This window comes from Hibiscus syriacus, unplaced genomic scaffold (genome assembly GCF_006381635.1).
Source record: "Hibiscus syriacus cultivar Baekdansim isolate YM2019G1 unplaced genomic scaffold, ASM638163v2 tig00112857_pilon, whole genome shotgun sequence".
Classification (NCBI taxonomy): domain Eukaryota; kingdom Viridiplantae; phylum Streptophyta; class Magnoliopsida; order Malvales; family Malvaceae; genus Hibiscus; species Hibiscus syriacus.
Window position 1 is genome coordinate 354,420 of NW_024063412.1, and position 57,919 is coordinate 412,338.

The window sequence follows — 57,919 nt, forward strand, 5'->3', positions numbered from 1 at the left end:
CATCATCAAAGGTGAATCCCTCTCTCTCTTTCATCCTCTGACACAAAGTATAATTTAACAATTTTATAATTATCTCAACTTAAACTTTTAATATATGGCCCCACGAGTCTTTTCTTAATCCCGTCATTGAAGCCAACTCTATTTGGAACTAATTAGAAAACTAACACATAAAAACGAGGCCCCAACCTTAATTTTCAAGAATTTAGGCCTGAAATAGTCCCGGATGGTTTTTTTTTTCCAGTAGGGCAAAGTGTTTTATTAATTAACCATATAGGACATAAAAAAAGTTTATTTTGAGGTCTAAGATATTTGCTACCGTGTTTAAGAAACTCTTCAAGTCAAGGTGACGGGCTTGCTCAAATAATATTTTTTATTCAAATTCGTCGCGTCGAGGGCAAACAATTGCTGCTAGGGCAATTGAAAGCGAAGCAAATGGTGGCTTGCAAGAGCGCTTGCTTCGCTTTCAAGTCAAGGTGACGGGCTTGCAAGGGCAAATAAACTTGTATATGTTTAAATAAAAAAATATTTTTTAGAACTCATCATCTCAACGTGATGAATTCCAAATCAATGTAGCAAATGTAGTAGATCTTGAAATAAACTTGTATATGTTTTATTTAACTAATTAATTAAATTGTTTGCCCTATTGGGGGCAAAAAAAACCTCCGGGATGCCTCTTTAGCATGTGCACTTTGGGCTTGACCCAAAGTTCTCATCAGGCCGGTGATGCTAGACCAGTCCCTTCAGGTACCGAAGAACTGAAGTTTAGCTATGCATGACTAAGAAAAGTGGAAAATAGAAAGTCCTTGACTCAACTTTCAGGTAATTTAAGATTAGGTTGTATCTAACAAAGTAAAACTTTTTTTTTTAATTTGATAATAAATATAAATATTTCGGTAATTTAACCAAGAATCACTAATTGCATCGAAGTTCTCGAAATGAAGAACATCCAGCAAGCAGCAACTAATTTTTAAGTCCAAATTCCAATAAAAAGGAAACAAAGATATTTTTATTATGTGGACAGACTGACTTCTTCCAGCCCCGTTTTCCTATGCACTGTTTCTGTCCATTTGCATCAGACCTATAATGTGTTAATTAAGTGCTAACATTACTTACGTTCTAATACAACCCGAGGTCTTTGTTCTTTTCATTACAAGACAACCATTCCAGAGCAATATCTTTGTCTGATCGATGAGCAAACTCTAATATATATATATATCTTATATTTGTAAAAGTATCGAATTGAGTTTAGATTCTTAAGTTTCGGGTCGAGATCAAACTCAGATTTCTGAATTTTGGGTCGGAGCGGCTAAAAACCCGCTCGCTCTGTTACCCTAAATTATACTATATTGTATTAAATATTTTAAAAGTGCAGACATCAAATATGATATTATCCCGAAAGTTCAAATAACTACTGGTTGGCAAACCCCACTTTCGCTTAGTTTTGGCCTGAACAACCCACAGTGGTTTCTTTTTATCATTAAAAGGAACACCATAACCATAGTTAGTCCTTAATTGATGGTCGGGTTTTTTAGTTTCTTCTTTACTCAATTCAAATAACTTCCTGTCTTGTTTCTTGTCCCTTAACCCTGCTCCCTAAAGTTTCAGCCATGGCGACAATGCTGATATCTGTGTTAAATCTCACGCTTTCCGCTCTCCTCCTCTTCCACATTTCAGGTAACTAGATCACTTACATTGCTAGATTTTTCATTTGGTTTAAGCAAGCATGTCTTAGATTAAAGAGTTTCCTCTTTTGGCTGTTAACAGTTGAGGTGTCGGCGACAACATTAACACTCTACAACAAGTGTCAGCACCCAGTCTGGCCCGGGATCCAACCTAGCGCCGGAAAACCACTTCTAGCACGCGGCGGCTTCAAGCTTCCCCCGAACAAGGCCTACTCCATGAATCTACCTCCTCTCTGGTCAGGTCGCTTCTGGGGCCGCCACGGATGCTCCTTCGACGCCACCGGACGCGGGAGTTGCGCCACCGGGGACTGTGGCGGCTCATTGTACTGCAACGGCCTAGGCGGGACTCCTCCGGCAACTCTGGCCGAAATCACCCTCGGGATTGTTGGATCATAAACTTGATCCATTATGGGAGCCTAAACCCAAACCCAAACTAAATTGATGTCATTACTTACATCATTTAATTAAAGATGTCATTGCTTACATCATTTAATTAATGATGTCATTGCTTACATCAATTTAGTTAGGTGAGAGTTAGATATTTGTTGAATTTGTAATGGTTTAAATTAGTTTATTTGTGTGGTGTAGGATTGTTCTTGAGTAGTATAAATACCCCTTCCCATTTTAGTTTTAAGCATCAAGAAAAATTAAGAGCTTCTAAGTGAGTGAAGAAGCAAAGTCTTATAAGAGTGAGTTGTAGTTCTTGTTTTTGAGTGAGAGTACTCTTGTAATATTTGTTTGAGTTTCAATAAAAGTTGTTTGTGTGAGTGTTTTATTTCCAACAAAGTGGCATCAGAGAGAGTTGGAAAGATCGAAGGTCTCGACGAGAGGAATACGACGCCGCCAGAATTTTCTCAATCTGAGTTCTGACGCACCGCCACGCACCGCCGGAAGACTGCTGCCAGAAAATCGAGTTGACTCACCGAGTTGAGCCGATTCAGCCGAGTTGGAGCCCTTGACCGAGTTGTCCAAGTCCCTCCAAAGTTTTTTTTTTCATCGTTTCGGATTCATCCGTGCAATCGGATTTTACAAAATCTCATTATATTGAGAGATATGGCAAATGGTATGGCACCATTCCAAGTTCCGACACTCAACAACAACAACTACGACAATTGGAGTATCAAAATGAAGGCACTTCTTGGATCACAAGATGTGTGGGATATCATAGAGAAAGGCTATAATGAGCCTGCGGATGATGATATTTTTGCTACTCTTACACCAGATCAAAAGACAACTTTGAAGGATTCAAGAAAGAGAGACAAGAAGGCTCTCTACCTCATCTATCAAGCATTAGATGATGATGGTTTTGAAAAGATTTCAAGTGCAAGCTCTAGCAAGGAAGCGTGGGAGAAGCTGCAAACCTCTTACAAAGGATCCGAGCAAGTGAAGAAGGTTCGTCTCCAAACATTAAGAGGTGAATTCGAATCCTTAAACATGAAAGCATCTGAGTCTATTTCAGATTATTTCTCAAGAGTAGTAGCTGTTTCTAATCAATTAAAAAGAAATGGTGAAAAGTTAGACGATGTGAGGATAATAGAGAAGATACTCCGTTCGTTGGATCCCAAATTTGAGCACATCGTCGTGACGATTGAAGAAACTAAAGACTTGGAAGAAATGAAGATCGAACAGCTCCAAGGATCATTGCAAGCATACGAAGAGAAGCATAAAAAGAAGCATGAGTTTACTGAGCAACTCCTCAAGCTGCAACTCAAGGATATGCATGAGAGCCAACGCAATGATAGAAACCAACGTGGCCAAGGCAGAGGTAGAGGCCATGGACGAGGTGGAAGTCGAGGTCGTGGACGAGGCTGGAATTACAACAATAACAATTCCAACAACAACTATGAGAAAGGAGAAAGCTCAACACGAGGCCGTGGAAGAATTAATCCAAACTCAAAGTATGACAAATCTCAAATTCGATGTTATAATTGTCAAAAATTTGGGCATTATGCTTCAGAATGTAGAGCTCCCAACAACAAAATTGAGGAGAAGGCCAATTACGTGGAGGAAAAGACAGATGGCAAAGAAACTCTTCTTCTAGCACGAAAGGAAACTGATGGTGTCCAAGCAAATTCCTGGTATCTTGACAGTGGTGCAAGCAATCACATGTGTGGAAGGAAAGACATGTTTGTGGAGCTAGACGAGTCAGTAAGTGGAAATGTTTCGTTTGGAGATGATTCCACAATAGCAGTGAAAGGGAGAGGTAACATTCTTATCCGTTTGAAAGATGGGAGACATCAATTTATTTCAAATGTCTACTATGTGCCCAATATGAAAAGTAACATTTTAAGTTTAGGGCAACTGGTAGAGAAAGGTTATGATATTCATATGAATAATTATAATCTTTCTATAAAAGATGATAAGAATAACTTCATTGCTAAAGTGCCGATGTCAAAGAATAGAATGTTCTTGATCAACATACAAAATGATGTTGCAAAGTGCCTGAAAGCTTGCTACAAAGATGCATCATGGCTTTGGCATCTTCGATTTGGGCATCTCAATTTTGGAGGTCTAGAGCTATTATCTAAGAAGGAGATGGTGAAAGGACTACCTCACATCAACCATCCTGACCAACTCTGTGAAGGGTGTCTAGTCGGGAAACAATTCAGGAAAAGCTTTCCAAAGGAGTCAGAGACAAGAGCTAAGAAGCCACTTGAGCTCATCCATACCGATGTGTGTGGACCGATCAAGCCAAGCTCTCTCGGTAACAATAACTATTTTCTTCTCTTCATTGATGATTTTTCAAGAAAAACCTGGGTATATTTCTTGAAACAGAAGTCAGAAGTTTTTGAAGTCTTCAAGAAGTTCAAAGCAGCAGTGGAGAAAGAAAGCGGTAGAAATATCAAAGCCATGAGATCCGATCGAGGTGGAGAATTTACTTCCAGGGAGTTTCAAGAGTTCTGTGAAGCAAATGGAATTCGTCGACCAATGACAGTTCCTAGATCCCCCCAGCAAAATGGTGTGGCAGAAAGAAAGAATAGAACAATCCTCGACATGGCACGAAGCATGCTCAAAAGCAAGAAACTACCCAAAGAATTTTGGGCGGAAGCAGTATCGTGTGCAGTCTACTTGTCAAATCGATCTCCAACAAGAAGTGTATGGGGAAAGACACCGCAAGAGGCATGGAGTGGAAGAAAGCCTGGCATTTCCCACTTGAGAACCTTTGGAAGTATAGCCCATGTTCACGTACCAGACGAGAGAAGAACGAAGCTTGATGATAAAAGCGAGAGTTTTATCTTCATCGGCTATGATGCTAATTCGAAGGGCTACAAGTTGTACAATCCAGACAATAAGAAGTTTGTGATTAGTCGAGATGTGGTCTTCAACGAAGAAGGAGAATGGGATTTTAACTCTCATACAGATGACTTCAATTTCTTTCCTCAGTTTGAAGAAGATGAGCAGACAATGAGGGAGCAACTAGATGAATCTCAACAAGAGCTTGCAACTCCACCCACTTCACCAACATCAACCACTCAAGGAGACTCGTCACCTTCATCATCGTCAAGTGGGAGTCAAAGTGAAAGAGTTGTGCAACGCACAAGAAGCCTTAGAGATCTCTATGAGGTAACTGAACGACAAGATAATCTTACATTATTTTGTCTGTTTGCCGATTGTGAACCAGTGAGCTTTCAAGAAGCGGTACAAGAAAAGAAATGGAGAGATGCGATGGACGAAGAAATCAAGGCCATCGAGAAGAATGACACATGGGAACTTACCTCACTTCCCAAGGGACATAAGGCGATAGGTGTCAAATGGGTGTACAAAACAAAGCAAAACGCCAAAGGAGAGATTGAAAGGCACAAGGCGAGGCTAGTTGCTAAAGGCTATAGTCAAAAGGCTGGAATTGACTATGATGAGGTATTTGCTCCTGTTGCTCGATTGGAGACTATCAGACTAATCATTTCTTTGGCAGCTCAAACAAGTGGAAGATACAACAGATGGATGTAAAGTCCGCCTTCCTAAATGGAGTTCTTGAAGAGGAACTTTACATTCAGCAACCATCAGGCTATGAAGTCAAAGGGCATGAAGACAAGGTGTTGAAGTTGAAGAAGGCTCTTTACGGGCTAAAACAAGCACCAAGGGCATGGAATAGCCGAATCGACAAGTACTTCCAAGAGAATGGCTTCAACAAATGTCCCTACGAGCATGCTCTATATATCAAGATCAAAGATGAAGATATTTTGATCGTGTGCCTCTACGTGGACGATTTGATCTTCACTGGAAGCAACCCAAGCATGTTTAATGAATTCAAGGATGTGATGATGAAAGAATTCGAGATGACAGACATGGGGCTCATGGCGTACTACCTTGGCATTGAAGTTAAGCAACAAAATGATGGAATTTTCATTTCACAGGAAAGCTATGCAAAGGAGATACTGAAGAAGTTCAAGATGGAGAACTGTAAGCCAATAAGCACACCGGCAGAATACGGGATCAAGATGACCAAACATGAAGAAGGCGAAAGTGTAGATCCAACATTCTTCAAAAGTTTGGTAGGAAGTCTACGCTATCTAACTTGCACGAGACCCGATATCTTCACGCAGTTGGATTGGTTAGTCGCTACATGGAATCCCCAACAACCACCCATTTTAAAGCCGCAAAGAGAATTCTTCGCTATCTGAAAGGTACAATTGACTTTGGCTTGTTCTATTCAGTTTCTAATGATTACAAGCTTGTTGGATATAGCGACAGTGATTGGGGTGGAGACATAGATAATCGAAGGAGCACTACTGGATTCGTATTTTTCATGGGAGATATTGCATTCACATGGATGTCAAAGAAACAACCGATTGTCACATTATCCACTTGTGAAGCGGAATATGTTGCTGCTACCTCATGTGTTTGTCATGCAATTTGGCTTAGAAATCTATTGAAGGAGATTGGTTTGATACAAGAAGAGCCTACCAAGGTTTGTGTCGACAACAAGTCAGCCATTGCCTTAGCAAAGAATCCAGTATTCCATGATCGAAGCAAGCACATTGATATTCGCTACCACTATATAAGGGAGTGTGTTGCAAGAAAAGATGTGGAAGTTGAATATGTGAAGTCACAAGATCAAGTTGCTGATATTTTTACCAAGCCACTGACCAGCGAAGACTTCTTAAGATTAAGGAACCTACTAGGGGTCACGAGATCAAGTTTAAGGGAGGGTGTTGGATCATAAACTTGATCCATTATGGGAGCCTAAACCCAAACCCAAACTAAATTGATGTCATTACTTACATCATTTAATTAAAGATGTCATTGCTTACATCATTTAATTAATGATGTCATTGCTTACATCAATTTAGTTAGGTGAGAGTTAGATATTTGTTGAATTTGTAATGGTTTAAATTAGTTTATTTGTGTGGTGTAGGATTGTTCTTGAGTAGTATAAATACCCCTTCCCATTTTAGTTTTAAGCATCAAGAAAAATTAAGAGCTTCTAAGTGAGTGAAGAAGCAAAGTCTTATAAGAGTGAGTTGTAGTTCTTGTTTTTGAGTGAGAGTACTCTTGTAATATTTGTTTGAGTTTCAATAAAAGTTGTTTGTGTGAGTGTTTTATTTCCAACAGGGATGCAACAAGATTTTTACGACGTCAGCCTGGTGGACGGCTACAACATAGCCATGTCGATAACTCCTTCCAAAGGCACCGGCAAATGCAGCTACGCGGGGTGCGTCAGCGACTTGAACTTGATGTGCCCGATGGCTTTACAAGTGAGGGGGAGGGATAACAAGCGAGTGGTGGCTTGCAAGAGCGCTTGCTTCGCTTTCAATTCTCCCAGGTATTGCTGCACCGGAAGCTTTGGGAGCCCCCAGTCTTGCAAGCCGACCGTGTATTCCAGGATTTTCAAGACTGCTTGCCCCAAAGCTTATTCTTATGCTTACGATGATCCCACCAGCATTGCTACTTGCTCACGGGGCAACTATTTGGTCACTTTCTGCCCTCACCGTCGCTAGAGTTGTAGTCTAATCACCATAAAATTCGGTTGTTATTCTGCTTCGTGTATTGTTCTCTAGTGGACCTATTATCATATCGTGTGGTGAAAATCTTTTGCTTTGATCTGCATAGCTTAACTAGAGCATGAGACTTTTGAGTTGAGAATCTTGATTGTGTTTACCGTTTGGGAGTGGGGACTAGAGGACCTACTCTTTGTTTTAGATCCATGGATGGATCAAGTAAAAGTTTACATGGGTAACACTAGGCTTTAGAAACGTTTAAGAATGCTACCAATAATGAGTCTTGTCTAGGCCGATTGAGTTTTCTCATTTTGAGTTCCGGTCATTTGAGTTCTTCCTTAGACATTAAAAGATGTCAAATTATCTATTTTTTTTAAAAAAAAGAGACCTATTAATTATTTAAAGGGTAAATTATGCGTTTAGTATTTAAACTATCAGTTTTGATCTGTTTAGTACCTAAACTTTTATTTTTTTTCTTCTGAAATCATATATAAAGTTTAGTTTTTGTTTCATTTTAATATCGTTGTTAAAATTTTATCGTTAATTTTTGAAAAAAGTGAAAGTTTAGTATTAAAATAGACAAAAACTAATAATTTAAGTACTAAACGTCATAAGATTTTAACGATGGGGTATTAAAGTGAAACAAAAACTTAATGTTAGGCATAATTTCGTAAAAAAAATTGAAAATTTAGGTACTAAAACATACTAAAATTGATATTTTAGTTACTAAATGCGTAGTTTACCCATATTTAAATTTAAATTATTGGAAACTAAGATGTAATTTAACCAATATTGTTATTTTTAGGGACCTTAATTGCTATTGGACCAAAAATCTTAGGGGCCAGGACTCTAAATTCCATATAATTTTGTAACCATCTAGATAAACTTAGCTATGTGTAATCCATGTCTTCCCCAATTTTTATGCTATAATTGCTTATTAGGTCTTGAAAATTTTGAAGTTAGAGAATAAGTTCTATTTATCGTATTTTTTTGGATTCAATTGTTTTTTAACGTATTTTAAGTTTTGATACTATCTGCATAGACTTATCCATGTATAATGTAGAAAGGCCCTGCATTCCCCAATTTTTGGACCTCACCCACGACTAGGTCGACAACCACGCCTAGCACTCATCTCGGAAAACCTCGAGTTCACTACAGAAGGATAAAGCCTAGGATTAGTTTGGCACTTAGAGTCCCGCACACAATTAAACTCATAAAAACTTGGTAACATGACATTCGTAACTTATTTTGTAAAAACATTTTAAAATCGTATTTTTAGTTTGGACCCATTCATAGTTCAAGGTTTTAAAAATCAAAAGCTCTGATACCAACTAAATGTAACCCCCTAAACCTGTCCTATATATTACAACTAGATCTAGCAGAATAAAAATAAAATTTTCCAAAACATTTTTCAATAATTTAAAACCATATTACAGATAAACTTCTTTAAAAACATAGTTATTAATACTAAAGTTCAATTCCAGTAAACTAAAGTCGTAAGGACTGAGAAAAAGATAAAATATTCCAAAATCAGTAACGAAGTAAACCTAACATAAATATCAAAAGAAATATAAGTCGTAAAACAAATGCTTTCAAAATATATAGGCACATGTCACCCAACATAACGACATATCGAAAGATAAAAACATTACATCAAAATACTACTGTACGAATGTGTCGATCCTCCAAGTGTCATGTTCGGGATGCCTATGAAAAAATATATGAAAGAGAAAAGTTTGGGGAAGTGAGCTACGGAGCTCAGTGTGATCCAACAGTATAGAAATAAAACATATAGTTGAGTTTCCAAAATCATTTGAGTTCTAAGTTGTGAAAACAACAATAGTATTTTTTAGCTTAAAATACAAAATCGCCCTCCAACTGAACATCATATGCAGTTCCCCAGAACTGCATTCATAAGGACTTACCCTAGGCTCAAAGGGCGTTGGTGCCAACCTAATAGAACACATTGGGTTCATAAGGTTTTACCCTAGCCGAAGCATATGTGCCCACCTAAGGGGTGTACCCTCAAGCCCATAAGGACTTACCCAATGCACATCGTAGAGGTGTCACCCTAAGGGGGTACCTTAGGGTCCATAAGGTCTTACCATTAGGCCCATTGGGCCTAGGAGCTCACCCAAGGGTCGCCTTAGGTCTACAAGGAATTACCATCTCGATCGGTCTGAACCTATATAAGGAATTACCAGTTTGACCGAAGTTAAATCTGTAGAGATTTCATACTAGAACCCATAGTACCCCGAAGAAAAAATATTTTTCAGACAGTAACCAGTGGTAGCAGGAAATCAAAGTCCAAACATACTTATTTATCAATAAAAACAGTAACCAGAGAACATGTGTTAAACAAACATGATTTAAAATACTGTAAATCATGAATCATACTTAAATCAAATAAGTCACACGGTAGTCAAATCAGAGCAAATAATTCATTTCAAATCAGAGAAAATAATCATGTGTACGTGGTATTTCAAACAGATATTTAAAACGATTATATGGCACATAAGGAACACACCTCACAAAAAGAATTGGTCCGATAAATCTATCAAACACTAGCTTCACTACGCTCTTCTATTGTATGCGAACCTGGGTTATATCAAAATAGAGTTATAATCGGAATAATATTATAAACTAAGTATCTAACATGATTACAAAACTATACGAGTAATCACAGGTTGGTGCTGATGGACAGATCAGGATAAATCAGGTCTAGCAAGCGAACAGTCAGGAGATCCACAAGTACCTTAAATATACGACATCATCATAAATTGATCAGTTATTGACCTTGAATTAAATGAACTTAATTAAATTGCTTAAGTTACATATGCATATTTGAGTTTAATGGTCAATTTTGAGGCTTTTAGGTTTGAATTTGATAAAGCATACTTCAGATTCAGACTCAGAACGTTAAAACATAAAATATGACTTTTTGAAAAATTTGACTTTTTGGTCAAAGTCAAGGGTCAACGTTAATGTCAACAGACATGTTAACGGCATGTCAAATCCAACGGTTCAAGTCAAGGTCAACGTATCAGACCGTTTCAGGTTGACTCAGATCGATTCAAACCGGTTTGGTCCACCTATACCATTTCTAAAAGGTTTTGGGGTGAGAATGAGCCCTGCGCATATGCGGCGGTGCATGTGGCGACGACGACAAGGTCGGGGGTGGCTACCAAGCACTCCGGGAGCATCTAAACACCAACAACAACCCAAAACAACACATTTTAACCCAAACCACGAGGAAAAGTAATTGAATCAAGTGATCAGAAGCTTACCTACGGTGGTCGACCTGAACGTTGATGGTAGACGATGAACCTGGTCGGGTTTTGGGTGTACAGAGACGAGGAGTTCGACTGTGGTGGCGGTTAAACGAGCCGATGAGCGACGCGACTGGAATCAAAGAATAACATAGCGGCGACGTGAGGGTTTCGACGGACTTCGGTGAGCTCCCCACTACAAATGGCGGGAGCTAGCACCGATCATCCATAAGGGTTTTGGTTGGACGACAATGACGCTTCGAATGAGGTCGACGGCGACGAAAATCAATGATCGACGAACGAAATCAGTGGTAGGGCAAGTTGAACCGCTTCATTACTTCGTTGTGATAAACGACGATCGCTACGGGTAAATCAAGGGCCAAAATCGGGTTAGAGGATGTTACCGGTGCTGCTGGCGGTGACGGCGCACACCGACGATGACCGAAACATGGAGAATCTTCTGGGAAAACTTGAGGAACAAGGGGTTGTCTCGAGTTTCACAAATGGGGGGTTTTGATTTTGGGTTTTTGAGTTATATATCCCAAACCAAAAGTATTATAAATTATATTTATTAAATTAATTAAAAACCCAAGCCGGTTGATAGGGTGATTGCTGGCTATAACCTAGGTCATGGGTCCAAGTTTGAGGAAGTGAGTTAGGGAGCTCAATGTGATCCAACAATGCATAAATAAAACATATAGTTGAGTTTCCAAAATCAATTCAGTTCCAAGTTGTGAAAATATATGTAGCATTTTTTAGCTTAAAATACAAAATCTTCCTCCAACCGATCACCATATGCAGTTCCCTAGAACTGCATTCATAATGACTTATCCTAGGCCCAAAGGGCGTTGGTGCCAACCAATTGGGTCCATAAGGTCTTACCCTAGCCGAAGCATATGTGCCCACCTGAGGGGTGTACCCTCAAGCCCATAAGGACTTACCCAATGCACATAGCAGAGGTGCCACCCTAATTGGACACCTTAGGGTCCATAAGGTCTTACCACTAGGCCCATTGGATCTAGGAGCCCACCTAAGGGTTGCCTTAGGTCCATAAGGAATTACCAGCTCGATCGGTCTAAACCTATATAAGGAATTACCAGTTTGATCGAAGATGAACCTAATTAATTAAATTGTTTGCCTTATATTAGGCTGCCGTACAGCAAAACTACCAAGTTTTGGTGCATGGTGGTCACTATCATATTAGAAATGATTTGTATCAATCATTTTGGTTGTGAATTCATGTGAGATAATTTAACTTCTAATATTTGTTTTGTGTTGGGTTTAAATATGAGATTTAAATATTTTATAAACAATATTATTCAAATTAAAATCCTTTAGAGATAACGTATAAAGAAATTAGAACCATTCCTTGATTCAATATTTTTAACAATTCATTTAGTAAGCTGGTTTGATTCCTGACCATAAAATGGAGAAGATGTATGAGATAAGTAATGTAGAGAAGAAAGGAAAGGCAAAAGGGATGGACCTGGGGAGTGTTGGGAGGTGCAATCATACCCTTTAAAATTTTTAAATTTCCTTATATTTTAGATTTTATCTTTATACTTTCTATTTATTATCTAATTTCATACCCTTAAAATTTTATGACTTCACATCTCCATAAAAATTTCAATATAGTAACTTCTTAAATTCTCACCCTAATATAAATTTCTCTAGAAGGCACAATCTTGTTAGTGTGTGGGGGCCATAGGATAGTGTGAAGGACATTATGGAGCATGCCACCCAAATGTTTGTCCCCTCAAATCATTGGGCATTGGCGCATGCATATCAAAAGGTGAAGGTCTAGCCTCTTTATTTGTGGACAAACCAATTGGTCTGGCACTTCCTATAGACTTATAATCCATACATACACAATTTTACCATTGAATCAAAAGCCCCGTAAATGAATTAATTTATGGGAAAATTATAAATTTAGTAGTTGAACTTTACTCTCTCATATTTTGTTCATTGTGCTTTAAATCATTTCAATTTACTCACTGAACTTAATATACACAGAGATTTTTGGTCACTTGCTCGTTAAATAGTTAACAACGTTAAAATGAGCTGTTATATAAATGTAAAACAATGTTGTTTTGGTGAAATTTTTTAAATGATATCGTTTTTAACGCCCTTAAATAGTTAACGGCGGAATGATCAAAATAAGAGAGTAAAATTCAATGACAAAAAAAATCTAATGTATTATATTTAGTAAGGAAATTGAAAACTTTTAAAATTTAATGAGCAAAATAGGAGAGAAAATAAAATTCAATGATAAAATTGAAAACTCGTCATTTCTGTAAACTGACCAACCTCAGTCGAGTTGGCACTTTAATCAAAACTCAGTTGAGTCGATTACTCGACTCAAAGGCATGAAGCTAGGAGTTGATTACTCGAAGCTTACTATAGGAGTTGAATTCGCTTACCGGAATGTTAAGATGGGTGACAAAATAATCAAAGCTCAAATATGAGAGACAACCTGCCAAGAAAGGTATTGCTTTTACCTTGTTTCTCAATTTCTGCAGATGAGTTTTTCCTTCAAACCTTTTGATTCCTTGCTTAAGCTATAATTATTGTATTAAGCATGTCGATGGGCTGGTTTAGATTTGACTCGCTAGAATTCAGCCAAAGCAGGACTTGTCTGAACTCACTGACTCTGTTAACTTGTGAGTTAGCTGATTTTCATGCATCTGTATGAACTTGTGAGCTAACTGGATCAGGGAAACCATATAAACATATCTCCCCAGCTACATGATGATGTAGTTGCCTGAACAATGCTTTTTTCCCAGCAGGTTTAGAGCCATTACAAGTTCATACGACCGGGGAGCATTAGGAGCAGTGTCAGTGAATGCGATAAATTCTAGTACCATTAATAATAAACTGATAGGATGATACAGCACCGAGAGTCATCATCAAGAGGCTCCGCTCATCCATTTGCAACTTATATCAATAGTTTTCAAACCAAGAACCACTACTAGCCCACAACAACTCTTGTTGAACAATTTTTTTAAAAGAACGAAAGCGAGAGCTATATATTAATAATTTTTGAATAATTTAGAGTGATTAAACTATATCTTAAAAGACTAGATCCATTTGTCGCTCCCTAATGCTAATCACATCAATTATACAAAATGGGAAAGTGTATAGATTTCACTTTCGGCGTCATGGCGGAAACGTGCACTCAAGCCCTAACCCAATTTGCGGCTGTTTGCAACCACACAATTGCTTACACCTTCCCCAACTCGCTTTCACTTAACATTTTTACTGTTTTTTTAAACGCAGCTGTATTGTTAGAGTGATGTTCTCGCAAAGTAATTATTATTAGGGCACTACTAAATCTACCAACCTTTACTAAACATGCCAGTCAAACAATAAAAAATTATTTAAACAATAAAAGAATTGATTTTGTTGGTTTTGTGTTTGTATTGTGGGGGTGCAAGAGTGGGGTCATGTCGGCGGAAAAGGACAAGCAGATGGTGAGCATAGATTCTCCATCACCTATGATATTTAGAGTTTCACATGAAATATAATATTTAAATTTTAAAAACATAAAATAATATTTAACAGTTAATCAATCATTTTTTTAAATAGTTAACCAACTGTAAATAGGGGTCGTCAATTTATCGGTTCGGTTAATTAATTAAATCAAATTTTTAAAATTTTATTAATTGATTTTTTTGTTTTAACAGTTAATCAATCAATTTTTTTGAAAATAATTAACCAACCAATTAACTAATTTTTTTTATTCGATCAATTAACGGTTAATGATTTTTTCAAAGTTTAATTATTGGTTATTACGGTTCGAAATCATTTAATTAACCAAATTAACTGAAAAATTTAAATATTTAATATATTATTTGTAGTTTTAGGAGTATTTAAATTTCAGTTTTAACCCAATTGATCGACTAAATTAATCGATCTAATTAACCGAATTAGTAAAAAATATTAAATATTTAATATATAATATATATTATTTAAAATTTCAGTTAATTCTATTAACCGACCGATTAACTAAAATTTGTTCGATTCAATTAATTATTTTCAAAAAAATTTGATTTGATTAACTGTTAAAAAAAATCAATTAATAAAATTTTGAAAATTTTATTTAGTTAACCGATAAATTGATGACCCCTATTTACGGTATGAAAAGGGTAAAAATGGTTAACGTGGAGAAGAGGGTTAAAGAGGGTGGAGTGTCAAAGAGCTGGAGTTCACACGTGACAGTGAGCAGTGACACTAATGCTTTTCGGTGTTTCCAATAACCTCAACTGTCATTTTTTGTCTAGTTGTGTGGGTGTTTGCGTTGGAAAAAAGAAATGTGGTGGGTTCCAACATGTTCTAATTTTTTTATTATTTAACTTGGTATGTTTAGTAATATCTTTGGTATATTTAGACACACCCTTATTATTATTCTTTAAATATTTGAATTTTATTATTATAAATATTATAAGTGTGAGAGTTTAATATTAAAAGATTAATTTTTTAAAATAAATATTATATTGTAATTATCACGAATTAATAAAAAAACTGTATTGTTTTCAATTCAGTGCAAACTGGCAAGTAGCTGTAATCGTGTATGCAAACCCCAGCAAGCAACGTCGGTTATCCGCGTCGGCTTCGTTTAAGCCACCTATTTCACCCCAAGCAACTGTGTGTGTTTTTACATTCAATCATAATTAATACACTCATGGAATTGTAATTAACAATATGTAGTCTTATCCGAATTCATAATAAATATATTAAATATAAGAAATTTGTAAAAATGAGAAAGTTCAATCATGGACTATAAAAATAGAAAAAAAAATTCAACTTAGTTTGGGGTTTCAGGAGATGATAAATAGAAGAGAAAAGGGGGGGGGGAACTGGAAACCGGAAATGCTGGAATTGGTTGGCAGGGAATCCAAGTAAAATAAAGGAGTAAATGGGGGGAAGTGGAACTCTCGTGGACGGTGTTCGTCGCTGGTTTCAACGTCGCAATTTAATTCCGTCTTCTTCTTCTTCTTCTACGGATCATCAGAATACCGTTATCATCGATTACAATGATAGCTCTTCCTCTACTCTAACTCTCACTGACAAACAACAATCACAAGAAACAATAACAGCAACCGATCTTATTGTTCAAGATTTCGATTTCTCTTCCTTGGGGCTCGTCAAAGTTCCTAAGCGTCATTACTTTGTTAATTCTTCCATGGATTCTCACAAAAAGGTATTTTCCTTTTTTTTTTCTTCCAGATCTCGTCTGCTTTCATTGCGGAGAGATTTTTGTTAATGTGAAACTGGAAATTACGGATAAAATTTTCATTTAAGGACTCTGTAATGAATCATTTAGGAGTGCTCTAAAATTTAGACCAAATTTGCCTGCTCGAAAACCTTCAAAGAAAGGGTGAGTTTCATTTAATTTTCTTAATAAAAAAGATTACTTTGTTTTACGATGGTTTAATTGATAGATAAACATGGATTTATTTGATTGAATGATGTTCTATGAGTGCTGCGATCTTCTTATATCTTTTCTCTTGTTACTGCATTAAGATGAGTCAAAGTTTAGAAGATTATTTTGCTCGCTAATTTAGTGCTAAAGGATCGCAAGTGTCGTTGCTTATTTGTTTATCCATATAAACTTCTTACTAAATGACCCGTTAATCCGTTATTCCTTTTTACATCTATGTTGGAATTTGTAGCTAAATAGCTTTCTCTGTATTTACTTTATTCTTTCGTACTCTACCATTTCAAAGATGCTATGATTCTCTTTATACTTTTAGCAGGCAAGCATTGTTCTATTATTCTAAAATTTGGAAACCAAGTCCATTGTTGTAGGTTGTCAATCTTCTAGTCAAAGCTGAATTTTGTTTCAGATGGAGAAGTAAGGGATAATATCCCTTTTAATATTGTATGTACGCTTATATTTTATTTATAGTAGCTGCTGAGAGGTATGAAGAGAACAAATTTCTTTTCATTTTGGAAGCATGATAGAAATTGTTATTGAGAAGCTGCATTTGCGAACCTGGAGTTTCTATTGACTGTGTTTAGGTAGATTTTTTTTCACCTTAGCTACCATGCACTGTTAAGCCTCATTTCTTTTGGTTTTATAGTAGCGAGTAGTGTCTGCCAATGATAGTATAATACAAGTATAAAGTATTCATTTTCAATACATGCATCTCCTGTACACCTTCTGGCTTTTGTCCTTCTCTCCAGTTATGAGTTTTGATGTTTCTAAACAATGGTGCTATACAGGGTGCACTTGAGAAAGAGTTTTTCACTGAGTACGGAGACGCAAACCGATATCAAGTTCAGGAGGTCATTGGAAAGGGAAGTTACGGGGTTGTTGCTTCTGCAATCGACACCCATACTGGTGAAAAGGTTGCAATAAAAAAGATTAACGAAGTATTTGAGCATGTCTCCGATGCAACGCGTATTTTGAGAGAAATCAAGCTGCTACGGTTGCTTCGTCATCCAGATGTTGTACAAATAAAACACATTATGCTCCCTCCATCGCGACTAGAATTTAGAGATATTTATGTAATTTTTGAGTTGATGGAATCTGATCTTCATCAAGTAATTAAGGCCAATGATGACTTTACTCCTGAGCACCATCAATTTTTCTTATACCAGCTTCTTCGTGGTCTGAAGTATGTACATGCAGGTCTGTTCTTCTCAGTATTGTTTCCTACTCTCACACCTTGGATTTGTATTTGATTTTTATTCTAAAACTTTCTGCAGCAAATGTATTACATCGAGATTTAAAACCCAAGAACATCCTTGCTAATGCTGATTGTATGTTGAAGATATGCGATTTTGGTCTTGCACGAGTATCATTTAATGATGCCCCATCAGCGATTTTCTGGACTGTATGTTGTTCTGTCACGAAATCTTATTCTTGAAGTGTCTGGATTCATGCTTCCGTAGTACTTGTCAAACACTTAAATTTTTCTTTAAATTTTATTTTCCACGTTACAGAGGGTAAGCCTCTAAAACTCTTATTCTAAATTAAACTTGTTTCATCCATTAAGGACTATGTAGCAACAAGATGGTATCGAGCTCCTGAACTCTGTGGATCTTTTTTCTCCAAAGTAAGTTTTGATGATCTTCTATATACTAAACTTTTTGTTTTTTTCTTCTGTTTTCAGTTGCTTAGATGGCTCCAATTATAGATATAGATGTTTCTGTTTTGATTACCTAGACATTAAATATGGATTTATTCCTTGAATGCATTTATCCCACTGGTCTTCCCCCTTATAATCTGTTTTTTCGTTTGAACTTTGGATTAAAGAAAGTGAAAGTCGCATCAGGATGCTTCTTTCTGATGGATAAGGAATTTCCTTTAACATACTTTGTGCACATACATACCTATTCACTGTAATTTGATGTTATCTCTTGAGTAGTGTTCTTGAAAATTAGTTAAAGGCTAAAATAATAAAAAGGATCCTCACTTTATCACTTTACCTAGATAACCCCATATACTTTTATTACATTCAAATGAGTCATGGAATCGAGAATGTTAGCACCTAACCTAGGAGGCTAAAGATACTGAACGTTTGTGTCTTTACTTCCAAAGTATTCATGGATGTAGTTTTTCTGCCATGTCTGTTATCATGAATATTTACCCACTTTCATTGTTATTAGTGCATGTGTCGATTATCTTCATCATTTTTTGCTGTTGTGAGTCTTGGTGAGAAAGGGGTGGGTCAATAATATTTACATCTTTCGGACATGAGATCCGATATTTCATTTGCCTTTTGATGTATAGTATTCCTATAAAATATTTTTAATAGGCTATAAATGGAATTTCTGAATCTTTCGTTCTTCTGCAGTACACTCCTGCAGTTGATATTTGGAGCATAGGATGCATATTTGCCGAGATGCTTATAGGAAAACCACTCTTTCCTGGGAAAAATGTGGTGCACCAATTGGATCTCATGACTGATATGCTTGGTATACCTTCTGCTGAATCCATATCAAAGGTTTATTTTTTTCCCTCAATATTCAGCTGTATTTTGCATTTGACACTCTTTTCTAGCTTCCTCATAGTCTTTGAGGCTCTGGAGATTAAATACCGACTAACTCATCAATACTTTAATTATCATGACCTGGCAGATTCGGAATGAAAAGGCAAGGAGGTACCTTAGTAGCATGCGTAGAAAGCATCCGGTTCCTTTCTCACAAAAATTCCCCAATGCAGATCCCCTGGCTCTTTGCTTACTTCAGCGTCTACTTGCATTTGATCCTAAAGATCGTGTTACGGCAGAAGAAGTAAGATTGCAATCTGTTATTTAGTACCCCTCCCAAAAAAATATATAAATGTGTGTGCGCGTGTATTCGGAAAGGATTAAAGTCAATTGAATGAAGGGATGATCTGTAATGCTACTTCTTTTATCTAAAGTTCTGTTGGCTTGATTTCATCAAAGATATGGCAATACTTCTCACCACCGACACCAAATCTAGTATAGATGATTAAAACAAGTCAGATCTTGACTTACAAGCTTCTGATAATCCTTAATGCTTATGCACTATGCTTGCAGGCATTAGCTGATCCATATTTTCATGGTTTGGCAAATGTGGATCGTGAACCAACCACCCAACCTATTTCAAAACTAGAATTTGAGTTTGAGAGAAGGAAACTGGCAAAAGATGATGTCAGAGAGCTGATTTATCGAGAGGTACTCCTCATGTGTGGCTTTGGTATTTATGTGGTGTTTATCTATCATTGAGCTTAATCAACTTCTTCATTTGAGTGAACAGATATTAGAGTATCATCCACAGATGCTGCAAGAGTATCTTCGGGGTGGGGAGCAAACCAGCTTCATGTACCCAAGGTTAGAAAACACTTGTAAATCTATGCCCATGAATGGGAACTATGTTGCCTAACAACTGGAATTCAGGTCTAAAAGATATAGAAAGTCTATTTGAAAACTTTTCTGCGAGCATCACAAGTAACGTTTTCTTTTCTTCTTCAATTTAATAGTGGCGTTGATCGGTTCAAGCGACAATTTGCACATCTTGAGGAACTTTATGGTAAAGGTGAAAGAAGTACTCCTTCACTTCAGAGACAGCATGCTTCGTTGCCTCGGTATGCTCCAAAATTTTTAGGAATCATATTAGTTTTGTGCCCCTTTTTAAGCATAAAACCCAGGAGCTACCATCGTATTTAGATTGGGTGGAAAAACCTCTATTTTGTCTACGGGTCATATTTCAATTAGCTTGATCAACTGTGCTGCTATCTTCCTTTCAGAGAGCGAGTTCCTGTTTCCAAGGATGAGAGTGTTATTGAAAATAATGACACAGCTTCAAATTCTCGGTTCTCAGACGGCTCGGAAAACACAATTGCAGAAGGGGAAAATGGGACTAGCAAAGGAAACAGTAGCGCTCGTAGCCTATTGAAGAGCGCTAGCATTAGCGCCTCTAAATGTGTTGTTGTGAAAGAAACAAACGAATCAACGGTAGACTATTCGCTCTTATGTCTTGCAACCAACAACAGTTTCCCATCGTGGAACCTAGCAAATGTTGTGTACATATCTTATTTATTCCCATATTTATTTCTGCTTCTGCAGGAGGAACCAATCGCCGAAGCAGACGATGAGACGGTGAATGCCTTGTCTCGGGATGTTGCAGCTATTAATGCGTGATCAAAACTTGGAATTTGCTTTCTCGTAGTTGGCTTGGCGCGTTACCCATTTCCCCCTGATTATTGGGAAGGGGGAGTTCATAGTGATTCGCACCAAAAATTCTCTTTTATTTTTGGTTTTAGTCTGGACAGAAGCTAACAATAGAAGTATAGTATCGGGTATCGCATGAGAACACTCTGGCTGCCGTGTAGCTTACATTTGAGGAGTGCAAGAGTTGAATTTTGTACTATAATGAAAAAGGAGAACAGACGTACTGTTTTGTCATGTTCGTTCATTGATATACCCATAATCAAGTTCTGATGTCTAGTTTCCGCATTAATACGATGAACGTCTTTATTTTTCTGAAAAGGGGGGGGGGGAGGTCGACTACAACTGTTCTCAAGTTGGGCATATTAATCTTGTCTAAGATGCTTATTTTAGTAGTTAAAATGTACTCTAAACCATTAATTATTCAAATGATTTTCTAAAGTCACGAGCTTAAATATGCTTATTCGAGTATGGTATATTTAGATAAATGTGCAGCCACTGACGTTTTAATAATTCATAATCGAATATAGTGTCTTTTAATCAAATGCCCCGATCGAAATGATGGTTCTGACAAGCCGATCTGGCGATGGAGTCCTAATTTCTCTTTCCAGATTAGTTCTGCTTATTCGTTTCGGACTGCACAACTTTGGGATCGAAAGCAACCTATATGGAATGTGATTTGGGAGTTGAAGGTACCCCCAACGTATCCGCTTATTTCTTAATTTGGCTCGCCTCTAAAGAAAGGATAATGACAAATGTTGAACGCTGCCGTCGATCCATTGTTCATCAACCCCACTGCCCTTGCTGTCTCGAAGCTGTGGAAACTACCACCCTCGCCTTAAGGAATTGCAGGTATGCCCAAGCTGTTTGGAGAGTGATTCTCCCCAACTCCGACTTTCATCTTTTCTTCCTTACAAGACTTTAAGATTGGATGCTGTCCAACTTGAAAACCACTTATCTTCATATAGGCAGCAACCTATCTTGGCCTTTAGTTTCGCCTCAACTCTCTGGCAAATATGGAAAAATCGAAATGACATGACCTTTAATCGGCTCGATTCTTTGGCTGTCTCTATCGCTACTAGAAGTATTACATGGGCAAGATACTATTCTGAGAGTTCCTGCACTGGTGTCCATATCAGAAACTCCATCGCTGCTCCTATCCATTGGCATCCTCCGTCTGGGGGCTGGATGTGTTTGAATACGGAAGGAGTTGTTTCTTCAGGTACAGCTACTGGCTCCATTGGCGGCCTTTTCAGAGACAATGAGAAATCATGGATTTCGGGGTTCAACAAAAAGATCGGCATCACCAATCCTCTACAATGTGAATTATGGGCCATTTAAATTGGCTTACAACTAGCTTGGGACTATGGTTTTGAGAAGCTGTTGATCCAAACTGACAGTAAAGAAGTTGTCCGTCTCCTCCATGATCATAAAGCTGCATCAAGCTCCAACTCCCTGGTTCGAGCAATTGAAAGATTTCGCCACAGAAGCTGGGCTATCGACATAACTTGGATTGATCGAGCCTGCGGATAAATTGGCTAAACTTGACAGATTTTGCTTTACAGACCTTCGATGTGCCTCCCACGCATTTACTGCAATCTTCAGATTATGACAAACACCTCTTGATGTAAACTTTATGTTTTGACTTCCCTACAATACAAAAAAAAAAGTAAACAATAAAATAAAAAGTATTGTATTTTTAATTAATTCAGTAATATGTTTTTTAATTATTTCTTAAAAGAATGTATTTTTTTATCAACCATTTGTAACTGAACATAATATATATTATAGACTTTCAAGGGGAAAAAAAGAATATATATTATAGAGGATTGGTTCATTTGTATTAATTTAAAATAAAGTGAAATTTATATATTTCGTAATTAAAAAAATAAGTATATATCCATACAAAATATATTATAAAAACAGAGATCCATTTTCATGTGTTTCGTAAGAATAGTAGTTGTCCCGAATTTTTAAAAATTCCAAATCCTTTTCAAAGATTTTTCTAAATAATAAATGATAACTGAACGTGAGCATGTGCTATGCACCCAAGCTTCATGCACCTATACCTCTATAAATTGGTCCAAACAAACTATGCAATCAGCACCCAAAACACTAAACCATGAAAACTATATCAGCTGCAGCTTTGTTCATCTTCTTTCTCTTCTCCGTATCCAACGCTGCAAAGGAGCCGGTGCTCGATACTGATGACGAACCTCTCCGCTCCGACGTTGAATACTACATCGTGTCAACGATACCAGGTGCTGGTGTTGGTGGCCTTGACTTAGCCTCCTCATCTGAAATCTTTTGTCCGAAATTCGTAATCCAACAAAGATTTTCAAACGGTAGGCCGGTGTTCTTTCGTCCCGTTGACACTAATGATCCCGTCGTCTATGTTTCCACCGATGTAAACATACGGTTCATCGGCATAGACGCGTTATGCCGAGCAGTGCCTACATGGAGCGTCGGCAATTATGATCCTTCGGCGGGACAATGGTGGATCACAACCGGTGGGGATGTAGGTAACCCTGGTCCTCAAACTTTGTCCAACTGGTTCAAGATCGAGAAAGCTGGATCTGGTTACAGACTGAGATTCTGCCCTTCGGTGTGCGATTCGTGCGTAAGCTTATGCAACGAAATTGACAGATTTTTCTTATGATGGGAAGGTTCGTTTAGGTCTCACTAATGGAAAAGGGGAGCCTTTCGTCTTTGTCAAAGCACCTAAAGCCATAAAACAAGTTGTTGACAATCAGTGATGATCTTATGTAAGAACCGAACGTGTAGTCTGTTTTAGTTTCTCAGTAATGAATAAAGTGCATGGTTCACAAAAAAAGCATCAATGTAGTGAACTATGTCGTGTAAGTTCGGGAAATGTGATGTTCGATTGTGGTTTGTTTTCTACTTTCGTGATTTGTCTTTCATCCATAATTAATTTAAAATTTGAAATTATATCGAGCCTTGACCAAACGTATTAACTTATCAGGACCCTGGTTGTTATCAGGACTGCCTTACCTTGTTTCTCCTATACTTTCTTTAATGAAATTTCATTTTCATTGACAGAAAAAAGGACGTATATGATACTATTAATCCAATGAAATTTATTTTTCCTTCTCGACTAAATATACATTTCGGCATTTGGATTTAACTTTAATGTGTAATTTGATGTTTGTTTTTTTTGTCTAATTAAGTACATGAACTTATATTTAGGATTCAATTGATACCTAGTTTTTTTCCAATTTGGTACTTGAACTTAACTTGTTTGTTCAAATTGTTGCCCAACATTACTTGAACTTAACTTGTTGGGGGTCATATTTTGCGCTTGTGTGGCTTACGGAGGGCTGTCCTTGACCGGGACTCTGAATTGGCTTGGGCTTTGTGCTGGTTTAAAGGGTAAGTATTTGCTCGTGTTTATCATGAAGCTTGCTTGGAATGTTCACATCTACTACATTTGGAAGGAAAGGAATTCTCTACACTTTAGAGGTGAATCTTGAGCAGTTGACGATATTGTAAATACTATAAATGATATTGTTAAAATTAAAGCCAGGAAGAAGAATAACTGTGAATATTAGGCTATATTCGATGTGGGGGTTTATCTTAGTTTTGTGGGTTCCCCTTTCTTTGTAATGTACACGTTGCCTGCTTCTTTGGATAATGAATTTCAAACTTATCCAAAAAAAAAAAAGATAAATGATTTATTTGAACCATGAAGCCAAGTTTATGTATAAGGATGGCTATAATTCAAGTCAAGTCGAATTTAACCCTGACCAGAGTATAACAATCTTCTACCCGTCATTCGACTTGAAAATACGATCCTATTCTTAAGGCAAAAACTTGCACATTACCTAATCCGACCCAATACGCACGCACATAACTCGAATCCAACCTAATTTTATCTTTAAAAACTCAACTTGACACGAACCAAATTCATTAAAAAACTCAATATTGTCAACTCAAATCGATTAAAAACCATCGAGTTTGCGTTAAATATCCATCCCTATTTCAATTTGAACATAAAAGTCAAGTTTAAGTACCTATTTGGATAAAAAAAGTTTAGATGTCTAATTGAACCTTAAAATCAGGTTTATGTACATAATTTGAGAATAAAAAACATTTAGGTACTAAATTGCATATTGAAGAAAAGTTCATGTACCAAATATATATTTACCATTTCTTCTCCATGGTACAAGAACAAGACCCAATCCTTAAGCCCATACTTATCTTTTGGAACCCAAAATATTAATGGATCTTACTCAACAAGAAAGAACAATGTTGTTTTTAAATACACAGTCATTCAAATGCGGCTAGCCGTCCTTATCACGAAAAAACAACGCCGTCAACAAACAACGATTGTCCTTTGATATTGTTTCTCTTGAAATGAAATCTCATTTTATTGAACACAGTTTCCCTTGAAACGATAAAAAAATTTGTTCATTTTGAAATAACTTTTATCTCTCTCGAGATGGTTTCTCTTGAAACAAATTTAAACAAATTTTGTCTTACTTGAGACAATTCTCAAAAGTAAAAATTTTATCTCGTATGGGATAACTTCTTTTGAAACTAATTTTGTCTCGCTCGAGACAGCTTCTTTTGAAACCTAAAGCATCGACATCGTTTCTCTTGAAACAAGTTATTATCTCACTTAAAATTTCTTTCTCTTGAAAGTATAACTTCTTGTGTTATAAAATTAACTCTTTTGAGAATGTTTCTCTTGAAATAGAATTTTGAAAATATCTCTCTCGAGATAAGAAGTTTTCTTTCAATCTCACATGAGGCAACACCAAATTGCAAAATGAAAGATAAAGCCGAATGAAAACTCGTTGTCTTTTTATTTTTTCCATATTCTTGTTAACACTGTAACACCCTTAACCTGTATCCGACCCGAATCCAGGTCTGAGGTGCCACATGGACTTTTCAAACGTTTTTCTTTACAAAATAACAAATCTTCAATTTCATAATTCAAGAAAAATAATTACTTTACATTAATTTAAAAACATTTGATTTACACAACATATCAGAGCTTATACAATTCAAATATTTAGATTACATGCCAACTATGTTCTGTATAACAAAATACATATACTTCTATAGATTTCTGATCTGATCAGTGGAAAGGAAAATCTAACCTGTCTTGCTCCTCTTAGCGTCTCTTCTCGCTCCCCAGAACCTACGTGTGAAACACTCACACGCTAAGTCGTTGACTTAGTGAGGCATAAAACATACATATAATTGAAACTCTATATACTTAACAATATTGCATGAATATATATCATACTATGACATCACATAGAATCACCCATATATATAAACCTTATATAATCAAATATATATATATACATATCACTCGTCATTTTCATCATTAACCTTATTTCACTATCAACAATACTATCATTTATATGTTTTAAGCATATCCTCTTGTACCTAACATTTTAATCAACATATGACTCATTTAACCAAACAATACACACATTCTCGTATAAATCTTGTAATACAATTCATATCACACAAAAGCTTATACATTACATGTAATATATTTATTGTTATATCTTTGTTAGTGCATGTACACATGTAAGAACTAAAGGTATGTGAGTACATAGAGGTTGCGCACATATGTTGTCACCACAGCTCGTATAATTCCCACTAGGGGCGTGTAGAATTTGTCCCAAAGGACCACTATGTCCCGAAGGACCACATAGAACACATATGTCCCGAAGGACCACGTAGAACCCTCGACTCTTGACATGCCAACTATATATCTAGATCTCATGACACATAACATGGGCATTTCCTTTTATATTATTTCACATATTTTTATCACATAGGCACATAGCTTCTTATCACATAGCTCCTTATCATATCATTCACATCATATTACTTATCTTTTGTGATCATGTAATCACATCACTTATTTCACATAAGCAACCAAATTATCACATATACATGTACTCATATCATTACTCATTTATTCACATAACTTATTATCGGGTAACTCATGTCAAGTTTTCATATGATTCCAAATTCACATATCACCTGGCTTATTTTGTGTTTATATATATATATATATTCTCATATATATATATAAACTCATATTTTCTCATCTTATAACTTATATTACATATGCATGTAATCTTATGACTTATTATCAAGTAGTTCAAGTAATATTCTTGTATTGTTTCACATATCATTATCATATAATACATATCACATAAATGCATATCACATAACATGAAATACAAGTAAGGCATGTCCACATTGTACACCATCCTAATCATACTTTGACTCATGCTATCATATATTCAAAATATCGAAAAAGACTTATCACAAGTCTAATTTCTATGTAGAAATACATATATTCTAATAGTATGCACTCACCTGGTCTCACTAGTCAATACCAATTTCTTATCAACTTCTTATATTTTCCTTGATGACTATTACTTGTCAACTTGTACGGACTTCACTCTTGATCGATATCTACACAAATACACAATCCAATAAATTTCGAGATTCAAATTACTTGATACAATGCATATCAATACAACTAAATAAAACTCCAATTCAACTTTTTCAACTTAAGGGGTATCGGTACTTCAAGCACAGTATCGATACCTCGACTCTAGGGTACCGATACCCTTTCTAGGTATCGATACTAATATTAGGTTCGATGTTCCCTGGTATCGATACCCTCCACGTAGGTATCAATACCCCTTCCTTATGGTATCGATACCTCTTGAATGCCTTCCTTATTTTTCTCTAGAGGTATTGGTACCTGATGAAGCAATATCGATACCCAACGCTTAGAAATCACTTTTCTTACCCGAAAATTCACCCAAACTTACTTAATTCTTCTTATATCACTTGAACTCATCTTAATATCCAAGCTTTTATCTTAAATTTGGAAACCAAGAATCTTACCAATTTATCAACATGTTCTAAATTTGTTTCTAACACTTTGAATTTCTTATTTTGACTGATGAAAAGTCAAATTTAACTTCAAAACTTATTTACTAACCATATCTCAATAATTCCCTTAAAACCTCTTTACCTTCAATCTTACATAACTTAATCCTCTTTGAGTTTTATGTCATCTTAAGCTTTCCTTAATATTTTCTATCACTCCAAGAATCAAAACCAACTTTAAAACAAAAGAATTAACCAACTTGAGACCAACTTACCTTACCAATGGAGCCACGGGAAGAGAAGAGGAAGAAGACAACCCAAGCTTCAGAATTTTCTTTCCTTTTTCATTCCTTTCCACGTGTGAGTTCTCTTATAAACGGAAAAATAAAAATCTTTCTTGTCAAATGACCATTATACCCCTTGCTTCACTTAAATCATCCTTCACAAAATATTACCAATTAAGTCCATGAACTTTTAAATCTTTTTGAATTCATGCTTCAAAGTTTCAAAATTTCTATTTTGGTCACTAACCCGACTTTTGAGATGTTACAAACACAAGAATGGATAAAGAGAGGTAGTTGTAGACACATGTTTTCGTCTGTGTTTTAATAATTTATTTTATTATTATTATTATTATGGTCATTTTATTTTACATGCCTAATTACAAATACAATCGGGGCCCAAATACAATACCTAGGCATTTTTACAAAACAAGCCCAAACAAAAAAAACCCTAGGCCCAAACCCTAGCCCAGGTGTTTTAAGGTTTGAATCCACGTCGTTGTCGCTAAGAAGGAGAGCCCACACTGTTGTCGTCGTCTCTGTCGCTCACCCACGTCACGTCAATGCCACCATCATCACCTTAGCAAAAAAGTAAGCAAAATCAATCAAGAAAATGAAAAAGTCAAAAGCAAATCCAACCAAGAGACATAATCTCATCGAGCCCTAGCCTCTACCAAAATTTCAAAAACCATTGAAGATTTAACAAAAGAGGAGGACAAATTCGAAAAAAGGGGAAAAGTTCGAAAAAAATGAAGCAAAAGAGGAGATTAGCAACCCATTCAAAAAAGACCCAAAAAGAGAAAGAGCGATGACGATCTTCTTCTTCCGGGATCCTTAGTTTCAAAACAGAAAAAACAGTCTCATTCTCATTTCTTCTTGAGCCACATTCAAATAGAAATTAAGGTTCATGAACCTTAAATGTGCTTTTAAATGCCATGATGAGTAGCGCTATTTTTTTACACAAAAACGTTTAGGTCAGGGATGGCTTCCCCAGTCTAGGGCTAGGGCATACCTAAGACTCAATTGGGATTTACATAGGAATTTACAGATTGCCCACCAAGAATGACGATGGTAGAATTCAAACTTGGCCTTACAATATCAAATTACTGAATCCCAACCATTTGTGCCAACACTCATTCGCGGTGAGTAGCGTTATTCGAGCCAAAGAATTCATGTTTTAGAGTTAGGGGTTAATTGTGGGAGAGACCCTTGTGCTTTCTAATGTTCCTATTTCGACTTTCAAATGAAGTTTTTTTTTACTTCGAGCTGATAATTTTATAAACATTTGATTTTAATCCTTATTGTTTGTTTATTACTATTTTTGTTGCTTTCTGCTTTTGATACATAATTTCAATACATTTTATTTTGGTCATCGTTTACTTGTTTGGTACTATTTTCTGGTTGTTCAACATTTAACACCTTAACTATATTATATTTGCACTTTAGTACCTATTTATTAACTCAGTTTCTCATATTCTGTGGACGCCCCATTTATTGTTTCGGTTTATTTATTTTGCCTTTAACTTCATTTTCTTTATGTTCGATTTAGTACCTCATGGATATTTATTTATTGATTTATGTTTTGAGCTTGATGTTTCATCTTCCTCTCATTTTAGTCCATGTTAGCATAATAGCTCATATGTATATAGATTCTTAACACATTATACATATATGTTTATATTATAGTTTATACCATATGTATGCATATTAAATAACCTAAGTACCTTACTGACCTAGTTTTAAGCATGTATATCACATATATATATATATATATATATATATATATATATATATATATATATATATATATATATATATATATATTTATTATCCAATATTTCTTTTATCGTATATTAAATTTATATAATGTAGTAATATGGATATACACTTATTTAATATATTTTTATTCTTATAAATTAATTTATATATTTTGTTATTTTTTTAGAATCAATATTCTTGAGAAATTTATTAAACGTCCATTTGTCAATATTTTTCTATTTTATTTTTATTCAAATATTTTCAAGAACATTCGTCGTAGAATGGGCGTGAAAAGCACCACTCGATAGGAGAAGTGCGATTCGACGATATTCAAATGAAAAGTGAACTTGTAATAAATTAATCAATTTTAATAAAAAGGATCGTACTTTAATTTTTGACTTGAATTTATAGTTTCCGCTATCACGATAACGTATAAGCGGTTAAATGCCAATTTTGGGCGCTATGAGGTGCTTACCCTTTCTCACGAGTAATCGACTCCCAAACCCTTTAAAATGAATCTTTGTTAATGCAAACCAATATTTGTCTTACAAATATTTTTTTTAAAAATTATTTTAAAAGACGTTTTTAGGTATTCGAGCTACCTAACTCAGATGTGGATGACGACTCTAAATTTCAAATTAAATTTCAAATTAAATTTCAAATTTATTAAAATCCCAATTTTAAAAAAATGAAGTGATAATTATTTTTAATTTTTTTTAAATGGGTACGGCAAGCTTGAATTTACTGCTGCCAACTTGACTGTCCAAGTGGACATATTCAACAATTATTTCTTTACTTGCCTTGATGGAATTGGCTGCTAAATCGTTTTTCACGTTTTTGTTGCCAATTCTCCTTGTCGTTTTATGCTTCTTTTATTCCATTAATTTGCTGCCACATTCGTAGGCTTCACTAATTTCCAATTTTACCGACAAGTAGATTTTGCCACGTTTAAATTGTTGCTGCTGACATTTTAATTCCAACAGTATTTTGTATTAGGAGAACAGACATACTGTTTCGTAATGTTGTGAGGGCATATTACACTTGTCTAAGATGCTCATTTTAGTAGTTAAAATGTACTCTAAACCATTAATTATTCAAATGCTTTTCTAAAGTCACGAGCTTAAATATGCTTATTCGAGTATGGTATGTTTAGATAAATGTGAAGGCTCTGACGTTTTAATAATTCATAATCGAGTGAAGTGTATAGTTAGATAAATATGCTTAAGTATTGTCTTTTTAATTAATTCAGATATATATTTTTAATTATTTCTTAAAAGAGTGTATTTTTTTATCGACCAGTTGTAACTGAACAGAATATATATTATAGACTTTCAACGAAAAAAAAGGATATATATTATAGAGGATTGGTTCATTTGTATTAATGTAAAATAAAATGAATTTTATATATTCGTAATTAAAAAAAATAAGTATATATCCATACAAAATATATTATAAAAACAGACCCATTTTCTTGTGTATCATAAGAATAGTAGTTGTCCCGAATTTTTAAAAATTCCAAATCCTTTTCAAGGATTTATCTGTGTACATAAATGATGACTGAACGTGAGAATGTGCTATGCACCCAAGCTTCATGCACCTATACCTCTATAAATTGGTGCAATAAACAACGCAACCAGCACCCAAAACACTAAACCATGAAAACTATATCAGCTGCAGCTTTGTTCATCTTGTTTCTCTTGTCCGTAGCCAACGCTGCAAAGGAGCCGGTGCTCGATACTGATGGCGAACCGCTCCGCTCCGACGTTGAATACTACATCGTGTCAACGATAGGAGGTGCTGGTGGTGGTGGCCTCGACTTAGCCTCCTCATCTGAAATGCTTTGTCCGAAATTCGTAATCCAACAAAGATTTTCAAACGGTAGGCCGGTGTTCTTTCATCCCGTTGACACTAATGATCCCGTCGTCTATGTTTCCACCGATGTAAACATACGGTTCATCGGCATAGACGCGTTATGCCGAGCAGTGCCTACATGGAGCGTCGGCAATTATGATCCTTCGGCGGGACAATGGTGGATCACAACCGGTGGGGATGTAGGTAACCCTGGTCCTCAAACTTTGTCCAACTGGTTCAAGATCGAGAAAGCTGGATCTGGTTACAGACTGAGATTCTGCCCTTCGGTGTGCGATTCGTGCGTAAGCTTATGCAACGAAATTGACAGATTCCCTTATGATGGGAAGGTTCGTTTAGGTCTCACTAATGGAAAAGGGTGGCGTTTCTTCTTTGTCAAAGCACCTAAAGCCATAAAACAAGTTGTTGATAATCAGTGATGATCTTATGTAAGAACCGAACGTGTAGTCTGTTTTAGTTTCTCAGTAATGAATAAAGTGCATGCTTCACAAAAAAAGCATCAATGTAGTGAACTATGTCGCGTTAGTTCGGGAAATGTGATGTTCGATTGTGGTTTGTTTTCTACTTTCGTGATTTGTCTTTCATCCATAATTAATTTAAAATTTGAAATTATATCGAGCCTTGAACAAACATATTAACTTATCAGGACCCTGGTTGTTATCAGGACTGCCTTACCTTGTTTCTCCCATACTTTCTTTAATGAAATTGCATTTCCATTGATAGAAAAAAGGACGTATATGATACTATTAATCCAATGAAATTTATTTTTCCTTCTCTGCAAAATATATATTTTGGCATTTGGATTTAACTTTAATGTGTAATTTGATGTTTAATTTTTGTCTAATTAAGTACATTAACTTATATTTAATTAGGATTCAATTTGATACCTAATTTTTTTTCCAATTTGGTACTTGAACTTGTTAGTTCAAATTGTTGCCCAACATAACTTTTTGGGGGTCATATTTTGCTCTTGTGTGGCTTACGGAGGGCTGTCCTTGACCGGGACTCTGAATTGGCTTGGGCTTTGTGCTGGTTTAAAGGGCATGTCTTTGCTCGTGTTTATCCTGAAGCTTCCTTGGAATGCTCACATCTACTACATTTGGAAGGAAAGGAATTCTCGACTCTTTAGAGGTGAATCTCGATCAATTGACGATATTGTAAATACTATAAATGATATTGTTAAAATTAAAGCCAGGAAGAAGAATAACTGTGAATATTAGGCTATATTCGATGTGGGGATTATCTTAGTTTTGTGGGTTCCTCTTTCTTTGTAATGTGCATGTTGCCTGCTTCTTTGGATAATGAATTTCAAACTTATCCAAAAAAAAACAGATAAATGATTTATTTGAACCATGAAGCCAAGTTTATGCATAAGGATGGCTATAATTCAACAACCATTGAAGATTTAAAAGAAGAGGAGGACAAATTCGAAAAAGGGGGGCAAAAGAGGAAATTAGCAACCCATTCAAAAAAGACCCAAGAAAAAAGAACGACGACCATCTTCTTGCTCGGGGATCCTTAGTTTCAAAACAGAAAAAGGTCTCATTCTCTCTTTTCTTCTTGAGCGACATTCAAATGGAATTTAGGGTTCATGAACCTTAAATGTGCTTTTAAATGCCATGGTGAGTAGCGTTATTTTTTTGACACAAAAATGTTTAGGTCAGGGGTGGCTCTCTCAGTCTAGTCAAGGCATACTTAAGACTCAATTGAGATTTACATAGAAATTTACAGATTACCTAAAAAAAATGACGATGGTAGAATTCAAATTTAACCTTACAATCTTAAATTATTGAATCCCACCCATTTGTGTCAAAACTCGTTCGCGGTGAGTAGCGTTATTCAAGTTAAAGAATTCATGTATTTAGAGTTAGGGGTTAATTGTGGGAGAGACCCTTGTGCTTTGTAATGTTCCTATTTCGGCTATCAAATGAAGTTTTGCTTTACTTCGAGCTGATAATTTTATAAACATTTGATTTTAATCCTTTTGTTTGTTTACTACTGTTTTTGCTGCTTTTTGCATTTGATACATAATTTCATACATTTTTATTTTGGTCCTCGTTTACTTGTTTGGTACTATTTTATGGTTGTTCAACATTTAGCACTTTAACTATATCATATTTGCACTTTAGTACCTATTTATAAACTCAGTTTCTGACATTCCGTGGACGCCCTATTTATTGTTTCGGTTTATTTATTTTGCCTTTAACTTCATTTTCTTTATGTTCGCTTTAGTCCCTCATGGCTAATATATCCATTTATTTATTGATTTATGTTTTGAGCTTGACGTTTCAGCTTCCTCTTATTTTAGTCCATGTTAGCATAATAGCACATTTGTATATAGATTCTTAACATATTATACATATATGTTTATATTATAGTTTATACCACATGTATGCTTATTAAATAACCTAAGTACCTTACTGACCTAGTTTTAAGCATGTGTGTAGCATATGTATATATATATATATATATATTTCTTATTCAATATTTCTTTTATCATATATTAAATTTATATAATGTAGTAATATGTCCATACACTTATTTAATATATTTTTATCCTTATAAATTCATTTATATATTTTGTTATTTTTTAGAACCAATATTCTTGAGAAATTAAAAAAATCCATTTGTCAATATTTTCCTATTCCATTTTTATTCAAATATTTTTATTTTCAAGAACATTCGTTGTAGAATAGACTTGAAAAGTACCACTAGATAGGAGAAGTGTGATTCGACAACATTTAAACGAAAAGTGAATTTGTAATAAATTAATCAATTTTAATAAAAATGATCGTACTTTAATTTTTGACTTGAATTTATATTTTCCGCTATCACAATAACGTATAAGCGATTAAGTATTAATTTTGGGTGTTGTGGGGTATTTACCCTTTCTCACACGTAATCGACTCTCGAACCCTTTAAAAATAAATCATTGTTAATGTAGACTAATATTTCTCTTAAAAATATTTTTTCTTAAAATTGTTTTAAAATACACTTTTAGACATTCGACCTACCAAACTCAAAGGTAGACGATAACTCCAAATTTCAAATGAAATTTCAAATTTATAAAAATCTCAATTTTTAAAAAATAAAGTGATAATTATTTTTAAATTTATTTTTTAAAATGAGTACGGCAATCTTGGATTTAGTGCTGCCAACTTGACTGTCCAAGTGGACATATTCTTCAACAATTATTTCTTTACTTGCCTTGATGGAATTTGCTGCTAAATCGTTGTTCACGTTCTTGTTGCCAATTCTCCTTGTCGTTCTATGCTTCTTTTATTCCATTAATTTGCTGCCACATTTTTAGGCTTTACTAATTTCCAATTTTACCGACAAGGAGCTTTTGCCACGTTTAAATTGCTGCTGCTGACATTTTAATTCCAACAGTATTTTGTACTAGGAGAACAGACATACTGTTTCGTAATATTGTGGCTCCTGTTCTCTGTTCAGTTTCGTTCATTGATATGCCTATAATACGATCAACAATGTCTTTATTTTTCTGACCGGGGGGGGGGGTTCGACTACAACTGTTCACAAGTTGGGCATATTACACTTGTCTAAGATGTTTATTTTAGTAGTTAAAATGTACTCTAAACCATTAATTATTCAAATGTTTTTCTAAAGTCACGAGCTTAAATATGCTTATTCGAGTATGGTATATTTAGATAAATGTGCTGTCTCTGACGTTTTAATAATTCATAATCTTTTACGGACAAAACTAAAGTTAAAGTAAAGAATAAAATAAAAAGTATTGCTTTTTTAATTAATTCAGAGATATATTTTTTTAATTATTTCTTAAAAGAGTGTATTTTCTATCAACCAGTGAGCAGAATATATATTAAGCTTAATATATTTATGCCTTAAAAACGATTTGGTGCACAAGGTGATTAACTTTTCCAATGTTATCTAACACGTGTCACGTATATAAATTTTAAAAAATCATTTTATTTAAAATTGTAATATTATATTTTAAAACAACTCCCCAAATTCTAGATTTCTCGCTATCGATGGATCACAGTCGGTCTATGACCATCACTGTTGACACATCAAAACCATATCATTATGAAACTGCGCCGATTGTTGTAAAAACGCCGGTAGATGGATTTAGTCTTTTTGTTGTTGTTTTCTGCCGATTTCGACGGTTACAATCATTCATATGTTACATGACCGGTAGTGATCTTTCGTCGTCAGTAGAGTGGGGATAGGAGGGAGAAAAACGACAGGGGTTTAATTTTTTTTATTTTTTCTTTTTTTAAAAAATAATATTTTTATTATTAAAAAATTAATAAAATATAACGTTAAACACTTAAAAGTATAACGATGAAAACGTTATACACCTATTATTAACAAAAAAAAACTTTTAAATAGTAAATATTTTGAGATATAGTTCAAATGCCTAAGTGTATTAAGCCTATATATTATGGACTTCCCAAAAAGAATATATATCAGAGAGGATTGGTTCATTTGTATTTACGTAAAATGAAGTAAATTTTATATATTAGGGAGGACTAGTTCATTTGTATCCATACAAATATAATATAAAACAGGGACCCATTTTTTTGTGTATCGTAGGAACAGTTGTCCCGAATATCTAAAAAATCCAAATCCTTTTCGAGGATTTTTCTGTGTACATAAATGATAACTGAACGTGAGCATGTGCTATGCACCTATACCTCTATAAATTGGTGCAATAAACTACGCAACCAGCAGCCAAAACACTAGACCATGAAAACTATATCAGCTGCGGCTTTGTTCATCTTCTTTCTCTTCTCCGTATCCAACGCTGCAAAGGAGCCGGTGCTCGATACTGATGACGAACCTCTCCGCTCCGACTTTGAATACTACATCGTGTCAACGATACCAGGTGCTGGTGTTGGTGGCCTTGACTTAGCCTCCTCATCTGAAATCTTTTGTCCGAAATTCGTAATCCAACAAAGATTTTCAAACGGTAGGCCGGTGTTCTTTCTTCCCGTTGACACTAATGATCCCGTCGTCTATGTTTCCACCGATGTAAACATACGGTTCATCGGCATAGACGCGTTATGCCGAGCAGTGCCTACATGGAGCGTCGGCAATTATGATCCTTCGGCGGGACAATGGTGGATCACAACCGGTGGGGATGTAGGTAACCCTGGTCCTCAAACTTTGTCCAACTGGTTCAAGATCGAGAAAGCTGGATCTGGTTACAGACTGAGATTCTGCCCTTCGGTGTGCGATTCGTGCGTAAGCTTATGCAACGAAATTGACAGATTTTCTTATGATGGGAAGGTTCGTTTAGGTCTCACTAATGGAAAAGGGGAGCCTTTCGTCTTTGTCAAAGCACCTAAAGCCATAAAACAAGTTGTTGACAATCAGTGATGATCTTATGTAAGAACCGAACGTGTAGTCTGTTTTAGTTTCTCAGTAATGAATAAAGTGCATGGTTCACAAAAAAAACATGAATGTAGTGAACCATGTCGTGTAAGTTTGGGAAATGTGATGTTCGATTGTGGTTTGTTTTCTACTTTCGTGATTTGTCTTTCATCCATAATTAATTTAAAATTTGAAATTATATCGAGCCTTGAACATACATATTAACTTATCAGGACCCTGGTATCAGGACTGCCTTACATTGTTTCTCCTATACTTTCTTTAATGAAATTGCATTTCCATTGTTAGAAAAAAGGACGTATATTAGAATATATATACTTTATAATTACTTTAACTTAATAAAAAAATGTATATGATACCATTAATCCAATGAAATTTATTTTTCCTTCTCGACTAAATATATATTTCGGCATTTGGATTTAACTTTAATGTGTAATTTGATTATTTTTTTTGTCTAATTAAGTACATGAACTTATATTTAGGATTCAATTTGATACCTAGTTTTTTTCCCAATTTGGTACTTGAACTTAACTTCTTTGTTCAAATTGTTGCCCAACGTTACTTGAACTTAACTTGTTGGGGTCATATTTTGCGCTTGTGTGGCTTACGGAGGGCTGTCCTTGACCGGGACTCTGAATTGGCTTGGGCTATGTGCTGGTTTAAAGGGCAAGTCTTTGCTCGTGTTTATCCTGAAGCTTGCTTGGAATGCTCACATCTACTACATTTGGAAGGAAAGGAATTCTCGACTCTTTAGAGGTGAATCTCGATCAATTGACGATATTGTAAATACTATAAATGATATTGTTAAAATTAAAGCCAGGAAGAAGAATAACTGTGAATATTAGGCTATATTTGATGTGGGGGTTTATCTTAGTTTTGTGGGTTCCCCTTTCATTGTAATGTACACGTTGCCTGCTTCTTTGGATAATGAATTTCAAACTTATCCAAAAAAAAGATAAATGATTTATTTGAACCATGAAGCCAAGTTTATATATAAGGATGGCTATAATTCAAGTCAAGTCGATTTTTTAGCCCATATAACCCCGACTAGAGTATAACAATCTTCTACCCGTCACTCGACCCGAAATACAATCCAATTCTTAAGGCAAAAACTTGCACATTACCTAATCCGACCCAATACGCACGCATGCAACTCGAATCCGACCTAATTTTACCTTTAAAAACTCAACTTGACATGAACCAAATTCATTAAAAAACTCAATCTTGTCAACTCAAATCGATCAGAAACCATCGATTTCGCGTCAAATACCCATCACTATTTCAATTTGAACATAAAAGTCAAGTTTAAGTACCTATTTGGATAAAAAAAAAAGTTTAGATGCCTAATTGAACCTTAAAATTAGGTTCATGTACATAATTCGAGGAAAAAACATTTAGGCACTAAATTACATATTGAAGCCAAGTTCATGTACCAAATATATATTTACCATTTCTTTTCCATGGTACAAGAACAAGACCCAATCCTTAAGCCCATACTTATCTTTTGGAACCCAAAGTATTAATGGATCTTAAACAACGCGAAAGAACATTGTTGTTTTTAAATACACAGTCATTCAAATGCGACTAGCCGTCCTTATCACGAAGGAACAACGCCGTCAACAAACAACGATTGTATCCTTTGATGTTGTTTCTCTTAAAATGAAATCTCATTTTATTGAACACAATTTCCCTTGAAACGATAAAAAAATTTTGTTCCTTTTGAAATAACTTTTATCTCCCTCGACATGGTTTCTCTTGAAACAAATTTAAACAAAATGTGTCCCACTTGAGACAATTCTCAAAAGCAAATTTTTTATCTCGCATAGGATAACTTCTTTTGAAACTAATTTTGTCTCGCTCGAGATAACTTCTTTTGAAACCCAAAGCATCGACATCGTTTCTCTTGAAACAAGTTATTGTTTCACTTAAAATTTCTTTCTCTTGAAAGTATAACTTATTGTATTACAAAATTAACTCTTTTGAGAATGTTTCTCTTGAAATAGAATTTTGAAAACATCTCCCTCGAGATAAGAAGTTTCTTTCAATCTCTCATGAGGAAACACCGAATAGCAAAATAAAAGATAAAACCAAACAAAAACTCGTTGTCTTTTTATTTTTGCCTTATTCTTGTTAACACAAGAATATATAAAGAGGCGTAGTTGTAGACACATGTTTTTATCCGCTTTTAATCATTCATTTTTATTATTATTATTATTATTAGAGAAAATAACCTCAGTGACCGAAAATGCCTTATAATATACGATTTTAACCAACTTTTTTTGGATTTGCGAAAATGACCAACAAATTCGCAACGCGATCTCAAATTCGCAATGCAAACTCCAATTTCGCAACCCACTTTCCAAATTCGCAACGCGAACATGTAAATCGCATTGCAATTTTCCAAATTCGCGTTACGGTTTTCCAAATTCGCAACGCGAATCTGTAAATCGCAACACGAATTTGTAAATAGCAACACATAAGTCATATTCGCAACGCAATAGTCAAATTCGCAACACAAAAGTCAAATTCGCAACGCAAATCTGTAAATCGCAACACATAAGTCAAATTCGCAACACAGAAGTCAAATTCGCAACGCGATAGTCAAATTTGAAACACTGAATTTCAAATTCGCAACTCGATTTTCGAATTCGCAATACGAATTTAATTTCGTAACAGGTTTTAGTTTCGCAACACAAATGTTTTGGGTATATAACTACGCATCAGCAGCAACTCATAACCTAAATCCCTAAATCGCAACTCATTCCATCTCCATCTATCACTCTCTCTGGCGATATTCGTTCCTATATCCAACGACATCCTTCCCCATCTCTAATTTTTTTACATAATTTTATTTTCTATATAATTTTTCAATGATTTCTCTCCCAAATTATCAACTATCAACTTAATAAAGGTATGTTTTTCTCTAAGTTAGTGATGATATGTAGTTTATAGCTCGTTTGTTTAGTAAATTAATTTACAATTTGTAGAATGAAATCATCTTATATTGATCATGTTTGGATAGATTTGTGTTTTGGAGGGTCATGGGAGAATGTTCATGGTGTTTTACAATATGTGCCTTTACCCATGAATCTTCAACTAAAACTGTCATTAAAAAAGTTAACTTATGAAACTCTAATGTTACGTGTTGCAAAGAAATTGAATTTAGAGCCTCTAAGTGGATTTAGGCTATCTTATCAGAGAAAATGTAAAGTTTATTTGTTAACCGACAATGAAGATGTTGAACGATTCATTGCTTACGCTAGTGTTTCGCAAGAAGATGATGTTACATTGTATGTTGTTGAACCTAGAAGTAGTGAAGTTGGGTCAGTAGCGTGTAGTAATCAACTAAGTTCTTCAACCCCAGTTTATGGTGCTCACAATATACAACGTTGTTATCAACCTCAAAATTTAATGGTTCTACCACAATTTCATCACCAAGAAAATTTTGTTTCACCACATTTCCAATACCAAACACAATATCAAACACAATCTCAAAACCCACAACCTTTTCCTAATCCAAATCCCAATAAACTTTCAGCACCAAATTCCAGTTTTCGTATTGACCAGTTAGACGATTATGAGCCAACAGAAAAAAATTGTGAGTACTAGTCAGTATCCGGACTTTGATCTTGGTCAATATCTGGACTTTGATCTTGGTCAATACTCGGATTTTGATGATGTTTCAGAAGAAGAAACAGACCCTGCATGTAATGATTTTGATATTGGTCAATACCCGAATTTTGATGATGAAACAGCCGCTGCCGAGGAAGATGTTGTTGATGATAATGAGGAGGAAGTTACGACTGTGAATGAACGTGTTGAACATCCATTCTGTAATTCATATAACCCTGAAGAAGAAAAAGAAGAAGAAGAAGTCCTCGAAGAAAAGAAAAAGAAGAAAATACCACGGGAGTATAACTGAAATATGCCATAATTACTTCAGATACCGGAAGAATAGTTGGTAAATATAGCAGTTGATTGTTACACAAAAGTTATTTGTATCAAGAAAGATGATTGTTTTGATACAAATGAAGACTTTAAGATAACTTTGTATACGAAATGTGTGGAAGATGGCTATAAACTAAAAGTTAACAAATCAAGCAAAGATCGTTTCGAAACAAAGTGTATGATTGACAAAAACTGTACGTGGCGTATGATTGCAAAGAGGATAAAAGATTGCGAAATGTTTCAAGTTAGGACTTTTATTGATAAACATACATGTTCAAGAACCCAAGTTTTTCCTCACCATAGACAGGCAAACAAAAAGGTGTTGGGTGGTTTTCTGGCTGAGTTAATGTTTTTGAATGGAATGGTATATTGGGGACATGAAATTATGACTGACATGAATGCTCGGTTCAAGATTAGTATCTCATATTCTCAAGCTTGGAGAGCCAAATGTTATGCCTTGGAATTTTTGATGGGACTGCCGGCTTATTATCATAATTTAAAGCTGAAAAATCCTGGGTCGGTAACTCATATCAAAACAGATAGAGATGGACGCTTTGAGTTGCTGTTTATCGCCATTGGTGCTACGGTTAGTAAATCATTATAATTTTGTTGACTCATTTTTGTTAGTTGCATGCATTTCACATTTAAATGATTATATTTCTTGTGTATATGATTTTGTAGATTCGTTCGTTTATTACTTGTATGCGCCCAGTTATTATAGTTGACGGAGCATATTTGAAAGATCGATACCTTGGAGTAAACTTATTAGCAGTAGCCATGGATGCTAACAATGGGATACTGCCAATAGCTTACGGGGTTGGCAAATCTGAAACCTCTGATTCATGGACATGGTTTATGGGGCATCTTAGGGATTGTATAGGTCCTATTAGCAATCTGACAATCATATCCGATAGGGCAAACTCAATTGACAACGGTGTTAGAAGGTGTTTCCCAGATGCTTTTCATGGACTTTGTGGTGTTCATTTGTACAGAAATCTAAAATTAAGGTCTGCTGGTATAAAAAAATCACAAGTGGACATACTAGAAGGCTATAAAAGCTTATCGGGAAGTGGATTTTAATAAGCATATAAATTGTTTAAGACGTGTTTTGCCTCAATGTGCTCAAACACTAGAAGATGTCGGGTTTGAAATATGGTCAAGAATACATCAACTTGGAGCAAGATATGGTTTCATGACGTCTAATAGTGCAGAATCAATTAACGCTCTAAGTCGTCATTCCCGGAAATTACCCATTACTATGTTAATGGAGTTTTTTCGAGCCTCTATTCAACAGTGGTACTACAAGAAAATAAACCATGCATGTATTATTTCTTTAAATTCATAACTTATCATATATTTTACTAAGTATTATTTATTTAAATTTACAGGAACATTGGAACGTCGTGTTACACCATGGACTGAAAAAAGATAACGAAACGTGTTGTGAAGTCAACGTCATGGAGAGTTGAACTATGTTCAAACACTTTGTTTGAAGTATTAGATAATAACTTAAATGGACTTGTCGATCTAAATGCAAAGACGTGTAGTTGTAAGAAATGGCAAACATCTGGTTATCCGTGTGGCCATGTTATAAAAGTTGCTCTTCATCTAAACCAAGATGATTCAAGCGCATACGATATGGATTGCTACACTACAGAAGTATATCGACAGACTTATGCCGAGATTGTCTACCCTATTCCATATCCTTCTAACTGGGACATACCAGATGACTTACAAACAGTTTTACCACCAGTCATGGACAGCAGGCTACCTGGCCGACCAAAAAATTACGATCGTATACCGTCTAAGGGTGAAGAGAAGAGGATATCGACATGTAGTCGGTGCAAGGAAAGTGGTCATACAAGGTTGACCTGTGGATCACCAGTGCCATCACAATCATCTTTTCCTCTACCAAAATATGGATCCTCATAAAAATCCAAAGCTCATATGGTGCCAAGTAAAAGGAAATTAAAATCGTAATCAAAATCAAAATCCCAATCACAACCAGCTTCACCTTTTGGGACTTATTAACTTAGGTGATTTTAAATGCAAACGTTGTATTATGTGTATTTTATGTGTGAATGCATACATTTTCAGTTAGACATTCATTAGTAACTTGAGTTTAAACATTGCTATGATCTGTTCAGTTGTTATCACTTATCAGATTGTTGTCTGTTATCTTTTTGAAGGTGTTTTCCTTGAATTTGTAACGCGAAATCGCAAACCGAAAATCGCGTTGCGAATTTACCTTTCGCGTTGCGAATTTGTATCTTCAACAGGTCTTTTTTTGCCTTCAACATAATGCATATTGAATTTAAAACAACAAATCAACTTTTACAAATCAATTAAACAAGCAAAAAAATAATTCTTATTTACACATCAAATTAAACAAATCAACTTTTACAAATCAATTAAACAAGAAAAAAGTAATTCTTATTTCCTCATCAATTAAACAAATCAACTTTCAATTAAACAAGAAAAAAAAGTGTATCCCATACTGTTGTTTATGCACAAATACATCAATTTCATGCAGCTCACTTCAGGATTAACCTGTAAAAACCAAACATTTGCTCAAACAACACTTTCTACACATCTAAAACCAACAAACAACAAATTACTGAATTCTAGGTACTTAACCAAATATTTTCAAACCAATTAAAGAGTATATATGTTAACAACACTTGCTCAAACTTACCAACTATTTATGAATACTTTCAGCACGCAGATGCAGGTAGGCAACATCTCGCATATATCGCTCTAGCCATAAAATGTCGAACCACAAGCCTACTGCACCTCTATCTCTATCTGTGGGAGGTAGAAACTGTTTACTTCATGTCGTCAAACGTTCCAAGCACATGCATACGAGAATACCACAATCCCCTCTAGCTCCATGCGTTTGTTGTGGCGCAGTCTCGTCTCTGATCATTGTAACTTTGAACTTCTTTGGCTTCTTGTTTCCAGAATTAGTACAATATTCAATCGCATCCAAGTATTTAGCCAAATGAGCGCTCCATACATTTGTAAAAATATCTCTCAAATCAGACAATAGTATGTAATTCAATATGCTGTCATATATCATTGTCTTCAGGGATGGGAACTGAACCTCGACGAGAAGCCAATGACGACGTTCTAAAACAGGGATAAACACTTGCAATCATAAATAATTGCGCACATCAAATAAAATTTATGAACACCTTTAAATTATTCAAAAAATAAATACTAACCTTATCGACCTCCCACCACGCAGGATAAAGTTTAGCTTTTCTATTACCCAACGTATATGAAGAATCTCTCGGATCCTTCAAATGAGCTACGTGAAAAGACGTAGGCATAATAGTCCATCGAGTATTTTTTATTTTCTTCAGTTTCCTTATTACTAGAAGACGTGAAACACATGCATCAATATGTTGTTTTATAAAAAAAATACATATATTAGTGAATTTATTAATAAATTTTAAAAAAATTAATCAAAATGCAATATAAAAAGAATATAAGACGTACCCCCTTCGAAATAGCCATTATCTTCAACCCCTAATAAAATACCCCACCAAGACCGATCAAGAAACAAATGCATAACATCGTCGAGTTTACATATGTCAGAATAACACCCCTGGCTCCGCTCATGTAGATAAAAATCAACTGCGGTCTTAGCCCAAAGGGTATTATCCGTAATTGTGTTTGGTAGTGTTCCCCTCTCCTGCTGAGGAATGGTATTGGTCGATAACTCATACGAAAGCCAACACGCATCCATCATATCGGGCACAGGAGGGGGTTTATCAATATGTCGACAAATGACGTGTTGTGAATCGGGCTCTTGAATGGTGGGAGGGACCCATTGAATGATGACATGGGCCTCTTGAACGGTGGGAGGGGCCTCTTGAACGATGAGAGGAGCCTCTTAAACGATAGGAGGCGCCTTTTGAACGGTGACAGGTGAATCAGGCTTCTTCTTACGGAGTCTTGACACTAGTGGGACGTAATGGCATGTGCACGACATCTGATGCGTGAACCCCGCCGTGCAAAAAAAACCCGACGTAAAACATCTACCTTATCGGGCCGCTGAAAATAAATTAATACATAAATCAGTAAATAAATAAATAAATAATGCCGAAAAAATGTTATTTTCATTTTTAGTATTGTATTAAACAAATTTACCTCATTGCGTAGAGTATGAACCTCATTTTGTAACGATGAAATAATCTCATGTAGAGTGGCTACCTCATCACGTAAAGTAGATACCTCATCATGTAACGCACCATTGTCATCGTGTAAAACATCCACCTCACCACATAAAGACCATACCTCATCACACCATGCACCATTGTCTTCACGTAAAGTGCAGACCTCATGACGCAAAGCACCGACCTCATCACGTAACTCCCCTAACTCATCCCGTGGAGGTGGAGAACAGGGAGATAAATGCAGTGACCTCTTTGTTGGTTGCCTATCATGAGGTGATGGTGGAGAAGAGGCTCGATGATGTGATGGAATAGGTGATGGTGGAGGTGGAGAAGAGGCTCAATCAGGTGATGGCTCCGGGTGTCGAGTTGTAGAATCGGCCCGATCAGGTGATGGCTCTCGAAGTGGGGGTGCTCATCATCCGTCCCATCAAAAAACCACTTACTAGCTTGCCACCAATCAGTGACAAGCTCAACCTCTATAGGTGTCAGCCTCTGTAATGGATAGTTGGCCTTCTAACAATATAAAAGCTCAAACAAAGTTAAATGTGTACTAGTAATAACTTGTTTAACTATATGGTAGTATTTGTGTGTTAACTTACATCATTCATCGTCGTATATGGTAGTAACTCTTCCCAATCCAACATGCGGATCCTCTTCCAGATAATAACCCTAGGAATATCATTTGAATTTTTTATCGCATATGTCTGCATGCTGGGAAAAGCCTCAAATATCCAAATCTACAAACAATATAATACACAAACATCAGTAATTGTTAAATAATTAATTATAAATTTGGAAACATTATATAGAAATTCTAACCATAAAGGCCCAAATAAAGCCTACCAAAGTGTATTTAGAACCATCGCCCCGCAAACTTTTTCGGTTCTCAAAGGCAGAAGACAACTTCTTCCAGGTAGCTTTCCATAGATATGAACCCCACGGAAACAGGTTCCATGCATTTAGGTTCTCTACCAATAATATTAGGTCCTCAGAAATAGGTTGTCTGCCCTCTTTGCCTAAAAAGCCGGCATGCAAAAGTAATAAATGGCATACTCGGACAACATCAAGGTCATCCATCTGAGTAAAACCATCTTTAACAAATAATCTCTTCAAGTCGTCGACGTGTAAACTCGGCTTCGACTTTGCCAGCTTAGGAAAAACCCGAGATAACCATGATGGGTGGGAGATATGACTAGTGTATCAGGTTACTTCATCGTATCCGAAGCGTAGACCAGTGATTAAGCAAAACTCCTCCCGCCCAAAACAAGTATACGCCGGAGAAAAATGAAACCATATCTCTTCATCACCACGTTGTATCCTCTCGGGTAGATCGTTAGTCATGGTCTGAAGAAACAAATGTGTTAACATAGCATCTCCACTCGGATGTTGTACTTTTAGTAGAGGTGTAAGCGTCGACACAATTTTAGTGGCTAGGCTTAATTTATTCCTTAAGGTCAATTGAGCCGAAAAAAATTTATACAAAAACAATAAACATACCAAGTTAGATATACCAAAAACTACAAATTATACACTATAAACAGACATGATATTAAACAGTGAAAATAAAGCCAAATATGTTTCAAACTAGCACGGTATTCACCCAAGTCATTATTCTATCATAGTTCACAAAATGCATCAGATAACATTCCAGAAGTAAGCACTTATATAAACATAAAAGGACAACATATAGGTTTAGTGCATGTTCAAGGACAACATAAAGAGTAGTAGTTTATTCTTGAAACTTAAATTAGCAACACTGTGAAGTTAGTATTTGTCTTTGTTTTGTCTTTTTGTTGAAGTAATGTAATTCATTCAAGTTTCAATTTGCAGAATAAAAGTAGTTTCTGAAACTTAAATTCGCAACGCGAAAATGAAAATCGCAACGAGAAAATCGATGTTGCAAATTTAAGTTTCAAAAATTATTCTTCTGCAAATTGAAACTTGAATGAATTGCATTTCTTCAACAAAAAGACAAAACAAAGACAAATACTAACTTCACAGAGTTAAAGACTAAATAGTTTAGCAGTATTGGCAGCAACCGAATGAATTTACTAAGCAATCTCAGTGAAATGGTTAATCTATATATATTGAAATTACTAGTAAATTTATCATCAATATAAGAAAAATCTAATAATAATACAAAAATTTCAAAATAAAAATAAGAGATTAAAAAAACTAACCCTCGGTGGTTGATTTTTCATTTTTGACCGTGAATGGTTGTGAGGGTTGCTCTGAGAGATGGAGATAGACGGATTTCGCCGGAGATGGGGATGGATTTCGTCGGAGATAGGGACAGATGTCGCCGTAGAGAGTGAGAGATGGAGATGGGACTGAGTTGTGATTTAGGGTTTTAGGTTATGATTTGCGATAATATTGTTTACATTTGTGTTGCGAAATTAATATTGTGTTTCGAATTCGAAAATAAAATAAAATTCGCGTTGCGAAAATAAACGCGCTTTGCGAATTTGACTTTCGCGTTGCGAATTTGACTTTTGTGTTGCGAATTTGAAATTCAGTGTTGCGAATTTTACTATCGCGTTGCGAATTTGACTTCTGTGTTGCGAATTTGACTTTTGTGTTGCGATTTACATATTTGTGTTGCGAATTTGACTATCGCGTTGCGAATTTGAATTTTGTGTTGCGAATTTGACTTCAGTGTTGCGAATTTGACTATCGCGTTGCGAATTTGACTTCTGTGTTACGATTTACAAATTCACGTTGCGAATTTTGAAACTGGGTTGCGAAATTGGAGTTCGTATTGCGAATTTGTTGGTCATTTTCGCAAATCCAAAAAAAGTTGGTTAAAATCGTATATTATAAGGCATTTTCGGTCACTGAGGTTATTTTCTCTTTATTATTATTATGGTCCTTTTTATTTTACAGGCCAGTTACAAATACAACCGGACCCAATTACAATACCTAGGCACTTTTACAAATCGAGCCCAAACAAAAAAATCCTAGGCCCAAACCCTAGCCCAAGTATTTTAAGGTTTGAAATCTTAGGGTTTCCACCGCACCGTTGCCGCCAGAAAGGAGATCCTGTTGTTATCGTCGCCTCTGTAGCTCACCCATGTCACGTTGATACCACCATTATCACCTTAGCAAAATAGTAAGCAAAATCAATCAAGAAAATGAAAAAAACAAAAGCAAATCCAACCAAGAGTCATCATCTCATCTAGCCCTAGTCTCTACAAAAAATTCAACAACCATTTAAGATTTAAAAAAAGAGTAGGACATATTCAAAAAAGGGGGAAAAGTTTGAAAAAGGGGCAAAAGAGGAGATTAGCAACTAATTCAAAAAAGACCCAAAAAAAAAAGAAAGAGCGATGATCATCTTCTTCCACGGGGATCCTTAGTTTCAAAATAGAACAAGGGTCTCATTCTCTTTTCTTCTTGAGCGATATTCAAATGGAATTTAGGGTTCATGAACCTTAAATGTGCTTTTAAATTTCATGGTGAGTAGCGTTATTTTTTTGACACAAAAACGTTTAGGTCAGGGGTAGCTCCCCCAGTTTAAGGCCAATGCATACCTAAGACTCAATTGAGATTTACATAGGAATTTACATATTGTCCACCAAGAATGACGATGGTAGAATTCAAATTTGGCCTTACAATATCAAATTACTGAATCCCAACCATTTGTGCCAACACTTGTTCGCGGTGAGTAGTGTTATTCGAGCCAAAGAATTCATGTTTTTAGAGTTAGGGCTTAATTGTGGGAGAGACCCTTGTGCTTTGTAATGTTCCTATTTCTGCTATCAAATGAAGTTTTGTTTTAATTCGAGCTGATAATTTTATAAACATTTGATTTTAATCCTTTTTGTTTGTTTATTAGTATTTTTGCTGGTTTTTGTATTTGATACATAATTTCAATACATTTTATTTTGGTCCTCGTTAACTTGTTTGGTACTATCTTATGGTTGTTCAACATTTAACACCTTAACTATATTATATTTGCACTTTAGTACCTATTTATTAACTCAGTTTCTGATATTCCATGGACGCCCCATTTATTGTTTCGGTTTATTTATTTTGCCTTTAACTTCATTTTCTTTATGTTCGATTTAGTCCCTCATGGATATTTATTTATTGATTTATGTTTTGAGCTTGATGTTTCATCTTCCTCTCATTTTAGTCCATGTTAGCATAATAGCACATATGTATATAGATTCTTAACATATTATACATATATGTTTATATTATAGTTTATACCATATGTATGCATATTAAATAACCTAAGTACCTTAGGCCATCTTCAGCGCATCACTGGAGTGGCGAAGATCTCCATTTTGGAGACGATCCTATGCTCCAGCCCATTGCCACTTTGTAGCTGCATTGTGGCAACAGCTACAGTGCACACTACAACTGGCGTTGCACTGTAGCTGCGCTATATTTTTTTTTGTAATTTTTCTGATTTTTTGTTTTTGCTATTATATGTAGAGATAGTGCTCGAGATGATTATTGTTTCATCTTTAGAGTAGAGATAAAGATGTTGTATAGTAGAGATGAGGACCAAAGATGACCTTACTGACCTAGTTTTAAGCATGTGTGTAGCGCGTACGCGTACACACACACACACATATATATATATATATATATATATATATATATATATTTCTTATTCATTATTTCTTTTATCATATATTAAATTTATATAATGTAGTAATATGTATATACACTTATTTCATATATTTCATTTATATATTTTGTTATTTTTTAGAACCAATATTCTTGAGAAATTTAAAAAAAAATCCATTTGTCAATATTTTTCTATTTCGTTTTTATTCAAATATTTTTATTTTCAAGAACATTCGTTGTAGAATAGGCGTGAAAAGCACCACTAGATAGGAGAAGTGTGATTCGACTACATTCAAACGAAAAGTGAATTTGTAATAAATTAATAAATTTTAATAAAAAGGATCGTACTTTAATTTTTGACTTGAATATATAGTTTCCGCTATCACAATAACGTATAAGCGATTAAATACCAATTTTTGGCGTTGTAGGGGTGCTTACCATTTCTCACGCGTAATCGACTTCCGAACCTTTTAAAAATGAATATTTGTTAATGCAGACCAATATTTGTCCTAAAAATAATTTTTCTTAAAATTAATTTAAAAGACGTTTTTAAGTATTTGACCTACCTAACTCAAATATTGACGACGACTCTAATCTTCAAATTAAAATTTCAAATTTATCAAAATCTCAATTTTAAAAAAATAAAGTGATAATTATTTTTAAATTTATTTTTTAAAATGGGTACGGCAAGCAATAATTTACTGCTGCCAACTTGACTGTCCAAGTGGTCCTATTCTTCAACAATTATTTCTTTACTTGCCTTGACGGAATTTGCTGCTAAATCGTTGTTCCCGTTTTTGTTGCCAATTCTCCTTGTCGTTTTATGCTTCTTTTATTCCACTAATTTGCTGTCACATTTTTTTTTTGATAAGTAGAAATTATTATCCAAGTAAGAAAGGTTCAACAAACAACAATCATCCCAATTGGGAGTAAAAAAAACTACTTATAATAAAAAATATTAGTCTATATCCTAATAATTACATAGATTAGAATTAACATTATTAATTCTATTGATTTTCTTGTCAGTGAGTTGGATACGAACAAGTTCTTTAATAGAATTAAGAACTTGATCCGTTGTTCTTGATCCTCTTTTGAAAATCATTATATTCTTTTCCTCCCAAATCAAGTAGTTAAAAGCGTTTCAAGCTATACTCAGTATGGTGGAAAGTAAAGATTTGCCCTTCATTTTTGAGCAACTCATTCAATCCTTGAATCCCATGTCATGTGAGTATCTCGCATGTTAGTAAGATTCATGATAGAGTTCCAGAGAGATGAGGCATAGGTGCTGTCAAAAAACATATGATTTCTAGATTCAAGATCCCCATTGCATAAAATACATTGTCTATCAGAAACAATTCCCATTCTAAAAAGTTTATATCAAGTAGGAAGACGATCCATCATAACCATCCATGATATCATGCTTAGCTTAGGAATGTGAAGTGGAAACCAGATCACTGTATGCCATGAAACTTTGTCTCTATGTTCTCTTATTTCTTCCCATATGTCTTTGGTTGTCATGATTCCAACAGTAATAATTTGGAGGGTTTCGCTTCTAAGTTTCAAGAGTTTTCTGATGCTCCAGCTATAGGAAGAACTAACATTGATATCACTTAAGTCATTATTTTTAATAACATAACAATGAATCCAAACAACCCATAAAGGTCCATTTGCAGCAAGAATTTTCCGAATGAGTTGATTAACAGTGAATCCAACCTGTCTCAAATTTGAAGGAGATCTCGGTTTGAAGGATATTAATTCTTGGAAGAAAACCTGCTGCCACATTCCTAAGCTTCAGTAATTTCCAATTTTACCCACATGGAGCTTTTGCCACGTTTAAATTGTTGCTGCCGACATTTTAATTCCAACATTATTTTGTACTAGGATAACAGACATACTGTTCAGCAATGTTGTGGCTTCTATTCTCTGCTCATTTTCGTTCATTGATATGCCTATAATTAAGTTGGTTGTTTCAGCATTAATACGATGAACATTGTCTTTATTTTTCTAGAGGGGGGGGGGGGTCGACTACAACTGTTCACAAGTTGGGCATATTACACTTGTCTAAGATGCTTATTTTAGTAGTTAACATGTACTCTAAACCATTAATTATTCAAATGTTTTTCTAAAGTCACGAGCTTAAATATGCTTATTGGAGTATGGTATGTTTAGATAAATGTGCTGCCTCTGACGTTTTAATAATTCATAATCTTTTACGGACAAAACTAAAGTTAAAGTAAACAATAAAATAAAGAGAAAATCGTCTCAGTGACCAAAAATGCCTTATAATATACGATTTTAATCAACTTTTTTTGGATTTGCCAAAATGACCAACAAAATCGCAACGCGATCCCCAGAATCGCAAATCAGTTTCCAAAATCGCAACGCGATTCTTGAAAATCGCAATGCGATAGTACAAATTCGCATTGCGATTTTACAGAATCGCAACGCGAATATGAAAATCGCAACGCGAACACATAAATCGCAACGCGTATCCGTAAATCGCAACGTGTATCCGTAAATCGCAACGCGTATCCGTAAATCGCAATGCGTATCCGTATATCGCAACGCGTATCCGTAAATCGCAACGATAATCCGTAAATCGCAACGAGAATCTGTAAATCGCAACGATAATCCGTAAATCGCAACGAGAATCTGTAAATCACAACACTGAAATTTTGGGTATATAACTACGCAACAGCAGCAAATCATAAACTAAATCCCTAAATCGCAACTCATTCCATCTCCATCTATCACTCTCTCCGGCGACATCCGTTCATATATCCAACGACATCCTTCCCAATCCGGCAACAGGTTTTAGTTTCGCAGCTCGTCTGTTTAGTAAATTAATTTACAACCATGAAATCATCTAATGTTGATCATGTTTGGATAGATTTGTGTTTTGGAGGGTCATGGGATAATGTTAATGGTGTTTTACAATATATGCCTTTACCCATGAATCTTCAACTAAAATTGTCTTTACAAAAGTTAACTTATGAAACTCTAATGCTACGTGTTTCAAATAAATTGAATTTAGAGCCCCTAAGTGGATTTAGGCTATCTTATCAGAGAAATGGTAAAGTTTATTTGTTAACCGACAATGAAGATGTTGAACGATTCATTGCTTACATTAGTGTTTCACAAGATGATGTTACATTGTATGTTGTTGAACCTAGAAGTAGTATTGTTGGGTCAGTAGCGGGTAGTAATCAACTAAGTTTTTCTCAAAACCCACAACCTTTCTCTAATCCAAATCCCAATCAACTTTCAGCACCAAATTCCGGTTTTCGTATTGACCAGTTAGACGATGATGAGCCAACAGAAAAAATTGTGAGTACTAGTCAGTATTCGAAATTTGGTCTTGGTCAATATCCGGACTTTGATATTGGTCAATACACGGATTTTGATGATGTTTCAGAAGAAGAAACAGACCCTGCGTGTAATGATTTTGATATTGGTTAATACCCGAATTTTGATGATGAAACAGCCGTTGCCGAAGAATGTATTGTTGATGATAATGAGGAGGAAGTTACGACTGTGAATGAACATGTTGAACATCCATTCTGTAATTCATATAATCCTGAAGAAGAAAAAGAAGAAGAAAAAGTCCCCGAAGAAAAGAAAATGCCACGGGCGTATAACTGGAATATGCCAGAATTACTTCAGATACCGGAAGAAGAGTTGGTAAAGAAAGCAGTTGATTGTTACACAAAAGTTATTCGTATCAAGAAAGATGATTGTTTTGATACAAAGGAAGACTTGAAGATAGCTTTGTATACGAAATGTGTGGAAGATGGCTATCAACTAAAAGTTAACAAATCAAGCAAAGATCGTTTCGAAACAAGGTGTATGATTGACAAAAACTGTACGTGGCGTATGATTGCAAAGAGAATAAAAGATTGTGAAATGTTTCAAGTTAGGACTTTTATTGATAAACATACATGTTCAAGAACCCAAGTTTTTCCTCACCATAGACAGGCAAACAAAAAGGTGTTGGGTGGTTTTCTGGCTGAGTTAATGTATTTGAATGGCAGGGTATATCGGGGACATGAAATTATGACTGACATGAATGCTCGGTTCAAGATTAGTATATCATATTCTCAAGCTTGGAGAGCCAAATGTTATGCCTTGGAATTGTTGAGGGGGTCGCCAGAAGCATCGTTTGCCCAACTGCCGGCTTATTGTCACAATTTAAAGCTGAAAAATCCTGGGTCGGTAACTCATATCAAAACAGATAGAGATGGACGCTTTGAGTTGCTGTTTATCGCCATTGGTGCTACGGTTAGTAAATCAATATAATTTTGTTGACTCATTTTTGTTAGTTACATGCATTTCACATTTAAATGATTATATTTCTTGTGTATATTATTTTGTAGATTCGTTCGTTTATTACTTGCATGCGCCCAGTTATTATAGTTGACGGAGCACATTTGAAAGGTCGATACCTTGGAGTAAACTTATTAGCAGTAGCCATGGATGCTAACAATGGGATATTGCCAATAGCTTACGGGGTTGGCAAATCTGAAACCTCTGATTCATGGACATGGTTTATGGGGCATCTTAGGGATTGCATAGGTCCTATTAGCAATCTGACAATCATATCCGATAGGGCAAACTCAATTGACAACGCTGTTAGAAGGTGTTTCCCAGATGCTTTTCATGGACTTTGTGGTGTTCATTTGTATAGAAATCTAAAATCAAGGTCTGCTGGTATAAAAAAGCACAAATGGACATACTGGAAGGCTGTAAAAGCTTATCGGGAAGTGGATTTCAATAAGCATATAAATTGTTTAAGACGTGTTTTGCCTCAGTGTGCTCAAACACTAGAAGATGTCGGGTTTGAAAGATGGTCAAGAGTACATCAACTTGGAGCAAGATATGGTTTCATGACGTCTAATAGTGCAGAATCAATCAACGCTCTAAGTCGTCATTCCCGGAAATTACCCATTACTATGTTAATGGAGTTTTTTCGAGCCTCTATTCAACAGTGGTACTACAAGAAAAGAAACCATGCAGGTATTATTTCTTTGAATTCGTAACTTATCATATTTATATATTTTACTAAGTATTGTTTATTTAAATTTACAGGAACATTGGAACATCGTGATACACCATGGACTGAAAAAAAGATAACGAAACGTGTTGTGAAGTCAACGTCATGGAGAGTTGAACCATGTTCAAACACTTTGTTTCAAGTACTGGATAATAACTTAAATGGGCTAGTCGATCTAAATGCAAAGACGTGTAGTTGTATGAAATGGCAAACATCTGGTTATCCGTGTGGCCATGTTATAAAAGTTGCTCTTCATTTAAACCAAGATGATTCAAGCGCATACGCTATGGATTGCTACACTACAGAAGTTTATCGACAGACTTATGCCGAGATTGTCTACCCTATTCCACATCCTTCTGAGTGGGACATACCAGATGACTTACAAACAGTTTTGCCACCAGCCATGGACAGAAGGCTACCTGGCCGACCAAAAAGTCACGATCGTATACCGTCTAAGGGTGAAGAGAAGAAGAGATCGACATGTAGTCGGTGCAAGGAAAGTGGTCATACAAGGTTGACATGTGGATCACCAGTGCCATCAAAATCATCTTTTCCTCTACCAAAATATGGATCCTCATCAAAATCCAAAGCTCATATGGTGTCAAGCAAAAGGCAATCATCTTTAAAATCCCAATCACAATTGGCTTCACCTTTTGGGACTGTTAACTTAGGTGATTTTTAAATGCAAACGTTGTATTATGTGGATTTTATGTGTGAACTTTTAACATTTTCAGTTGAATTAATGACTCAGGCCAACCATTTTGACTTAACCAACTCTTGTTATTCAGTTGTTATCACTTATTAGGCATGCATTTGACTATCGCAACACGGAAATTACAATCGCAACGAGAGAATCGCAATGCGAAATGAAAATCCCAACATGAAAATCGCAATGCGGAAATGAAAATCGCAATGTGAAATGAAAATCGCAACGAGAGAATCGCAATGCGGAAATGAAAATCGCAATGCGAAATGAAAATCGCAACGAGAGAATCGCAATGCGAAATGAAAATCGCAATGCGAAATGAAAATCGCAACGAGAGAATCGCAATGCGAAATTAAAATCGCATTGCGATTCTCTCGTTGCGATTTTCATTTCCGCATTGCGATTTTCATTTCGCATTGCGATTCTCTCGTTGCGATTTTCATTTCGCATTGCGATTTTCATTTCGCATTGCGATAGTCATTTTTGCCTTCAACATAATGCAGATTGAAATCAACAAAATCAACCATTACATTTCAATCAATTAAACAAGCACAAATAAGAATTATGTTCGCATCAATTACACAAATCAACTTTTACAAATCATCTTTTACAAATCAATTAAACAATCAAAAAATAAGCAATAATTCTTATTTCCGATCATCTACTATTGAATCAACTTTTACAAATCAATTAAACAATCAAAAAACAATCAATTAAACTATTGAATCAACTTTTGCAGCCATACATCATTTTCACGCAGTTCACTTCTGAGATTAACCTGCAGAAACCAAACATTTGCTCAAACAACACTTTCTACACATCTAAAACCTACAAACAGCAAATTATTGAATTCTAGGTACTTAACCAAACATTTTCAAACCAAAAGTCTATAAACTTACCAATTGTTTATGGACATTTTTATAACGCGGATGCAGGTAGGCAGCGTCTCGTATATATCGATTTAGCCATATAATGCAGGTAGGCAGCTCCCGAGGAATAGGTTGTCTGGCCTCTCTGCCTAAAAAGCCGGCATACACAAGTAGTAGAAGGCATACTCGGACAACATCGACGTCATCCATCCGAGTGAAACCAGCTTTCTTATTAAACAATTTCTTCAGGTCGTCGACGTGTAGGTTCGGCTTCTCCATTGACTCATCCGGAAAAACCCGGGATAACCATGATGGGCGGGCGATATGACGAGTGTACCGGCCTACATCATCGTGTCCGAATCGTAGACCAGTGATTAAGCAGAACTCCTTCTGCCCAAAACAAGTATACGCTGGTGGAAAATGAAACCATATCTCTTCCTCACCACGTTGTATACTGTCGGGTAGATTTGATGTCATGGTCTGAAGCCACAAATGGGTCAAATTAGCATCTCCACCCGGATGCTGTACTCTCAGCCATGGCCCGAAGAAGGTTTCCTCAAACAATTGTCTTTGTGCAGGTGAAAGCTTCGAAGCAATTGTAGTGGTTAGGCTAACTTTATTCCTTAATGTCAATGAAGCCGAAAAAAATTTCTACAAAAACAATAAACATACCAAGTTAGATATACCAAAAACTACACTGTGAAGATATACCAAAAACAATAAACATAAAAAGTAGTAGTTTATTCTTGAAACTAAAATTTGCAACACTGTTTTATCTTTTGGTTGAAATGAAAATCGCAACGAGAGAATGACTGTCGCAACGAGAGAAATGAAAATCGCAACGAGAGAATCGCAACGCGAAATGAAAATCGCAACGAGAGAATCGCAACGCGAAATGAAAATCGCAATGCGATTTTGGTTTCGCGTTGCGATTCTCTCGTTGCGATTTTCATTTCGCGTTGCGATTTTCATTTTTCTCGTTGCAGATAGTCATTTTCACGTTGCGATTTTCATTTATCTCGTTGCGACTCTTCTGCAAATTGAAACTTGAATGGATTGCATTACTTCAACCAAAAGACAGAACAAAGACAAAGACAAATACTAACTTGAAAATCGCAACGAGAGAATAGCAACGCGAAATGAAAATCGCAACAAGAGAATCGTAACGCGAAATGAAATCTAAGTGAAATGGTTAATCTATTATTGAAATGACCAGTAAACTTATCATCAGTTTCAATATGAAAAACCTACAATAATGCAAAAATTTCAAAATAAAAATAATTAAAAAAACTAACCCTCGGAGGTTGATTTTCCATTTCTGAATATTGTGAGGGATTTCTGACCGTGAATGGTTGTGAGGGATTTCGCCGGAGATGGGGACGGAAATCTTCGGAGATGGGGACGGATTTCGCCGTAGAGAGTGAGAGATGGAGATGGGACTGAGTTGTGATTTTAGGTTTTAGGTTATGAGTTGCGATTACGGGATTTTGTCTTAATATTCGTTTTTGTAATTTGAAAATAAAATACGCGTAGCGATTATAATGGCGCTTTAAAAATCGTGTTGCGATTTACGGATACGCGTTGCGATTTTACGTATTGTCGTTGCGATTTACAGATACGCGTTGCGATATACGGATACGCATTGCGATTTACGGATACGCGTTGCGATTTACGGATACACGTTGCGATTTACGGATACGCGTTGCGATTTATGTGTTCGCGTTGCGATTTTCATATTCGCGTTGCGATTCTGTAAAATTGCAATGCGAATTTGTACTATCGCATTGCGATTTTCAAGAATCGCATTGCGATTTTGGAAACTGATTTGTGATTCTGGTGATCGCGTTGCGATTTTTATTTCGCGTTGCGATTTTGTTGGTC

At 35.5% G+C, this 57,919-nt stretch overlaps 5 protein-coding genes across 6 annotated transcripts; all 5 read left to right on the forward strand.

Annotated features, from left to right (window-relative positions):
* Positions 1-1,519: 1,519 nt before the first annotated feature.
* Positions 1,520-24,872, forward strand: LOC120184126 (thaumatin-like protein). 2 transcript variants are annotated; one of them, XM_039188678.1, is made up of 5 exons: positions 1,520-1,674; positions 1,765-2,061; positions 7,236-7,625; positions 16,946-16,958; positions 24,861-24,872. In XM_039188678.1, exons 1-3 carry the CDS (start codon positions 1,608-1,610, stop codon positions 7,619-7,621), a joined length of 750 nt encoding a protein of 249 aa, XP_039044609.1. In that variant the 5' UTR covers positions 1,520-1,607; the 3' UTR covers positions 7,622-7,625; positions 16,946-16,958; positions 24,861-24,872. The 2 variants fall into 2 exon arrangements, with proteins under 2 accessions (XP_039044609.1, XP_039044608.1); XM_039188677.1 differs by lacking the exons at positions 16,946-16,958; positions 24,861-24,872 and having other exon boundaries at positions 1,521-1,674; positions 7,236-7,715.
* On the forward strand, positions 15,729-20,808 carry LOC120184125 (mitogen-activated protein kinase 9-like). Its single transcript, XM_039188676.1, has 11 exons — positions 15,729-16,090; positions 17,116-17,524; positions 17,602-17,729; positions 17,892-17,951; positions 18,693-18,842; positions 18,976-19,131; positions 19,401-19,538; positions 19,621-19,694; positions 19,844-19,948; positions 20,111-20,318; positions 20,430-20,808. Exons 1-11 carry the CDS (start codon positions 15,806-15,808, stop codon positions 20,502-20,504), a joined length of 1,788 nt encoding a protein of 595 aa, XP_039044607.1. The 5' UTR covers positions 15,729-15,805; the 3' UTR covers positions 20,505-20,808.
* Positions 22,651-23,190, forward strand: LOC120184128 (21 kDa seed protein-like). Its single transcript, XM_039188679.1, has one exon. It carries the CDS (start codon positions 22,654-22,656, stop codon positions 23,188-23,190), a length of 537 nt encoding a protein of 178 aa, XP_039044610.1. The 5' UTR covers positions 22,651-22,653.
* Positions 24,873-31,070: 6,198 nt separating the features above from the next.
* LOC120184085 (21 kDa seed protein-like) lies at positions 31,071-31,868 on the forward strand. The gene has a single exon (XM_039188646.1). It carries the CDS (start codon positions 31,120-31,122, stop codon positions 31,750-31,752), a length of 633 nt encoding a protein of 210 aa, XP_039044577.1. The 5' UTR covers positions 31,071-31,119; the 3' UTR covers positions 31,753-31,868.
* Positions 31,869-36,019: 4,151 nt separating this feature from the next.
* On the forward strand, positions 36,020-36,839 carry LOC120184087 (21 kDa seed protein-like). The gene has a single exon (XM_039188648.1). The coding sequence runs from the start codon at positions 36,062-36,064 to the stop codon at positions 36,692-36,694; it is 633 nt and encodes a 210-aa protein (XP_039044579.1). The 5' UTR covers positions 36,020-36,061; the 3' UTR covers positions 36,695-36,839.
* The last annotated feature ends 21,080 nt before the right edge of the window (positions 36,840-57,919 follow it).

Bases quoted from the DNA above. Each gene is read 5' to 3' on its own strand.
- LOC120184126 (XM_039188678.1), top strand. From the start codon at position 1,608: ATGGCGACAATGCTGATATCTGTGTTAAATCTCACGCTTTCCGCTCTC. The intron at 1,675-1,764 runs GTAACTAGATCA...GGCTGTTAACAG, and splicing joins CCTCCTCTTCCACATTTCAG to TTGAGGTGTCGGCGACAACA. The intron at 2,062-7,235 runs GGATTGTTGGAT...TATTTCCAACAG, and splicing joins TCTGGCCGAAATCACCCTCG to GGATGCAACAAGATTTTTAC.
- LOC120184125 (XM_039188676.1), top strand. From the start codon at position 15,806: ATGGGGGGAAGTGGAACTCTCGTGGACGGTGTTCGTCGCTGGTTTCAA. The intron at 17,525-17,601 runs GTCTGTTCTTCT...AACTTTCTGCAG, and splicing joins TCTGAAGTATGTACATGCAG to CAAATGTATTACATCGAGAT. The intron at 19,949-20,110 runs GTATGCTCCAAA...TCTTCCTTTCAG, and splicing joins CAGCATGCTTCGTTGCCTCG to AGAGCGAGTTCCTGTTTCCA.
- LOC120184128 (XM_039188679.1), top strand. From the start codon at position 22,654: ATGAAAACTATATCAGCTGCAGCTTTGTTCATCTTCTTTCTCTTCTCC.
- LOC120184085 (XM_039188646.1), top strand. From the start codon at position 31,120: ATGAAAACTATATCAGCTGCAGCTTTGTTCATCTTGTTTCTCTTGTCC.
- LOC120184087 (XM_039188648.1), top strand. From the start codon at position 36,062: ATGAAAACTATATCAGCTGCGGCTTTGTTCATCTTCTTTCTCTTCTCC.